Here is a 68,052-nt window from a genome sequence, read left to right as displayed (position 1 = left end):
AATATATGCAATATTATGTTATTATATTATGAGACAAGGATGTCGCTGCTATTTTGGTTGTGACCAACACAAAACTTGTGAACAAATCTAAATGAAGATTAGAAAATACAGAGTTGTTTACAAGATAGGTCTGTTTATAATTTATAGAGGTGGTTTCAACATTGACTGTAATTTTAATAAGCTTGCTGAGGAACGTGTCCTAAACATAAGGTTTTCGGATCGAAATTCAGCTGATCCATCAAACGATATATTCTAAAGTTTTTATTACGAAATAATTATATTTTCAGAAGGACCTAGCAATCGGATTGCGATTTATTTATAAGAACATCAGGCGTCACAACACAGCCTGTCGAAATAGAAATAAAACGTGTTAGATTCAGGAAATTCAATTTAAGTTGCAACAACGCTCCGCGGCGCGACGACTCCGTGCCGTGGAGGCATTATGTACGTAGATTCACTCGCTCGAGGTGTGGATGCGGAATAATATAACTCTACAAAAATAAATTATAATATTGAAACGAATAAGTGTTACTTTATGAGACTCTGTAGTGTAATGAAATGTTAGATTTTTGTGCAATATTGCTTGTAGCCAGTTGCACTCACCAGTTGGTAAACCATCTGTGGGTAAACCAACGCTTGGTATAGTCATTCCATAGATGAGTGATTGCTTAGTTATATTTGAATGGGCGTCTCGGTACTTTGGAGGGCACGTAAAATGTTGGTCGCGGTCGCTGTCTATTAAAATAACAGTCTTAAAACCATGCCAAAGGCGTTTCGGGCTTGTGATGTAATGTAAGGGGTATACCGAAATATAAAAACCCAGCGCATCGTATCATTGACAGCTAAACAACTTCATTCTAATCCAAAAACATGTCACAGCTTGTTTTACCTAAGCCATCTGGGGTCGATTTGCTGAATAGCAAAAAAGAATATACACTATTTGTTTGCTTAAAGTAATCAAGCATATTTAAAACTTCTTAGATCTACTAAACAGTGGTTTTTATAAAATCTTGAGATACAATTTTCCCATCAAAAATCCGTGGCTATTTTTTCATAGTCGTAAAACAAGGTTTCGCAAATTCCTACAAACAAGACTAACTATCTCTATTTCATCGAAGAAACAACAAACGTTTATAAAAACGCCCATATTTCTCAATAACAGTTACATTGAAAAATAATAGCCCCTAACGATGCTGACGCAATTAGAAAGAGGTCAGCTTAAGAGAAATAGGTACTCGTATCGGATTGCAAAACAAAGCGTTCACGTAGAAACCTCTCGAAGGTGTTCTATATTGCGACAACATCCTTGTCGCCACCTACAATCATCCCACGACGAAGTAACAACTACTACTTGTAATATACCTTATGAAATATAAACATTTATCTATAAAGGTCTCTTTACCTACCAACCAAATGCAACGTGGGTTTTAGATATTCATATCTATAAAGCTACCAATATTTTGAATATTCGATTTTTGCAACTAAATGAATAAACTGACGAGTAACCGTTTTAAAAAATATTTTTATTTCATAAAAAATCATACACACGAAAATAGATGTTGCAATAGTCTGTGCCAACTGCCAACAACAAAATTGAACGCGAATATTTAGTTCCGTTTCAGTTTTTGTTTTTCATCGCATCAATCTGTGAAAGCAGAAAGAAAAATCTAGAATCTATTTTATAAACCGATTCCATTAACGATTACAAGGGTTTGATAGAAATTGTAACGCACACGAAGCGGATTCCTGTCCGAATTCCTTTCGTGATAAGTTTAGCTTGTTTCTGCACGATTTGCCACTGATTATAGTCCTGCCAAATGAATTTCGAAGGCGAAAAAAGTTTTAAGGGCCCTACTCCGCTGTCGTGTCGCGTTTTTATCACGTGAATTAGCTTTTAACCTAAGCATCGGTCGTGCGGAAATATTAATGAACCTAGTCAATTTTGCGCTAATCTATGTCAACTAACTTTTATGGTTCGTAGATGGTGAATTGTAAAGCTTGTCTTGAGAAACAATAACGTTTATTTATCCTATTTAGATGAGAAGTCTTACAATATTTGAAGTTGTGAATTTATATACCTCTGCCTACGTCTTCAGGAAATGATGATGCCTAGCAAAAAAAGGCCTAACTTTAGAATCTCTTACACAAATACTATTTATACGCTAAACTTGAACTTCTGCTTTTAAGCACGAATAAGTTTCTCTTTTTTCGTATTTCCTTACCTGATGTAAAACTTTGCCGGCAAACTTTGTTAAATACCGATTAACCTTAAGGCCACGATAACACAAAGCCTTGAATTAGCAGACTATAGTATTATAAATAACTTTAAGGTTTCAATGAAAATCACAACATGTAAAATCAAACAAAGTCTTGCAATCAGTCTTTTGAAAAGTCAGTTTTACTCAAAATAAGCGCGAATCGCGCTCCGTAAAGTATTAACAAAAAAAAATCCTATGGATGTCTTGCTGGGCTGTCTTCTCCCGAAATAAGTAACAACTTAGGCCTTAAGTCCACGTCGCTGGCCAAGTAAGACTCGGTAGGAACTTATAAACATCTCAAAGTTTATGACCATATTTACTTATTCTATTTTTTCTCATAGTGTTAAAGATTACTGGGATTACGACACATTGATTAGTCTACTTTGCTCAAATTTAACTATTAAATACAGGGACTGGACGTAGTTGAAAATAGAGTTGGGAATCTGGATCACGAACTTTCGATACAATAGTGTTGAAACTCCTTAACTCTCGGTAATGTTTGCCGTTGGAGAATAAAATTAGTGCCTTTGATTTACTAAGGCAGTGATGCTATGTAGTACTACTAACCGGTCAAACGTTCATGGATAGTATTGTAATATAATTTTGGATACTATATATCCATTGTATCCATGTATCTATTGGACGTTTGAGTAGCTAATTCAGTTTTGACGAAATAATACTAATGTGATCTTAAGTTGTTCGTAATATACTCTTAAAACGAATGCTTATGTTATTAAAATTAAGAGTTTAGCAATAATTGTAGTCGTTGTATAAAACACAAAATTAATAAGGCATACTTATGTTTGATGAAGAATTATAATATTCGATGCATTAGGTAAAAAATAATCTGCAATATTGAACTAATTTACTGAAGACTTCATTCGCATTTTTTGGTTATGTTGGATTTTGTTCCTAACTTACTACTTATTTACAATTTTATACCATTTTAAGCCTAAAATGTGGTTCCTTGCAGTATATTTTCATATTTCACTGCATTTATCTATTAATAGTCAGTTCTGTACGCGTTTTAGTACAAGATTACGTCTTTACTGGTCAAAGGTAATACGATTATAGAAACTACTGGAGCAGGCACATAAACCATTTGCTAGTTTTCTTTAAGATTTATATCTAAACTTCGAAAGAGAATAAATTTTATGTTCCATTTAAAATATTAGCCAATTATTTGCCATAGGTGGAAACGAGACAACAAGAAAAAGCGCAGAGAAATATTACATGTTTTTAAGCGTAAGCCAGCGTAAGGGGAAGACAAAAGAAATATTAATAAAGCCACAAAAGCGTATGCGCATTGCAATAGTCTAATTTAATGGCCGAATGCTATCTCAGCTCCAAAAATAGTTATTATAATCAACAAATGAATAAATTCACAGGCCAGTCATTTATATTCGTTAATATTACTTATTTAACAATAAATCTGTTTCATTTACCTAAGTTTGTAAACAAAAACATTTGACCTCATTTGCCCAACCATTTAAGTTTCTAAAAGGAACAGAAAACGCATTATTCAAAAGTTTTAATGGCGAAATACCCATAATATCATACTTGGCTTTGGCGAAAGTTGAAAATCGTTTGAACATTGGCATCAATAAAAATGGCTTCGCAACAATTTGCGGTGAAACATACAACCTGCGACAAATATCGTGCAACTGTTTGATTAACCCACAGTACGAGAAAATAAACTTCTCTATTAGAAAACCTCGTTTTAGTTGCACAATAAAATAACATTTAAACTCACAGCTTTTATGCTTGTTTCTAGTTTTCTAATCAATATATTACTTGATTTTTAATGTAAAATAAATCAAGATGAGTAATATCTCAAAGTCTGCTGTAAAATAAGGTCTCTTGAAGAGTCCTATTGTCATTTGCGTATTATGCCGTCACATTATTACTTAACTTAGAACCAGCTCGAAAATCCAAAGATAAGCAAAAAATATCTTAAATCGCTCAATCATAGCATTATCAGACAATTCTTCGCTCCAATAGTGTATAAACCACTTCACTGAATGAAAACATTCTATCAAATGACTATGATATTCGGGTCCTATTGGCGCAATAAACATACGGCAAGAAGTCCCCTATTCGGGACATAAGTCTCGGCCGAATCGTGTGCCGGGTTATATCGGGTAAGCAATTTGGGGTAAATGCGTCGAAAGTTGTCACATTACCAACCCCAAATTACCCGGGATGGTCAAACGCCTCTCAGCTATATTTCCAAGGGAAAAATCTATCTGTAATTTTCGTTACGTTCGTATGGGTACGCCGGTTTTATGATAACCATCATCATTTACCATCGTTTTAGTAACATTGATGCTTATAAAACAGGCGGTAAAGCGGGAAGTTGAAGCGCCGCTGTTAAAACTTTGTTTTGTGCCGGCGGAGGAACCATTTCAATTGTAAGGGCTTTGTTAATTAAATATTTTAAGGGGTGATGCATTTCATTTTGTCTTTGAAGTTTAAATTATAAGGCAATGTGGCGGTAAAGTTAAAAATATAAAAAATACTTTTAATTCATCTGCAGTAATTAATGTTTTACATTATTTTTTTAAGATTTCTGTAATACTATTTTGCGGAACCACCTTTTAAACAAAAACTCTATAGAATTTTTTTTATCTGTACCTAAGATCTTCAATATAATAGAAAACAGTCGCAGTAAACTAACAACAAAACAAGTACGTAATAAAGAAAAATAAAACACACAATATTCATCTCAAAGATTCTCCGTCGCATAATATTTCTTTAGAAAAGAAAACATCTTCAGCGAAGTTGTTTACCTGCAATATTTTATCAATAGGGATTTTCCATTGTGTTGAACTTGAAGCATAATAGCATGTAAGCTCCTAACGAAGTAAACAGATATTGAGCTCAAGGTGCGTCCTCGTCAAGTAGAAAGGAGAGATGACGATGCCTTGTGATGTGGCTCCATTGTGCACCCCTGTCACCTGCACTAATGTAACCTAAGTCTTAATGAGAACAAGCGTGGATGAACTTGACATTGAAATGACTGCGTGTTACCTATTTATTTAATGAAATTTACACTTGAATAGTTTTTACACGTGGATACCGTGTAATATGACCGTGATGTTGGTTATAAGGGGTTGATGAAGTATTTTATGAGTGCTCATTTATCTATATTATAAAATATTTTTAAGTCAATTTGTGTTCTTCACTCCAACGCTATCGTTTGTTTAAAGTAGAAGAAACGTGTAATTTGAGATACAATTATATTTGGAAATTAACTTACAATATTGCAGTTTAAATAAAATTGCAGTATCATTTTAAATCCTTTAGCTGCTTAATCGGTCGTTTATATGAATGTAACCAAACTTCTGAATAAAATAACTACAAAGTAGGTGAAAGAAGGGGTGATTTGGGTGCACAAAGCAACAATGGTATACAAGAACGCGACCTACCCCTATCTTGTTGAATATTCTACTTTCTATGCACGGGGGTCGCCTTTAATTTCCGTTTCGGAAAACATATCGCTTGGAAGAACGAAAAAAATTATCACATCTTTAGATAGGTTACAAAATAAGATTATTTATAACACTCATTGTAAATTGTCACGTTTTTAAAAATGATTTTATGTTGGTAATGATTCTACAAAGAATGGGAATATTCAAGAAATTAATTTAATAATATGCCAAAAGACGACTCACATACAGCAACTTAACCAAACAACTTACTTATATCACGTAACTTCCCATATACTTTGAAATTGTAAAAGACAAAACTATCAGCCATCAATTCGCGAGCCAAAATTTCGCTATGATCAGCAAACAGTTTACCATCTAATACATGCATCATAGAACACATATAGCATATCATATCATAAATCTAATATTCAAAACACATATCTTGAGCGAACACAAAATCTAGTTCACATTCCCCTCCAAGATGTAGAGATTAACACGCGCAGATCGCATTACATTATTGCCCCTTTCATTACTACGAGAATAAACTCGTATCTCCATATTTGTCGTCGAACATTTACGGGCGAACAAATCAACACTTCACTATAAAATTTACATCTGCAAATGAGTTATTGGAAGAAAATTGCAGTACGTTTCAAGTGTAGAAATAATATCGGATCTGATCGTTAGCTGATCTTGTTAATTATCTCCACTAGTCCGCATCGATTGTATCTCAGGTAAAGAATAAGAGCTTGTTAGCGAAGATTTGCAGCGATCTAGAACAAGTTGTTAAGTGGAATATTTTAGTATTAAAATTGAATGCCGAAGATATGTCTTATTAGTGAAATGTGAGAAGCATTTGCGTATCTTATAAGAGTTTTGAATGCAGTTGAGATGATATTCAAAAACTACTTGAATTCAATATTGAAATAATTGTTTCGTAAAATTATTCGTGTTTTATTTTGATATCGAAGTTCAGAAGATTTTAGCTATGTTTTTCATTTATTATTTGTTCTGAAATGAACTTTGATATTGATTTTACTTCACGTCAGCATCTCAAGTTTCACTTAAGTTTTGCTTTGGATGTCAAATTATAAGAATTAAAAACTTCAATAAGACTATGTGCATTAAGTATTAATGCTTTTAAAAGTATAAGTTTTTTTTTTACTTCGTATTTGAGAAAAATATTGTTTAAGTGTTGTTTCTGTCTTATAGTACTGGCATGAACGCATTAGTTTTTGTTTAATAAAATATAATTATTATTATTATGTGCATTAAAGCACTTACGTTGTTCCTTCAAACATGTTTACTTTATGATTATTTTCTTCTCACGGATTAGTAACTCTGACAAAAACGGTAGAAAAAGCTGGGCATTAATTTCCATTGATTATAATTTAGCGCCGAAATCCTCGCTTGATTCCTATTGATCTGATTTTGAATCTTTTCCTGTACCCTATACCGCTTGGGTCACAATTAAAATCAAATTCTGTTTTTTTATTATAAAAACCAATAGGTAATGTAAATCTTATTAGAAATTGAGCCCAGTTCTCAAATTAGACCGCGGTATATTGTAGTTAAACTTATAAAACGTTTACTCAACACACTAAACATTAAAAGAGCCCATATAAAACATTTTAACACCAGCACATTACAAAACTATCACATAAAATCATATCATAAAATTCACGACTTAAACACTGTCCAAATTCGTTCAGCCAACATGAGTTTCAAGTGGTTCCAACAAAGTGTAATTGTTCGTCATACGAGAGTCCTTTGTGATCTCGACACAGACCGTGATGGCCACAGAGAAAAGGACTTGTTGCACGCTGTCATTCCTTTTTTGTCAACATCTTTCTACCAGCCTTTGAGACATTTGATTTCGGGACTGGAAGAAATGTTATTTTTAACAATTGTTTCGTAAGATATGTTAGTGATTTGTGTACTTAGAAAAGGAATACGGTTAGATATTTTGTCTATTGTGATGAGGTTTTATAAAATTTGTTCTTTCGTATTCTTAACAAGTATCACTGATTAGTTGTAGTTTAGGTATGATTCTCTCTGTGTCTACTGTCTAATGTATTTAATGAATTTATTTTGTGTACTGTAGGTATAGCGGTGCCTTACCTTTTCACTACAACTGTATAAAGTCATCTACAAATAGATATTTCGAGTTTAGATGTAGCCTTTATACGTCTACATTGAAGGAGGTTTCCAGTACCTCGATTCTGTGCAACTATCGAGTACCGACAACCGGCTAGCTATCGAAATTTTGACATTTAGCTAGCCAGTTGTCGGTAGTCGATAGTGGTAGAGAATCGAGGTACTGTTAAAAACAGGTGAAAGCAACTATATTTCTAAATGAAAACTTGTAAAGGAAAGGTTATTTTTTAGCGTAGAAGCTTGTAAGTAAATATTATATTCTAAAACAACCTGTAACCAATGAATATGTGGGAAAAATATGTCATCTGCTGTTGCGCTTACAATGTTTCGATAGCGTAACTAATGCATTGTGAGGTTCATAGCAAAGATCGAAGCGTGGGGTCTTTGCCCCCCGATCAAGCGATCACCCTCGTGCAAAAATTATATCACTATTTCAAACAATATATTTCTGTTATATTTTATTAGGACGTATGTGGCAATGTGGTTATGGTGGCCCTTAGATATAAGTATTGGTGCAGGTGTTGCCCAATTGAATGTTAGATGAAAAAGATAAGAGTGCATCTATTTTTGTGGAGAATGTCATGTAAAGTTTATATTCGTGATATTTTCGTCGATAAGGATTTTTAAGTGTACTTAAAGAATATAAAAGGCCAGAAATTTATATCTTATGATTGTATAAAAGAGTGTAAAAACCATATTTAAAGGTTTCAAGAATGTTTAAATAAGGATTTTGAAGTTCACATTGAAACTATACGTTATCAGAAAATTATTTTCCGTCACACTATAATAGACCGTAAAAACCTTGTTTTGAGGTCTCAAAATAATTATAATTTTAATTAAAATAATTGTGTTTCCGATTATGTTACGTGTGATGCTTATTTTGTTTGCCAATATCAACATGATTAACCCAAAACTGCATGGCTGGGGGGCGTATTGTTATATCTCGTTTTAATCCCACGAGAGCACTAAACATTATTTGATGTAAGGGTACGTAACTAATGGCAAATGGTCAAAATTATTAACTTTTTTCATTTTGGTAAGTGGTTGTCGCACTCTTTTTTTTACATCGAGTTGTGGCGCATATGTACGTCATGCTATTTTGCAAGTGGTAATTTTATTTCTCTGCAATATCACACGAAACTTCAATAGCTAAGAGAAACGATTATTCAATTCATCAAAAATTAAATAATTCATTCAAGCACATTCACGTAACTCATGCAAATTGTAATAAAGCAGAAATACACCTACAATGAATGCAGACTCATTAAATCGCGCACTTGCAGCACAGCACGAACCCCTCAGTTACAACAATAACTACAAATGTACAATAGTGTCACGCATAATAATGCTATTGATTCGCACGGCTGACCGATACTTTAATCCCATATAAAGCCCCGGAAACATATTGCTTACAGCTGAGACTAATAAAAAAATAACGAGGGTGCACCGACGCCGCACACCGAACAAGTGCAATAAATAAAAATGACGTTTTTATACTCTTTTATTAAAGTTTACATATAGATTTAAATCTACAAACAATGTTTGCTCATCAAAAATGTGATTACAGCAAAAAATACTCGCAGATCGAAATTTATTTTATGCATTGCTCGTAAAACTTTGTCTTTCAAAGAAGAATTGAATAAACGTCTATACGAGTTCTTGTTCTTCACTTAGGTAAGGTAATCTTGTTGTTGAGATCAATCTGCGCATCTTCTTTGTAAGCTGTAAGCCACTAAGGCTTCACAGTATTGTACTACGAACGGCGAGTTGGCCGGGCTTATTTGTACCGGTGAAATTCACTATTGTTGTCTGCATTTTGTTTTCACAGAAAATGCTAAATTAATCGCATTTAGTTTTGTATTAAAAAACTTGTTGGAATTCATGATGTCTGCATATTTTGGGAGGTCCTCAAACACTGGTATGCATGTGGTTAATGCATTGTAGGCGCAAATGGTAGTTCGCTTTGAAATCAATCCAAATAAGCTCACACGTCCATCGCTGGTATTCAACCAGGAATTTACGAAGCCCTTTGTCCATTTCAAATGACAGACATAAACATAACTTATGCACAGTAATTTTCAAGTTAGTTTATTAGTAATAACAACCTTTTCATTGTTTAAATATCTTTTTTTCGCAAAAAGTATAAATATCTATTATTATTAAAGGTAATCAATGGAAGTATCAACATTGGGCCATGCGTGTCCGAGCTCCTGCATTTGTTCAATCATTGAAAAGTGACTCCGCTCCCCAGCGGCGGAGTCGCAATACGTATTTGATGTTTTATTTCGCAATAAAACTCAGTGAATGCAGCTGCAACACATTAGTTATGCTAGTGTTAGATATATACTTGTTTTTTGTCCCTCTCCCTCACGCTCGCTCGAAGAAAGTTTCGCTCAACAGTTGTTCCCACTAATTAAATTATTGTGTTCAGATGTAGCGTGCGCTGTACCTTTGGTAAATTAACTAGGAACCTACTATAAATTTTACATGAGTTAATTCAGATAACTTCTAGGTGGGTAGACTATGTATTGTATTATTTACTCGTTAACCTCGTTGCGTAAACAGCATGTTGACGTCCTTAGCTGACCTTATTGGATATTTATGGAGCGAATAAATACGCAATTAACTGCTATTGAAAGAAGATAAGATTTCCAAGAGATACTCCGATGTCATTTTTCTATTGAATGTAATAGCGTGGCTTCTCTTAATGGATCTTTAGTTAATTAATATAAAATGTCGCTTTGCGATCTTGAGAGAAAGTTTATATTTAGGTATAAAAATGATGGTGAAATGTGATGATCTTTTACTAGGTCGTAAAGTATGTGTATTTATCAAGATGAGATTGTGTACACGTGACCCTCTGGTCACAGGTCATGAGTGTAGCTGATGTGGAGTGTAAATATTTATCCGTTGATCCCAAATGAATGAGACTGTATCAGCTGCTTATTATGTATCCACAAATTGATAGAATAAACAAGGGGAACTGTTTGTTTTGGGGACTCAACTAGCATTTTTTACACTTATAGTGAAATTTATTTATCTTTCCAATTTCCGAGTGAAGTAGGGATGCAATATTATAGTTGCTTAGTTGTTTTTATTCTCGTTACAATCTTTGAGCTAATCATTTGCGTTTACTTGGACTTAATAAATATTTTACTGTAAAGCATTTAATACTACAATATGGATACTTTTTTACGATGGTCTTGCTGAAAATGCTATTAGTAGATATTTTAACAAAGCTGCATCATTTTCATTATAATAATTTATATTATTTATTAATAAATTAAACCACACTGCGAATTAGTAATAAAATATTTTTCACCAAACCCCATACGAACAAGCATTAAGCACTATAAACTAAGTAGCACTCTACATAACAAAGTCACTTGAGCAGAAAAATGTATAATACAAGTGCGTCATGCATCACATTTATCAATAAGTCGTTTACTCAATCGATCCGGTGTTACACCCTGCTCTTTTTACTAACCGTTATTATTTGAGGTAATGTAAAGCTTTGTCAGGACCCTCGCCGACAGAGGGGCATAGGGTAAAGTTCACTATTGTGCGCCGAGTGCCCGGCCGAAACGACGTTTTACGTATAATACCTTTCTTTGATTCATGACAAATAGTTGTGTTTATATTTCGGCCGATCTTGTAATGTATTTTGCCTGATTTATTACGAAAAAGTGAAAAAGTAGGAAAGCTATTATTGGGAAAGTGCGGGCACTTTGTCTTCCTTACAATATGAAAAACTGCAGTGTGCCTTACCATCGGTATTTGGTATTTTTAGACTATTATTTGTAGATGTTTTACAGCGCATTGGGGGAAATAAATTTACACACTTATTGTATTCGCTATTTCTCACCTATTTCTCATTGCGTGCTGTAAATTTTGGATTGTTATCAAGTCTTCAGAGTCTAATTAGATTTAAAAGTCTATTAACTACTAGTAAGATTCAACAAAAATGGCATGTCATTTCATCAATTAAATTATGGCAAAATATCTTGTTTGGCGCTTTAAGCATAATTAATAGTATAGAACTTTCGATGACATTAATAACACAGGGCACAGATTATATCTAGCAAAAGTATCACTAACTCATCGTGCTCTTCTAACTCAAGACGTTTCTTCAGACAGCATTAAAATAGCGTCCAAACATAAATGTTTTTATAGTCCTTCATCAAAAAACATCTCATCTCGTTGTAAATTAACTTACCTTCTTTTATTCCATCGTTATGCATAATGCAGACAACTATTGCTTTCCAACATTCAGTCATAACACGGGACGGTTCTTTAAAAATAAAAATGTAATATTGGTTAGGTACCAGTTTCTTAGATAATAAACCCAGTTCTCGGTCTCAAACGAGTTGAAAAAAAAAAGATAAGATGCTATCTTTTTCCAGTCAGTTCTCTTTTAGCGCGGAAATATTTTCAGGGTTCTGTGATTGTGTGTACATCTTTTGATGTGAGTCTTAACACTTCTTAAAGCGCAAGATGCGTTCTTGTGTTCCATATAAAGGTTTCGTAGAAGTCTTTCAATAGACAAGTCCTCTATTGTGTAGAGAACAACATTGCACGTGCATACTTACAAGGAAACCTTCAACTATTTTAAAGCTTCTTTATGAAAGGTTTGTGTTATTTCAATATTAAACATTTTTCTCCTGAACAATGTAAAATGTAAGTCTCTTAACAACTTGTCAAAGGTAAGAAGCGATGTTACGGAACCGCAATTCGTAAGCTTTTGAAATTTTTATTCTAAGATCGAAATAATTCAAAGTCAGTCAACTTGTTAGTATCTGTTAGGGGCTTAGCGACAAAGAACACCTAAATCTACCTCTCGGTGACTTATGACAGTCTTTAAAGGGGTGCCTATTTCTATGTACTGAAAGGGGAAGAAAAATAACCGATCAGGTCGAAGGGTCCGCGAGGGCTATTGAAATGTGTACGTATACTATACTTTGTGTACGTTTTTTGTTTGGACGGATATATAGATTTATTGCAAAAGTATGTGGCTAGGTGAACTCAAAAAAACACTTTTGTTGAAATTACTGGCTCATAGTTTCTTCAAACATTTTGATATCTAGGTATATTATGTTAGCAAAATTGTATTGAAAACACTTTTTCAAATAAATTGCTTCTACAAAGTTCTGTAAGGGACGTATACCATAACTTCTATTAACATCATGCAATTTCTTGAGAACGAATTCTTAGGAATGACTTTCATTACATTTGAAAGGGCTCGGAGCTTTTCAACTTGAATTTATTACAGACCAACGCTAGAAAAATATATGATTGCACCAATAACTTTGTTGCACAACACTACGATACCTGGGAATCAACAAAGGGCAAATTTTCTTCGAACTCAAATCGTTTATATATTTTAGTCAAATGTTTATTCTTACACTAAGAGCCAGTTTGACGACTGACGAATAAGTGGCGAATAGCTTATCTATCTATACTAATATTATAAAGCTGAAGAGTTTGTTTGTTTGTTTGTTTGAACGCGCTAATCTTAGGAACTACTGGTCCGATTTAAAAAATCTCCCGGTGTTAGGTAGCCTATTTATCGAGGAAGGCTGTAGGCTATATATCACCACGCTACAACCAATAGGAGCCGAGTACCATTAAAAAATGTTACAAAAACGGCCAAAATTATGAGCCATTCTCTCTTATGTGACGCAAGCGAAGTCTGATAGATAAAGTTACTGCAATATGTCTATGAAAAAATCTGCGAAAATACTAATTATTAAGCTGACATAACGCATATTCAAGTTACGGATAGCCAATTTACCGCCAGTTTCGAAGGTAAAGCTAATGATAAGTACTGGCACAAACCTTTGACGCATCTCCGTACAGGGAATACTTTTCTCCTAAAGAAATATTACTTATATTCTTTTCCCAGAATATGATTAAGTAGGTATACCATCTTATCAATCTCAATTAGTTAAGTAGTTACTTCGTAACGGCATATCAGACAAACATTTATTTCTCATCTTAAGTATGGAATAAAATGTAAAAAATGTTTATGTTTATGTTTTACAAATACATTATAATCATTTGTTTTTTCTCGACACATTTAATCATCAATATATATATAATTATTAAACAAAGATTGGTTTATACAAAGAGATAAAAAGGGCAAGCCTTGTCGTTCCTTCTAACAGTGTTACCAAAACGGATTAAAAATGCTGTAACTAAATTCAAATTAATTTAAAATCGTTTATTATTTATAGCCTTATGAGCGACCTAGAAACAAATTCACGGCTACTCTTTCCAATCGCCATGATTTTCTATATGGTTGAAATAATACAAATATAATTGATCACGCCAGGAACTGCCAACAATCAACAACTTAGAACAAAACGTAAAACAAAAATTATACGGTTTTAAAAACCTGGAAAAAGTTTACTAAATTAAGGAAGGAATATTTTAAATTGAACAGAAACAAAAAATCTATTATCTCATATGTTTATTCCATGGTTTGGGATAGCGTTTCCTTTATTACACCCTTCCATCCGGTTCTGTACCAGTCTAGTCTATTTCCGTATTGCGAATATTATATTTATGTCTTTGAATTGATTCATGTACCGAGTCTAATTTGCTGTCCATATTACCATGGTTTCAGTGTTTGTTTATTTCATTGATCATATTATACTTTTATGTAAAGAATAATTCTAATTTTCTTTTATAGTAAAGTAAAGAATCTTGACTGTGTGAGACATAATATAAAACGTATTGTCGGTCAAATTCTGACAAATTCTTTGTAAAGACTCTTTAGTTAGTGAAAACTCATCCCCATACACAATTATTTACGTGTCGTATATGCATAATCACCAAAAACACTTTGGTTATTTTCACAACTCAGCTTGTATATCTAATGTTACAAACATCTAATAGTAGGTACACACAATGTTTTATTATTAATTTTTTTCCAACGGTATGTTTATATTTTTGCAATCATCACGTCTGAGCTCGTATTATCAAATAACACTGGCCAGGTCTCAACCTTGAAGAAAAATATTAAAAAGTTCTCAAGAATAAGTACAATCTTATTCAATTAGCATGCACCGACGATGCCGCGGGTCAATATTACGGGATGTTAAGAAAATTGTTTGTTTGAACCGTTTAGTTAGAATTGTTCTACAGTCTTCAGACTTATTCATAAGGGATTTTGTTCAGAGATGTATTTGTCGTTAGTTATAGCACCTCAAGCTTGGCTTAAGTACAGAGGTCGTTGATCCTTACGACACCTGAGATTGCAACGCCAGTGCAAAGCGTTGCAGTCCAATTATTATGCGGTTTCTTCTATTTGGAATTGTGAGAATATTGTGATAGATTGTTATTATTTTAGCATGGAGTGAGTCTCTAACTCAAAACAAACAGTTGAACGTTGTTTATAAATAATATTGGAATTAGGCGCGTTGATCGTCTGGCGAGAATTGTCAATGCATAGTCCAAAATGAAGACTTTGTGTCGATCACTGTAAAAAACTGCATTACAAACTCACTTTTAAGTGCATTTGAAGTATACGTATACTTTATCAGTCTGATGAATTAATACTAAAGAGAAAGTAGTGCAGATCTAAAATGTAACACATCGTCCTACAAAGGCTTAAATACGTTCAACCGTACGTTTATCTATTCGAAACAACACACGAGTACTTACTTAAAATCGATATGACAAAATCACATGAAGCGCTTCCACAACGGTCCCCCGCAAACTTCATAACAAGATATTTTCTAAAAAAAAATAATTTGTTTGTTGGTCCGTAAACATAGAGTTAATTGAATTTGTCTCCTGCGGCGTTGGTTAAATAAAACCATGTCATAGTACCGTGTCATGTCCGACGGTGAACCACAGGGGAGGGTGTTCAGGTAACATTCAATATTCGTGGTCAACACACACCCTACGCAAACGAAAATATACTTCATACACATGTAAATTAAGCACACTTTCCTGCTCAATGCATTCCTAAATTGATACTCATTTCCCGTAATCATAAATAATAAAAGATAACTGAAAGCAAAATGCAACTTTCAGCCCTTATTTTAATATATCAGTATAGATTGGGTCCTACATTTTTGAACGAGTTTTCAACAGTCATTATTAGCTGGAAATCATGTGAGGTAAAACATTTTTATCCAATTAAAGTTTATCCAAAGGAGTATTGGGAAATATTTGTAGTTTTTTAACTACAGTATATTAACTAGGGTTAGAACCTACGATAAAACGAATTTCGTAATTTACCTTAAATTGACAAATATTGTCATAATCTTGAGTGATATAGGTATGAAATCGAGCTTCAATTAATATTTTGCAACACGTAGTCAACACCCAAACAAGATAGAAACTCGAAAACATGTGAAAAATAAACTGGCATAACTGCAGGTAATTGAGTGTGTGTGATAGGGACCGAGAGTTCTGCCCTGCGGAACGCCCAAGGCTACCCGTGCACCGTACCTAATATCATTCGACAATTTTTACCGTTCACATTTCGCCGAACAACTTTTTGGCAATATTACAGACATAATAACGCACCAATAATCGTAGACATCCGAACTCAATATAGGATCAAGCATCAGTGAATACGAATTTTTCACTTGCATATTTCAACACGTTTATATTGAAAACTTGTATCCTCGTTTTTTGGCTGCGATGCAGGTTTATATCTCCCTTGGGCCACCCTTTAGGTAGCTGAACCCCTCTTGCTTGACTGAGTATCCTGAGCGTTAACATTCTTTAACCCTTCATAACATTGAAGTGTATTTTTGTTTATACTCTTTATTATTGCGTAGTGGTTTTTATTCTGTTATAAGTACAGAAGCGAGACAATGAAAGTATTGCCTATTTTGTGGATCTGTATTCGATGGAATACACAAATTTTAGGACAACCCAATTATTTATCTACATAACACATACTATTTTATACAAGTTATTATAATACATCTCAAATTATTACAGCATAAACCAATTTACAAAAGATATTTCGAGATTGACTAATAGATGGCCTAAAAGTTTTCCATTTTCCACCCGCTTACTTTAACACAATAAAGGCGTTCGTTTATTCAATAACTTTATTACAATCACCTCCCCAAAAAAGAGTAATTAAGCGTTATTCTGCAAGTCTATGTAAATATTAAGCTCGTCATGTAGATCGCGGTAACGATCCGCGGCGCGAATCGCCCACCCGGGAAATCATCGGGCGGCCGCATTCGCCCTAGTCGATTCCCGTGGAGCCTACATGCGACAATGTACCCCGTGCTTAGTTCAGGATAGTTTTCGCCATCGCACTTGAATATTTTGGTTGTGCAAGTTAAATTATCTGAGAAGAGATTTCTATTATGAATAGCCTGTTTTAATCACTACTGCATCTTAGATACTACATGATATTTCAAAATTATGTGTTCCACATATAACGTTTTCCAAGGTTTGTAATTTACAACGTCGAAAAGCAAAAACAGTTGATTCGTAATTTTCGCTTTATTGTAAAAGGTAGTTTACTTTCTTTACTAAATGTCACACGCAATAAAACGCTGGAATCTATTATTTACAGAAATTTATTAGTACCAAGAACATTTTTCTACTTAACCAATTTGCATTACATTTATTAAATTTACTAAATATAGTTTAGTTCACACACAATGTCTATTATGTTTTATTCATGCCGTAAAATACATATTTTACAAATAAAATACACATGTACAGAAAAAAGTCGTGTCTCAACAACGTAGCTGATGTAAAATAAATTTAATTTACATTTATCGATACTATTATACACGAATATGTACTTGTACTAATATTTTTTACCTTCAGCAGTCACAATCCACAGAAAATACATCACGGTTTAATGCTAACCGGTCTTAAAACTACCACACAATTAACATTGATTTTCAGATACAGTCTTTTCCGCACACCCAACAAAACTAAGGATTGTATATTCTTGGTCCTTCATATTCAAGTGGCACATAATTGTTATTATCATTATTGTTATTATTCTCGAAGTCTTTATTTCTAAGAAACAATGTTTGATACAACTTATTCTTTGCTAGATTCACTGCATTTACAGGATTTAGGTACCTTTTTAATTTTTCTTCTAAAGAGCCCACTGCGTTCCTCAATCGCATGGTCATTACCGTAGAGGTCGCAGTGAAATAATTTTGAATATTCTGCGCATAGTCATGTACGGTGTAGATTGCTGTTCTTATAGAATTAATGAATTGCTCACCGACTTCCTTACGTGGCTCTTGAGCTTTGCAGAAAGAACTTACTTTTGTATTAAGATTGAAATGATTGAAGATTACGATAAACACGAACAGCGTACGCAACATGTTCACAACTGTATTACAACTGAATGATTCTTAAATAATAGCGCGTACTACGGAGTACAACTATGCTTTGCAAAGGATAATATAACAATGGAGTATAGTCTTGTATAATATGCCTATTTATAACAATACAAGCATTATCTATTGTAATCTATAATGTCATTAAGTGTTGATGTGAACGTTACTTTTATTAATTGTGTAAACTAGTTTATTAAATAAAGTGTTTGTTTCACCAAACAATGACGTTATCCCAATTTGATTTTACATCGTATGACGACTTCTGTGTTCTTACGATTTTGGTAAAACGTTTTAACTAAATATGTGTTATGAAATTGTTTTTATTGTTTTAGGCGATATAAAGACAATTGTCGATGATAAAAAAAATATTATTCTCTATTTTTTCATAGTTTACCTATGAAAATCGTAAGTTAGATTAACAATAATCGTTTAAAAGTTTTAAAAAATAAAGCATTACACCAGCCATACCGTTAATTTGAAATGAAACGGCATTAAATGCTTTTTATTATAGAATTAAGGTTGTTTGAAAATCTTAAGGAAGATATCCGCAGATGCAAACGATAATTATCACTCAAAAAATTAAAAATTATGCTACTCCTATGTAAAGTTAACTTAAACTATAGTATTCTAATAATATTCCTATAATGTTTTATATTATTTCCCATGTTTATTTACCTAGGTGGCAGTCGCTGGGTAACCAACCGACCATCCACATGTAGTGCAATCAGGAGTTGTAAAACTGTGATAGTATTTATTTGGGCCAATTAGTTACCATTTGTACACAAACGGTTGCGCTATTGGAAAGTCACCCGCAAATCTATGTCAATAGTCTGTATAGTATAATCTGTTTAATGGTAAGTTGTGATCAAAAGACAAAATATAATTTAACAAAATTTTATGTTGTGTGTAAATTTTCAAATTATGCTGTTGGTCAACGTAACTTTCCGAATGCCAGACCATGTTTCGATTAATTTAATATCATTTTAGCATCAAATAATTATTATAAATAAATAAATACGATAAATATCATCACTCACACATGGTTATTGATTCCAAACTGAACAGAGCCTGTACTATGGTAACCAAATAACTGATAAACATTCTTCTTCTTATCGTATGGTTAGTGGTCAACCTAATGTCAAAGTTGCAAGCCGCCCGAAGGCCTTTGACGTGGCTTAACGACTGCTATCGTAGTAGATAACAACCGGGACCGACTTTTTACGTGCCCTCCGAAGCACGGAGATGCCCTGTTCAAATACCACCATGCGGTCACCCATCTATGGAATGATAAACATACTTATATACTTCTAAATAAATTCTTATAAAGATACATTAACAACCAGGCTCAGAACAAATATTCACATGTAGCCCCTCGATTGCTTTCGATACATTGCCCAGTGACTTACAGACTTAAATTTTACGCTAAATGTATAATACGCATGTGTTATGATTCCTATTATATACCCTAAAATATATTATATTGTATATTATGTTAAAGTATACCGAAGCACACATTCGTAGCGTTTGCAATAAAAATACAAAATTTATAATTTGATAATTATTGTTACTTATGCACCAACTAGTTTAGTCAATAGTTACCTAAAGTAAGTATTTTTTAAATCTTAATAAAATTATTTATTTAGATCAAATAATGAGACTAATAACTGCTAATATAATTAATATTCCTACAGATATAAGACGCGACCAGTAAGAGACACTAGCAGTTTTTTTTACATATTTTCTACGAGTATTTAATAATGTATTGAAGTGAATACATTTCACTTTAATATGTGATTAGAACCACAAATCTCTTAAAGTGTTTACATAATAAAAGATCCTGTCATTGATTAACAGGAGAGAGTTTCTTACGCTAAATTGCCGCTTTTATTTAGAGTATATAATTCAATATAAAATAGTTTTGGGGCGTAGTATTAAATCTGGCTTTCCAAAGTAACACCATAGTGTCTCAGAGACTTGCGATGAGCCCCCGTTGCCTTACCATGAACTTTAGTCGTATTCATCTCGCACACTTCTTTGTCTTAGTGTTACCTTAACTACTCTTTAAGCTTTCTACAAACCCTTGCAGAAAATTATTATTTATTCAAATAGTTTATTATAATATTTACGAAGGTACTAACCATTTTTTATTAAAACTTTAATTCTAGCGCATCTAGAACATTTTTATACACGTGCTTTGCCGCGTACGCCGACCAAAGGAAATCCATGTGGCTGAAACCCTTTTGTCTGATTATATAATGACCTCGTGCGTTGTTTAACTTTGAAATCAATGTTATAACATCCTTAGCATTTGCTATCTTGTCTGACGAAGAAGAAATAAGTGATAGAGGTAAGCTTATAGCCTTCAATTCATATTCAGGCGGGTTCTCTTGGTCATAGATCTGCAAATTTCCCGCGATTCCGTTGTCATATCTGTGAAAGTGTCCAGTTCTTACCAATTGCAATAAATGTAACAGAGTCTTCACTGATCCTCCAGCAGGCACGTACTTAACAACGGTTTCCATGAGACTGGTGTCCATTGGGTCTCTACCACTGTTTGTTATAAATACATTAGCATTCAAACAATATTTACTAGCATGTGCATTACAAAATTTGTCAATTATGTATTGAGGGAAATGTGTCAACATAAACTCCTCTGATTGCATGATTGATATTTTTTGTTCATTTATACGCAACTTAGAGAGATGCCTCAACGGTCCTTTGACATTGCGCATGAATGCCAGCGGTGCCATTAGGACTGCTGTTCTCAGCATATCATTATATTCAGGTAAACTTGACAGAAGCACCAATAAGGCCGTGGCTCCCATGGAGTGTCCAACGAAACTTAACTCGTATTGAGTAAATTCTTTTATGTATGTTATGACCGCTGCCAAATCAAAATAGCCCATCTGATGAAAAGAAAAGTTCCAAAAGTCTTTGTCTTCTAAAAGGTTTAATCTGCAATACATGTTACCTCTTGCGTTCAGTAACCACACGTCGTACCCTAGATCTGATAGTCGATACGGGAGTGCTTTACGAGGACCCAGAAGAAGCCAGTCGTCAGCACTACCAAGTAAGCCATGAAATAAAAGGACTGCTTGCTTACGCGGCTTCATTGGTAGAATTCTTTGTAGTGAGAGCAAATATGTATCAGCGCTAACAACAAAATGTTTTTCTACCCTATATCCACTTCCATTGATCAATTTTGTTGTATTTTTTATTTTATTATCCTTGAGCAAACTTGTAGCTAAAGCGACACTTCCTATTTTGATATCTCTGTCACCATTAACAATTTTGACGCCGTCTTCGAATAACTTCACTCCACTGTTTAAGCCTAGAACGAAATAGTCAGTAACCTTGGCTATGTATGATCTAAGTTGAGATTGGCCCACCGGTATAGCGGTAGATTTCACGTCATAATTTTGAAAATATTGAATTACAGAAATAACTAAACACAGTTCACGAATCATTTGCACGGATTTTCAATAGCGATCTGACTGATCGCGAGCACGACCTAGCACTAGTTTAATACTCGACGAAAAGGTAAGGACAATAGGTTATGGAATTCTATATTATTATCATACCTGTGAGAATATTATTAGTTTGTTATAAACATTGGTTATTATATTAAAACCACTACATGTACATGTTTTCTTACAGGATATGAATGGCGATTTATGTCCGGCTCAAGTATGATCGCTATCTCCATTGTTTCAAACAATACTACATATTACCACATTGATATGAAGGTCAAAGTTGTTCATTCTTTGAATTGTATAAAGATGTTTAAAATTGTAAGACGTTTGCGCATTGCTTTCTTCGTGCCTTATGAATGACAGTATTTGTGTTATTCTAGTAATAAGATATCTGTGTAGCGGCTGCCCGCGGATTTGTCCGCATAGACTTTTGTTTTCCTGTTTTCGCAACATCATTTACTGCTGTTCCACTCCTATCAGTCATATATAGTTATACAGCTTTAATCTTCATCAATAAATTAACTGTTCAACTCAAAAATATATTTGATTTCGTTTCTCAATTTAGTTCGTTTAAATATACAGACAAACTATTCAGCTTTACATTATTAGTATAGATAAATAAATTCTTTCGCACAGTATAAGACATTCGTTTCACACAGACGACATATCCTTACTTCATTACTTGATGTTTTGGCGCTTGCATCCTCCCGTAGAATATCTCAGGCTTGAGGGCCTTTTACAATGGCGGTTGTTTTGCGATTCGTCAAAGTAACTAGGCTGTTAAGACAGTCTCTGAATATGAGGTTTTCTGTAGATACCTCTCAGATAGGCCTTGTTGGATGGTGGGCGACTCTTGTAAGACGCGTGTCTTTCAAAGAGCACGTAAAACTGAAATTTACGCGCCCTTAGATTTTAACGTAGATTTAAGATTAATTTCTGGTTATTGTCGATTAAGATACCAGTCGTTAAACTATGTCATAAACCTTAGGGCAGCATAAACAACATTTAAAAAAGGTGGAATCATTTTTTAAATATAAATTAGGATATTTATGTTTTTTTTGCTGCAGCAGTATTAAATTATCATTACTCCTGCTTCTTGAGAAGAGATGCAAAATAACAATTTGATGAATTATGCAAATATCAGCTCCGAGTGAGAATTGAACCCCGTAATATCGCATTGTAATTTAAAAGCTCGATATCAAGAACATGCTTTTAAGGGGCTAAGAACATTTATATTAAATGCTAAAGCATTTCTTTACTTTTAATTTGCAACAGATTATCTTTTCAAATGTTTCTGCAAAAATAGGTAGACGTTCTAACAGTATCTTACTATTCAAACTTCATCCACACATCACACATCCTATATAGGTTCGATTAGATATACGAATTTAATTTTCATACTGTATTGGTTGCTATTAATTATTAACATTGTTAATAATTTCAGCGGACATGCCAAATTTTAGCTTTCTACGTCGTCAAAAAGAACTTTAGATTAGGTATTGATGACAAATTAAGTCAGCGTGTCAGCGCTTCTAACAAATATGTATTTCGTACATCAAATGAATCTTTAATACAGGAACCTATAACTCGATTCTCTGCTACTATCGACTACCGACAACCGGCTAGCTATTGAGAAATATCACACGAAAATCTGTTTTGCGCCTCTACCGAGTTGCGAAAGAACTACTTTGGCTGTATTCTTAATATCAAACTTTTGATGCTCGACAGTACAGATTATACAGAATTGCGCTACTGTAGCTCGATATTATCTACTGCTAACGACTACCGACAACCGGCCAGCTATCGACAAAATTTTGTACAAAAATCTGTTTAGCGCCTCTACCGGGCTCCGTAAGAACTGTTTTGGCAGTACATTTTGAATGTCAATCTCTCGATACTCGATCTATTACGTCACTTATCAAAATTCAGAATGATTGATTTTTTATTTCTAGAGATATCCAGACCAAAATCATGAAATTTCTAATCTGCGAATAAGCGCATTGAAAATAAAATTCAGTGCTCTACGTTTTCGTCCTGGAGATGGCACGACCATACTTCGACGTATAAAGTAGTAGATGAATAACCAAAGTATTGACATGAGCCAAGAGCACTTATTTATTTAAAAAATCTCATGTGCAGGTGCAAATGACAATATGATCATATTGTCATTTGATAAGATAACAGCTGTAACGCTGTCAAACTATCTTCCTAGATTATAAAATTGAAATAGTTCAATTATAATTTCATTCATTATATTATCGACTATTCTGTGAATGTGTAAATATTGCTGTGAATAACGATTTGTAAAAAATAAGGTAACCAAAGAAATAAAAGCAAAAAATATTTTTAACAGTTTAATATTTACATTTAAAAACATCGCCGTAAATCAAAAGCAATATCTCTTGTTTATTCTTCTGTCAAAGGTAGTGTACCGAACGCTTTCAACTCCACTTAGGGCGACGGCACATGGCCTTTTTTAAAGCGCTCTGTGTCGCAACAACAGCAAAAGCGATATACTCGCACATTTGTTTACAGGCGCACGAACACTGACTTCAAAATTGTATTCTTTTTGCAACTATAACGCCGCAAAAAGCAATCCGGACTATCACCAATTCTTGTTATCATTTGCATATAATCTTAATTAACAATTTATCTAACAACATCGTATCCTCAGTCTAAATTTTTGCTCCCCGGTATCGGTTTTACAATAATCTTCCCCTTCTTGTGAGTAATATCTATTTGCAACGAGTTAACAAGTAAATGGAATAATAGCTTAGGCGCTTCAAGTGACCAAACGAAATCCAAATGTCCAAAGTCTTTCTTCTTCACGACGTAATTCATCTTCACTTTGTCTAATTGTGATGACAGTCTTACAATATCTGAGGGACTCGCCAACCAATCTGATGGCGAAGTAAACAACGATATAGACAGGGTAATAGCCTTCAAATCATACTTCGGTGGGCGCCTGCGCTTATACACCATTTGGTTGTTCGTCACTCCGTAGTCGAACATACGGAAATGCCCACTTTTTATTAATTGCACATAATGTTTCACAGTTTTAGCCGAACCTCCAGCGGGTGAATGAGTCAGGATGTTTTTCATGAGCACGTAATCCTTCATTTCTCTAGCACCATTAGCACACAACAGCAAAGGATTCGCACATGTCTCTTTAGTTCCTTTGCAAAACTTTTTAACTATTTTTTCATTAAACGCAGCATCACCTGAAAACTCTTGTCCCCGTTTTAAATTGACTTTACTCGTCGTTTTCAAAGATTTTGCTAAATATTTTAATGGGCCTTTAGCATGGTACATAAAGCCTAATGGCGCCAATAATATAGCTGATTTTAACCTGTCATTGTATTCAGGAATAGTAGATAGAAGCACCAACAGAGCGGTGCCGCCCATAGAATGACCGATGTAATGTATGTCGGCGTCATTCGTATATTCACCGATGTACGTGATAGTTGCCGGCAAGTCATAAACGCCCATCTCGTGCCAAGAAAAATCCCAATAGTCAAATTCTGAGTAGTTCGCAGCTTGTAGTCTTGAGTATTTGTTACCTCTTGCATTTAGTAGCCATACATCGTGCCCTTGGTTTGATAGCAAGTACGGCAGGGCTTTACCAGGCCCTAGGAGAAGCCAGTCCTCCGCGCTGCCGAGTAGACCATGGTGTAGAACAACTGTTTGTTTGGGAAACGAGACCTTCGATATAATTCTTTGCATCGTCAGCATGTACCCATCAGCTGTGAGCACAGTATGTGTTTCCGCTTCATATCCATGAGACGTAATTATTTTTGCCGCATCCGTTTCTTCACAGAGAGGAATCGTTGATTTTTTTTCTTTTGTTACTGTTTTTTCCTTGTCGGGGAACCTTATAAGATTCATGCCATCTTCAAGGAGCGTAAATAAGTTTTGTTTGGCTTGCTGCCTTCCTTCGACATCCAAACCCACGTATCTCTGAATGGAGTCTATATATTTCTTAATTGTGCTGAATAAGTCGTTGTATTCAACATCGCTAATGCTTTTATTGAAACGGGAGGCGTAAAAGTCCTCCTCATCCGCACACACAGTTCCTAATTTAATATTTAATGGATAAAAAATATTTAAAAATAGTATAGCTGGATAAATTTTACATAACATTTTCACAACCGTCCGGAATCTGTAAAACGTACAGAATAATTATTCATATTACCAAAAACTCCTTTTATGTGGAGCTAGTGATGAAATTTCACAGCGAACAATAGGTAATTGTGTGGATGTTTTACTCGTAATCCAGTGATATTTGACAATTCAATAATGCGTATAGTTATATAAAACAATTGATAGCAGTCATAGCACCGAATTTTTGGTAACAATAGCCTCGGGATATGTAAATAAAGGCTTGTTTTTGTACATTTAAAATTTTACAAATTACATCATTTCACGATTCGGGTTATGACAAAGTCAGACAGGATTATAAACGATTTGGGCAAATAAGCACAAAATCAGATCGATTTTAGACACCCTCAATTCTATTGACGATTACAGCTACTCTCTACAACACATCATGACGTTTACGTATAATATCCACAAGTAAAATAATTTTAATACGAATAATTTTAAAATACTATCAAATAAAAATTCTTATTAGTGCGTACTCAAATACATATTGCGCAAATATTTTTAAATTTCTAAACAAATAAATTGATGACTTAGTAATTGTGCATAAAAAGGGTAATTTCCTACAGGACTTTGTAAATAATGACCGTAGTTGTGATGTCATGTGACTTTTCATATAAAATTGTTGCCGTTGTTTTTCGGATCATTGAATAAAAATAAATAATATAGGTACTTTGATCTTCTTATAGACGAACTTTTACTGAAGGCAATTTGTATCAAATTATAGCTTCTAGGATTAAAAAAATCCTTTTCTGTACATCACTTATTAATTTGCATATTGACTTATACCTTTTTGTTGCTGTTATACCTTGTTAGTATATGAATTTCGCCATCTTAGGTCATAGAAAGAAAACCACCAATATTAGTTTGAAATAGACATTTTAATATTACACTATTCACTTTCAATTTTAGTACATATTCAGGCACTTATAACAATACAAATGTACATAGCTTTAGCATAAAAATCATATTTATTAAGCAATGAGTTTGCAATAAGTTCCGATAAATAGGAGTGTACTATTTATCGGAACTTATTGCAAACTCATTACAACAAAGGAAAGGAAAAAAAAAACAAAATTAACACGTTATACATTTTTGTGCTACGATTTATGTCGTAAATACATGTCACTTGTAAATAATTACAAAATATGAAATCGATTTACAAATGTTGGCTAAGTACAGCATCTATGTTACCTGTTTCAATTTAGTATGAATTACACTTGACTTCCTCTCGGGCATTTTAGGTTTACATTTATATTCTTCTAAAATATTCATCACATGTCTATATATTAGTCTTCCTGCACTTTGAGACCAAATAAAGTCCATGTGTCCAAAACCATTTCTTTTCACACTATGATGAAACTGGACATTTTTCAATGCAAATATAAGCTTTTTAACGTCTAATTCCTGTGTCAACCAATCTGATTCCGAAGTAAATAAAGATATAGGCACACTAATACCCTTTAAGTTGTATGCCGGTGGAAGTGCTCCGTCGTACTTCAGATGGTTTCTTGAGTATCCGTAGTCAAACCGTCGGAAATGTCCACTTTCTATCAATTGCAAGTAGTGCACCATAGTCTTCATAGATCCACCGGCAGGCACGTGTGTCAGGATATTTGCCATGAGCATAGCGTCTGTGATATTTATTCCACCATTCGTTAACAATAATAAAGGATTTGCACATGACATTTTGCTTGCTCTACAATACTTTTTGATCATTATCCTAGATATTTCTCTAACAGACTTTATAGGTAAATCTGGCCGATTACTCAGTTCCACAATATGTCGCAATGGCCCTTTGGAGTTATACATGAAGGCTAATGGCGCCAACAATATTGCCGCTTTGAACATGTGATTGTATTGACGATACGTCGACAGAAGCACTAGCAAAGCCGTTGCTCCCATTGAGTGACCGATGTAAAATAAGTCCGAATTAGCAGATCTTCGGCTGATGAATTTTATCGAAGCTGGCAAATCATAGATGCCCATTTCGTGCCAAGAAAAATTCCAGTAAGTACTTTGTTTGTAGGAGTGGGCACAAGAACACAATCCAGAATATTTGGAGCCCCTGGCATTCAACAACCACACATCATAACCACGATCAGCTAGCAAATACGGCAACGCTTTACCTGGTCCCAGAAGTAACCAGTCTTCAGCACTACCCAGTAAGCCATGATGTAGAATAATGGCCTGGTTCTTTTTTTCTCTCACCCACGGTAGAATTTTATGAATCTTCAATATATGACCATCGATAGTTTCAACATCATATGATCTCTTCCTGTATCCATGTGATTTAATGAGCTGCGTCGTGTTCATTTTATTGTCCAGTTCAACGTTGTTTTGTAACAGTCTTTCGATGGATATGTGATATTGTGTTACTGATTCAATGTTTTCTGGAAGTTTGTTAACACTTACGGTTTCCTCGGTAGTACCTGGAAAACTGTTTCTTGATTGTTGTCGTATATCACGAAATTTTCTCATATATCTGATTAGCGTAGATATTATGGAATTTGTTTGTATCTCATTTGCAGAACATCCGGAGTGAAATTTATCAATGTGACGAAAATTATTTAAAATAATTATGAACAGGGTAAGTGCACGTAGCATATTAACGACCACTTATAATATCAGAGAGATGTACGAGAGGCCAGGTGCTCTGTAAAACAACAGTTTTATTGAAGAATCTATTATACTTATAATAATGTTCATAAACACTCCTGGTCAAGTATAAACTATTTTGTTTTAGCGTTCCCACCAATCAATCGGAATACATGGACTTATAGATAAATAAAACAAGTTTATATTGAATTAAAATGAGACAATGCGGATAGAGCGGTGAGAAGTTAGGAAGTAATTATACCTATCTCTTTCGAATAGACCATTTATTCATTAGTCACCTCTGATCATTGCGGTTAAACTGTGTTTCATTGAAACATCTACCATAGAAAGATAACTTTTTCTCAAAGAATTCTACAAACTTTTCAAGACTTAATCTCGGCATAAATAAAATAGAATTGATAGCGTTCCTAGAGTCACTTTTATACAAATGCACAGCTAACGGTGTTACTTTCTTTTTAAAATAGCACTTTAATATCCGTAAATGCTGTTCCCTAATAAATAATACCTACTTTAAATGTTTTCACGATGTCAGCATTAATTGAAATATATTTCATATATTTTTTTCAAATTAATAAGTGAACGGTAATGAGTTATAACCAGAATTGATCGTAGAGCTTATCATGAACTTAAAACCTTCATAACACATTTTAAAACAAACTACTGTCTTTCCGTTTGTATCAAAGTAAAAAACATTTATTCGGTTTTCTTATAGGCTAAGCGATTTTCAGACATTTATTTTATGTACAATCAATCAATCAAGTCATTACTTAAGGTATTGTTTATATCGAATGAAAAATAATGACGATTTTAAATGTCGCGTAGTAGTCGCGTGATTTTTTTTTATCAGGTAGCCAGAGTTTTTTACAATGTACTTAAAATTATTAATTAAGGCTCCGAAACGTTGATCAGGTTTCATACAAAATGTATTGATAAAAAGCCGATTGTCGATAGTCGATAGTAACAGGAACTAAGAAAACTAACTAGCTGACCCGCGCAACTTCGCTTGCGTCACATAAGAAAGGATGGGTTAAAAGTTTCCCCGTTCTTGTAACATTTTTCACTGGTTCTCTGCTCCTATTGGTAGTAGCCTGATGATATATAGCCTATAAATGGAGGCCTTCCTCGATAAACGGACTATCTAACTCTGAAAGAATTTTTCAAATCGGACCCGTAGTTCCTGAGATTAGAGCGTTCAAACAAACAAACAAACAAACAAAATCTTCAGGTTTATAATATTAGTATAAATGTCTGGCAACGTTTTTTAGTTTAATTAAAAATATAAGGCTTCTTTATTCGTGAATATCTATCAGATAGATAACTTATTCTTACATCTGATGTTTATTTAATTAGCAGATGGGTTATCTGATACTTCTTTTCAGGCGGTTAGTCTGGTACTAAGTACTTAATTACGGTGAGCGAACTTTTTTAATAGTTTTAACTAAACTTACCTATTAGAGACTAACTTTAAAAAGCACTATAAGCGCGCTGGTAGTGGGAAAGCCGTAACACTTTTTAAATAATGTTTAAATTAGCTCCTTTTTAACCTTGTTTAATAATAGGAAAAAAAATGTTATATTTTTGGCGTATGCCATTTTATTGAAGTTTAAAAGTTATTTTACTTGTTTAAAAGTGCTTCCTACGTGTTTTGATCTAAAATCATCCATTTTAATTTATGTAATACTTGGGGTATGCTGAAAATTCGTCATTTTACGTAGATGGGTTATATTTGTATCTATGGGATACTACTAAGTAAAACTTTGCTTTGAAGTCCTGTTTGTTCAGTAAGAATTATAAGCATTCCGATTGTTTTTCAATCGTTATTATGATCAAAATATTTATTATATCAACTAAATTATAATTCAAATGGTCGATAAGCTGGCAGTATTGTTGCATCTATGTGTATCCAAGTATTGCTTCCTGCTATTTCGTCCTTGTGTGTAGTCCCGAAACTAAACGTCTCAACTTTAATCCAGCACAGGATCAGCAATGTCAGTAACTTTTATGCAAAACTTAGACCTTATCAAATGCCTAAATATACTTCAGAATTACTCACATCTTACTTAATATCTTCCGCTACCACTGACTATAATATCAATCACAATTTAAGCGATTAAATAGTAAAGTTAATATATTTTTGTAAAAACTACCGTTGTGTCACCATTCAATGTTGACCCCTACAGTTACAAAGGCTTTTTGCGATTAAATGTCATGTCATGAGCATTTTATAACGTTGTTTATGAACACATGCTCTTGGAGTCAAAAATGACAAACAATTGTAGCCGTATAATGTTTGAGATCTTTTTAACTTCATAAACTACAGCTACTAGTTTAGGAAGTTAAAAAGAACTCAAAAATTATGCGGTTGTCGTGTATTTAATTTTACTATAAATTCTTGAAATTATAACCCTTCATTCAATTTTTAAACATTGTGTTGAGAATCAAAATTTAAATTTTGTTTTATGAGTCCTTGCACAATGTTTTGTTAAATGTGTTAAAATGTAATTATAGGTATTAGTTCCAACCACAAACGTAATAAGCCAATGTTCCTACTGTCTTACTAATAAACGATATCTAAACTCTGAATTAAATTATTTATACTTACAGTGTTTTGTCACTTTCAATCAATTTTGAAGCTGCTTAAGAGTAAAAAATCTGGGGGCACGGAAGTGCCCCCGCAAGTCGAGCAAAAAAAAAGCGGCACGGCCGTAACATCCTTTTCTCGAAGCAATTCGGGCTATTTTTGACACCCCTATAATTTCGTTGTGGATAAAACAAGAAGCCTGGATTTTCAGCAACTAATCAGTCATTGTATAAACACGGTATATTTAAAATTTCAGTCAATTTGAACCCGTAGTTTAAAAATGACAACTTGTTAAAATTTTGAATTTTGTCACTCACTGATTCACTGACTCACTGACTCACCGATCATCAAAAGTCTAAGGTACTTCTAGCAGACTTAGAAGCTTAAAATTTAGAATACAAATAGGGTTTAGTGTCTTAATCATGGGAAAAATTTAATATTTTCTAATTTCGGTCCAGTTTTCTAAATACACCAACTGCAACAATAACTTTGTAATCCCATATAAATGTATAAGATTACAAGGTTACATTTGCAGTTAATGAATTATTATTACTATAGAAAATAAAATAATAAATAGGTGTAAATAGGTACCTACTATATGAGGCATAACGGGAGGGGGTAAAGAGTGGGTAAGGGTGTTTAGCCCATCAAACTGAACAACATTCCCATAAGAAAATATGTTGAATTATGAAAAAAAAACGTCTTTCCATACAAATTGGACTTATGTTCGCTCTACAAAAAGAAGTGAGATGCCATCAAAAACATTCTGTAAAAACCTCAAGTCTCGCCGTAAAAAGTTGTGAGATCTATATAATACCAAGTCGATTAATCTATTTAGTCTCTACTTAAAGGACCTTCTGTCTTAAGTTAATTCGTATGTTATTATCATGCCAATTTTAAAAAAATACCTTTAAAACAAATAGATCGACTTGGTCATCGCAAGAAAACACACATTCGCCATTATTAACATTTCAGGAGCATTAACTTCTTGTCGTGCTGTGTAGTGTGATACATACTAATAATCAAATCATGCGATGGCCAAGTCGGTCTATTTGTTTTAGAGGTATTTTTTTTAAATTGGCATTATAATAACATACGAATTAACTTAAGACAGAAGGTCCTTTAAGTAGAGGCTAAATAGATTAATCGACTTGGTATTATATAGATCTCACAACTTTTTACGGCGAGACTTGAGGTTTTTACAGAATGTTTTTGATGGCTCACAATTTAAGCGATTAAATAGTAAAGTTAATATATTTTTGTAAAAACTACCGTTGTGTCACCATTCAATGTTGACCCCTACAGTTACAAAGGCTTTTTGCGATTAAATGTCATGTCATGAGCATTTTATAACGTTGTTTATGAACACATGCTCTTGGAGTCAAAAATGACAAACAATTGTAGCCGTATAATGTTTGAGATCTTTTTAACTTCATAAACTACAGCTACTAGTTTAGGAAGTTAAAAAGAACTCAAAAATTATGCGGTTGTCGTGTATTTAATTTTACTATAAATTCTTGAAATTATAACCCTTCATTCAATTTTTAAACATTGTGTTGAGAATCAAAATTTAAATTTTGTTTTATGAGTCCTTGCACAATGTTTTGTTAAATGTGTTAAAATGTAATTATAGGTATTAGTTCCAACCACAAACGTAATAAGCCAATGTTCCTACTGTCTTACTAATAAACGATATCTAAACTCTGAATTAAATTATTTATACTTACAGTGTTTTGTCACTTTCAATCAATTTTGAAGCTGCTTAAGAGTAAAAAAGACAAAACACTGTAGCATAAATTATCTAAATTTGCACGACTTTTAGAAGCAAGAGAGTATGTATTTATTGCCACTTACTATTCAATTAAGCCCCTTGTAATATTTGTAGGTTATAGTTGCAATGTCAAAGGTAAAATAATTAACAAATGAATATAAATAAATTTATTTGTAGCAGACATTACAGAACATTATCATAAAAGTTCGGAAGATTCACTTACAATCAGACCGTCTATATTGTTCTACTTAATATTTAATTAACGCTAATTCTAACTTAACTATCAGCAACGTTAATATAATAATAGTATTGCTAGTAGACTTAGATAGCTTATTAATACATATATTTTAGATATATATTATTTAGAAATCTAGTACGAGCGACCAATGGCATTTATCTTGACATACTCACAAAAAAGGTACTGGTCACAATCAATTGATCGCTTGAACAAAACAAGATGAAGAAAGAAAAGTAATATCTATTTCTTATAACTTGTATTAGTAATTGTAAATTATTGCATAGTTTCCTTCGTCAATTCAAGGTTTACAAAATAAATGCAACAAAAATGGACTGTTACATTAAAATATTGCTAATATCAGAACATATCGGTATATTCTTAGTTACTAGTTTTCACTGTGGTTCGCCTTGTGGCATGCAGCCGTTTATTGCTGTGAGTCAGTTTGTACTTTATCGGCGAAACTTGTTCTAAAATTTCCATTAGCGGTGAAAATACCAGTTTTGGTGCATCCTTAGCCCAAACAAAGTCAAGATGACTGAAGTCATTTCTCCTCACGATGTGGTGAATGTACACATTTTGTAATTTAACCATCAAGAGCGCTACGTCTGACGTAGTCGACAACCAATCTGAAGGAGAAGTAAACAACGATATAGGTAAAGTGATGGCTGCCAGGTCATATTTCGGTGGAAATTTTGAATGATATTTCTTAAGGTTGCCATCCACACCGTAGTTGTACCGTTGGAAATATCCACTTCGTACCAATTGAATGTAATGTAACACAGTCATCGCTGATCCTCCTGCCGGCATGTGACTTAGAATGTTGTTCATCAAATCATCGTCCAAGATCTCACCGCCATTTGCTAATAACAATATAGGGTTCTGACATGACTTCTGATTTCCTTTGCAAAATTTCTCAACAATGTATGGAGGAAATTCTCCTTCTGACAAAAGCTCGTTTGTGCCTAAAAAATTTAGAGCAGATATGCCACCTCTCGACCGAATTTCCGCCAACTGCTTCAGAGGTCCCTTAGCGTGGTACATAAATGCCAACGGTGCTAACAAAACGGCAGATTTTAGCTTTTCGTTATACTCAGGTATAGTAGACAGGAGCACCAGTAAAGCCGTCGATCCCATAGAGTGACCAATAAAATGTAAATCGGCTTCGTTTGTGTATTCTGTGATGTACGTCAAAGTCGCTGGCAGATCGAAAACGCCTATTTCATGCCACGTAAAATCCCAAAAATCGTAGGAGTCTATGTACCAAGTTGTGTGTACTTTTGAATACTTGTTGCCTCTAGCGTTCAGCAACCAAACATCATAGCCCTTATTAACTAATAAATAGGGCAAAGCCAATTCTGGTCCCAATATTAGCCAGTCTTCAGAGCTCCCGAGTAGACCATGGTGCAGGACGACCGCTTGTCTCGGTGTTTGATTCTCAGGTATAATCCTGTGAATCGTTAACACATATCCATCCGAAGTAAAAACCGTATGAGTTTCTGATTTGAATCCGTGGGATTTTATAATTTGCGCGGCATCCATTTGAAGTTTCATAGGCATTATCACATGTGTTTCACTAGCAGACGTCCGGTTAAGTCGCGGTGCCATTATTTTTTCTTTCTCTTCTTGCTCCTGTTCCTTGCCTTCGTCGCCCAGATATTTTAAGAAATCACTCTCTTGCCCTTCCTTTTTGTGCTCCATGATTTTCGTTTTTTGAAACAAATTGCTCACATCACCGATATATTTTCGTACTTTAACCATGATAGAATCCAAAAAACCGACATTCTTTTCACTTGTTGCCATACACACTGCATTTAATTTCACATAGTAGTAGAAACTATTAAAGAATATGATGTAGACGCAAAGTGCACGAACCGCCTCCATAACCGCTCGCAATCCGAGTAGCGTTACGAATGATATCACATACTACACAACAATTATTTTATTGGAAAGCATAGATAATATCATGTATTAGAACAATTCCAAAACATATCTATTCTAGTAAAAGAAGTTTTGTCTATTGTGTTGTTCAAATACGTGTGAAGTGTGCGTTGTGCGGCGAACAATGCAGGGTTCCGTATTCAATACGTCTTGCTGACTGCCCAGTTCGAGTTCTATGAAAATTGCTGATTAGTTTTTTCTTTAAAGAATAGTCTGTGTTCGTTTTTAATAAATTTCGTATGAACATACGTTTTAGAAGTATGTAAGTCTTCACAAAATGTGATCATTTTTCAATAGAACTATGAAAGTTATGTGAAAGCTATTTTTTAACATACAGATTCGTTCGTTACTTAATTACTGAACATTGCAGTTATCGCTCTATAATCAAATTCGAGATAATAATCTATTAGTAAGCTAGTTACAGTCTTTAAGAAAACCTTGTGACAATATTTAAACTTATCACAAAATTAATTTCATAACTAAGTAATAATATAAAATAATTATGCAAAGAAAGAATATTTTAGAAAAACTAACAATTTCATCCGCTAAACTAACCGATACTTATCCAGAAAGTTGCAATTGACACTAAATCTACATATGTCATTCCAGACTAAGGTGGCTGACTTTTTTCGAAACTAATATATGTTTTGCAAAATTATTACGCGTATAAGACAATGAAATCTTTACCTTACATAAATAATGTTGAATTTTCTTGTATGTAAAAGTAATTATGGCCTATTTCACAAGCTCTCGATTCGTATCGATTATTTTTAAAATAGAAAACAAACAGATTATCTGGTTTATTCGCTGTATTTTATATGTCAGCTATATCAGTGGATAATCTATCCGATCATAATTTATAAAATAAAATTAAGCTTTGAGGTATCAAGAATATGTTTTTTTTAAATTTTACTTCAATCTTGGACTTTCAAATTCAATTAGCATGCAATGGATTTATTGTAGTAACCACGGAACTCTAAAAACACAGTTCAGTTTCAGGCATTGTTTTCAAACAATTCAAGAATGAAATTTAAGTATAATAGTAGATTTTGGCTATTCATTGTATTTCGGTATTCGTCTTATGTCACAGCGCTTTGTACAATAATGCCTTTCATGGGAACATTCCACTTTTTATTATATACCCCTAGAAAATTGTTAAACACATTTTTTGAAGGCATGCCAAAGTCCCCAACCCGAACTTAGCGAGCGTGGTGGACTCAAGGCCTAACCTCTGCCTCGTTCGGGAGGAGACCTTGCCCAGCAGTGGGATAATAACAAGTTAAAAAAATAAAAATAATATGCCCCTATTGTACCAAAAGGTTAAAGGCAGGGTTAAACCCGCTTTTAGTCATTTAGGATGTTAGTTCTATGTAATAACAGGAATATCTTTTGCCATATACCGGTGACGTTAGGAAACTCTGGCCTACCCAAAAATATGTGTCTAAGTTACACAAAAATAATCTTGACCTGTCTTAACGTACGTGTAATTGATTTTTGATTTCCTCAATGTGACGACACTTGCTAGTATATCCAGATGTATTAGAAAGACTTTACCCACTTAGTACCTCTTTCGTATTCAAAAGTAGGCACTAGAAATGTAATGTAAGGGAGGGAAAACAGTAGAATACCTACTTTTTCATAATAATTTCATCTTTTCTTCTCCGTCTACAGCATTCTTTCTTAAACCTAAATATAAACAAATGCCGTCTATCACGGAACCCCAGAATAAAATATTGCCCTAATCAGACTCTTCACCGTTTTGAAATTTTCATAAACGAAAAAAATATAATGCATTGTTGTCCCTCATCGCTCACCCTAATACGAGGTAATACTTTAATGAAATTCATTAGCTGCGCGTTCGTGGATAAATTTTTATGTTTATTTCGTAGAGGGTTCACACCCCTAAATATAAATACTGTGATGAAACTTCACATAGTTGGGATAACGACTGAATGTTAATTAGAAATTGTCGTGACTATGGTGAAGTGGTTAAGTGAGTCATACTGCTTCTATCATGCTAGAAGATTCTGGGTTTGATCCTAGGAACAAAATTATTTTTATGTTTCTTTGTGTCCGTTTTTCGTAAGAGGAATCACGAAAAAAGATAAATCCATGGTTACGTAATTTAGTTACAGGCTTATATTAAAAAGTAAAGTGAAGATCTTCCTGAAATTTTTATTAATACGAGACAAAGTATTTTGAAGAAAATAAAAAGTACCAAATATCTATACTTATAATAAATCTGTAGAGAGGTCAATTCTGTACTTCGAATATATTTAAAAAAAAACCAATGGGGGATGTTTAGTAACGGATACTGATACCGAATCTGCAATTTATAATTTTCTTTTCTGTCTGTCTGTCTGTCTGTCTGTCTGTCTGTCCTCCGTCTGTATGTGTCGCTATCACGTAAAAACTACCGGATAGAATGCACTGAAATTTGGTATATGCATAGAATAAGTAGTGGAGCAATTTCTAGGATACTTTTTATAGCATAAAATTTCAAAGATTTTTAGAAAATTGAAAAAAATACGTAGAAATCGTTTGAACCTGCGTTTCCCTATAGAGACCATAGATGGCGTTACAATCCATTTCACAACATTCGCATAGTTAACGCGGCGCCTGCCGTATCGATACCTGTTGTTCGCACCAACCAATAGATGGCGTTATAAACCGCGACAAAGCATGTTTTTTCTAATTAATTTATTTTGATGGCTTTATTGTAAAAAAATACCTTTGAAACATGCTATACATTTAAAAGATTTTTAAACATAAATGTTGTATGATATATTACACAAAAATGTTGGTTTACGTGGGTCCGGTGCGATCGGGATATCCTAGATGGCACACCGAGTAATTTCGTTTGTTGTCGTTGTTCGCCGCAACTGACAGATGGCGTTGTTGTTCGAATCACATAATATTTAATAACCAAATTAATTGGTTGCATTAAGGAAATAAATTGGATAGCTATGAAACAGACTATGTGGTAAGTTTTAAAAAATAAACAACGGATGATATAAGTATAAAAAATAATTACGGGTTACGCGGTTTCGGACGTATCATCGCAAGTATACATTATTACGCGTCTGAAGAGCTCCGGCGCAGATAGGACCTATAATAATATTCTGAATCCAGACGGGTAAGCAATGGTCAGTCTATTATAAGGTATTATATTTTACACTGTAAACTGCTACGGATACAGACGAGAGCGGAAAAGAAGGTAACCACAGGAAATCAGGCCTGCCTGAGCCTGTGTCACATTGTGTGCCTTTCGGGTCCCTTTCGTAAATAACCATTAGATGACAAAAGAGTTGTTAACATTTTTATGTGTAGGTGTATCGAGTGCTTCGCAATTCGCGTGCTCAAACGAATAAGCAACAGTACGAAATTCACGCGAGCGGAGCCGCACGGGTCAGCTAGTAAGCCATAATTCTATTTTCCAACAAAGGTACACTTTCATAAAAACCTGACAAACCTCAGAAATGTGCAAAGCGCGCCCGTAATAAAAATGCCACTTTTTTACACCAATACAAGTTTATCAATATGCAATGTACTGCAACATACCACATCGACGATTGCAAGCGGCAGTGTCATTGCAATATAGGGACCAATCCATTAAACGCCCGTGGATAGCGCAGTTGATAAAGCGGTCGGCTCGCAAATACCATTGCGGCAGGTGTCGTAGGTTCAATTCCCATATGGAATATTTTATTGCTTCGTCTGGATAGTTCGTTTTAGTCAAGGCGTATTTGTAGGCTTGCAACTCCCTCGTGATGTATTACTACTTAAAATGTAGTGGGAGATGTAAAAACAGGTCACTAGCGAGCATCGTTCTTCCAGTAGTTTCATATTAGCAAACGGATTTAATTTGAAAATGTATTATGTTCCATCATTGGGATAAAATCCATAGTGTAATAGTTACAAATGGTTCATTTTGACTGTATGTATGACCCAACCTATAGACACATCGGGCAATTGGAAATCGATACTTCCTGCATTAGTTGCAGTGCAATGAAATAACACCGAGACGTAAAAAATAGCAATGCAACAGCAAAAGAACTTACACATACGACTATTCTCATATAACATGACTTTTGGAATACCATTCGTAGCGGTGCGCCACAAAGACTTGAATTTCATTGACCTGACTTACAAGCATTTTTACCATCCAAAATTCCTAAAAACGTACAAATCATAGTTTTATCGCAATTCAGTCTACATTTTTCATGTTCAAATAGAAGCGGAAGGTATAAACAAATATCCTCGGACCCATACACTGAATGTCTTTTGTATAATTACCTAAATAATGTCCTTTGTTCTCTGAAAATCGAGAGAGAAAAACGTAAAACGCCCGCAGATATTTGCTCTCAGTCTGTTTTGTGCAGGTTGTCATGATTTTATTGGCAAACATACGGCGGGAGCATGTAGAAATGTCCCATTGTAATCTTATTTCAGAGACAACTCCGTATTTTACTCCAGTCTACATTTTCTAGAAAAATGTGTAACAAAATAAAGGCTTTTAATCTAAAGTTGCAGCACAACTCGTTCATTTCCATCGTGAGTTGAAAATTAGTTACCATTTGTTCAATTAAGAGATCTGCCGCCTCAACAATTTTATTGTCTGAAAAAAAATGTACCCAAATATTTCGGTTTTCTATTTGCATTAGAATACTTCTTTTGGGAGCGAATTAAAATAAAGGATTTCAGTTAAACAATGTGGCCCGACTAATGCTCCCCGAATGGTATAAATGTAAATCTGTTTTGCAAATTATATTCTTGTGTTTTTATTCTTCTTTGCATTGTCTACTTTATTCTATTGGTAGGTTTCTTTTGTTGAGCCGATAAACAATGAAGCCTAGCTAGTTGTTAATATAAGGACTTCCGCGTATTGCAATATTACAATACTTTATAATAAATATTGATAATTTAATCATGATTATAGTACCTAGATTTCTATTCTATATCAACTTTTATAACTTTCTTGAAGGCACCTGCATCTTGCAATGGCATTTGTTCTATTGTATGCAGTACCGAGCCACAATTACTTTCAATATAAATAAAAAAGGACCTTTCAGCTACTACTAAGCATACTGTTCTTAAAGACATTAAATAACTAATAATTAATAGTGTACCAAGTCTAATTATCCCGATGTTTGAATATAGGTACATAAGAGTTGTTTTTCAGTTACACCGACCTTCGGTTGAAAAGTTTATTTAAAATAAATGTTATTCAAACAAAACTGCTTGTTTTACAAACACGAAATACCGTGTCGTCAACAGAGAGGCCAAGTTTTTTTATTTATATGCGTCTTTCTCCAATGTTCAAGTAGCAGTATGCACATTAAAAGTTTACCTTTGAGAATGTAAAATTATATGTGAACTTAAATTGGAACTGTTGTTTGCGGGTTTCTGTTCGTCGCCTCGGTACCTTGTGAAGTTTTGTCTGCATATATTTATTAGGTAGCGTCTTGTGCACTGCATTGTATGGTAAACACCTACTCTATACTTATTTACTTTATTTTCAGATGACTTTTGTGTACAAAACAAAATATATTTGTTTTAGGTAGTAAGGTATTAGTATTATATAGAACCTAAGTCATTATTAGTCTGCTCCAACAGAAGGGGAGGTCTAAGGTGCGTCGCGCTGGCCGAATGCGGTTTAAATATTTTGCATGAGTACAAAAACTGTTTTAAAGAACTCTTATTACTGGCATACATAATATGTAGTTTTGTTCCAAACTTTTTCTAAAGCAAAAATATCTTCACTCCGCTGAATTAGTACGCCTAATAATTATATTATTAGATTACAAATTGGGATATTTCAATCTTCTGGATTGTAAAATTACATATTTGTCCTTCCATTTTTATTTCTTACAGTAAAATTCATTTTTTGTCGTTCTTCATCATAGGTTTTAAGAGCTATTACTTGTTTTGTATTATTTTATTATTATTTTTCAACGACGCGACGGCGTTTAGATACTTTTTGCATAATCCAATCCCACACATTTTATGATTGTATGTACATATGTAAATCTTTAAACTAAATACACAGAATGATTATTCTGTGATCTGGGACACATACAGACATACATAATACCACGCCTTTTCCCCATAGAGGAAGGCAGAGACCACAGAACGCCACTTGGTACGATCCTTACAAACTTCCCTTGCCTCATTCACATCCATAGATCTTGTCATACAAGACCGCCGGTTACGAGTAATACGTACCTGACTTATTTTCAAGACATCGCCGAAATGATCTGTGTATATTTATGTCTTTGATTTGGTACGCAAATAGTTTATAGCCCGATGTATCATATAGGAATCTATTACTCAGGAAAACCTTCTAACACCGACGAAGTCGAAAGCAAAAGCTAGTGACACATAATTCAATTATCTGCCCTTTGATTCTCAATCTTCTTACACCTTCGCAATAACTGACTATATTTTCCAAGAAAACTCTAATTATATCGCTATACAGTCTTTACCTCATCATACCACAATCTTAGGAGTATTTTCAACTAAGCACCTTCTATCGATAACTGTGTAAGGGTTTCTAGGAAAACGGTAAATTAATCTCAATGAGAAAGGCTTCACATTAAAGGTATCTTGTGGTTAGCGATCTTAGAACGCTTTAGCTTCGAGTAATAACAGGATATTTTAAGTATATTAGCTAAGCTATTAAGGTTTCATAATTATTTTGCATATTATGTTTGTAATATAAAGATTTTACTGTTTGTAAGCAAAGGTGTTTAAAGTATAAACCAATCACTTTCAGCTAGTTAAAAGACTAAATGCATGTGTTAAGAATGTATATTAATCTGGCCATAGGTGCGATAGGTAATAATCCATACTTAATCTTTTTATATCAAGTTTTTCTATTTCTCCGCCAACTATGAACATATTTTTACATAAAAAAATTGTAGTTGCAGTAATATAAAACGGTCTTCTAGCTTGATTCAAATTAATAACTATATACTAGTGTTCATATGACAGTTATTCTAGCTGGTCCTTAATTTTTCTTAAAGAAGCCATTAAGTTCAGAAAGCTTCATTCAAAAAATGTATACTAAGATTCGGAGGAAATAAATGACGTGAAATATTGAAGGTATTCATTGACCTTTCTCTATTTTATTTTGACACGGAATACGCAATATTGGTTAAGCAAGATTATAGTCTCGTACCATAGTTTGACTGTCATTTAACTGTCAATAAGAAACAAACGAAATTTCTACGAAAAATTGTTTTTGTTGACTATAGAAAGGTTTTAGGTTTGTAATAAAAGTAAATAATAATAGTTTTTTTCGACACTGCCAGTCTTTTTCAGCGCAATTTTTATATAACTGACCACGAACTGGACGTTCGTAGTTTGTTTGTTGATAAAATATGTAAAGCGCCATTCACGTCCAAACACGACAGGGTTGCTTTCATGTAGTTTACAAAAACCACTATGTAAACATGTGTTAAAATTTCAATATTATATGCCCTGCCCAAATTCAGTTTTGTTTTATTTTGCTTCATATAATTTTTTTGATTGTTATTCTTACAAATACCATGGTGTAGGCATTAAAAATGTGCAAGATTTACCTACGTTCTACTGTTTACGAGTATATTGTTTTTATTATGTGTCAGGGCACGACGGTCAACTGCCATATTCAGGGCATAAACAAAATTTAGAAAACTCAGTACCATTTTCCTTGATTCGTGAATCGGGGCTACGACCTCGTGAGATGCAGTCCTGTACCCTACTGTTTGAACAATCGCAGTTATCGAGTAATTTTTACATTAAAAATAACATACACTAATAAGTGTTGTATCAAAACCTTAATTAAGTATCAATATTGTGGACAGAACCTTCGATAACATAAACACATCTAACTGACTTTGATCACGTGCACTATCGCAAGTCACAGGCGACGAACAATGAAAACATAGTGTCAAAATAAATATACTCTTCGACTCTTCGTTTATCAAAAACAATAATATTATGGACATAGTAAAACACACAGATGTCAATTCACACATTTACTTATAAATATGGCAACATAACTGCATAATAAGACTGCTCAGTTTTGTATATCTGTAGACATTTGGGACACCCGATGTAAGAGTACTGTATATTATTATCTCGTGTTATTGCTTATATCAAGTTCATTGCTGTTTATCTGAAACATATTCAAGCCATTTTCTAAAAATTCCAACACTCTTTCGAACACCACTTCGTTGGCTTTCAAGCCCCATACGAATTCAGTGTGAGTGAAATTCCTATCACGTATAATGTAGTGGTCGATGGGGTTCGAGATGCTAAAGTAAAGTCGAAGAACATCAGGTATAGTGGCTAACCAGTCGTCATCAGAACTAAACAACACCATCGGTAACGTAACGTCTCGTAACGTGAATTCATTCGACATATCATTATACGGGTGGAACTTTCCAGTCTTTGCCAATTGCGCGTAGTGTAGAATCGTATTAGTGGATCCGCCGGCAGGTACATGGTACAGCACTCTGGCTACAAAACTATCATTTAGAGATGAATAGTCCGGTATCCCACCGCTGATAAAGTATAAAGGATTACAGCAAAACAGTAGTGGACCTTTACAATATTTTAGGGCTATCCTTTTCGGTATTAAGCGCGAAGGTACAAACTCTTTGTTACCTATTAATTTTAGTAAATGGTCCGGCGGGCTTACTGACATAGGCATTATAGCTTTCAGAGGTCCTTCCACATTTGTCATGTAAGCTAACGGTGATAGTAATATACCGATTCTTAGATAATGATTATACTGAGGCGTCGTTGATAGCAACACCAGGAGGGCCGTGGCACCCATTGAATGTCCGATGTAATCTATCGTTTCCATATTTTCTGCAGTATAGTTTTTAGTTGAACGAATATAATCAATGAGAGAAGTTAAGTCATACTTTCCTACTTCCTGCCATGAAAACCTCCAATAATCCACAGAGTCAGGCTTCTTGTATAAATGTCCTCGGGAATAGTCATTTCCTCTCGCGTTTGCGAGCCAAACGTCATAGCCGGCATTGGAGAGAAGGTATGGTAAGGACTTTTCAGGTCCCAATAATATCCAGTCAGCAGAACTCCCCAGCAATCCATGGTGAAGTATGACAGTACGATTGGAGAATTTTGGTTTTATATTAGGGGCGGGTAATATGCGATGGACGTTGAGCAAGTATCCGTCATTTGTACGTATCTCGTGTGACTCCATCCGCCTGCCGTGGAGTGAGGCCAGCTGTGGAGCGGTCATAGTAGCAGTGGGCTCCGACTTTAATTTGATGTACTCGGCCATTTCAGTTTCGTTTTGGGACATTTCCTCTACATACTGGGCAAATGTCCTTTTGACTTCGACGTCAGGTGGAACCAGATGGTTGGGCAGGCTTCGATATGAAAGATAGCGAGGTTGGAAGATACTTCTCACTACTTCCTTTATACTTCTCACAGTCGTCACGAAAGAGGTAGCAAAGTCAGACAACTTATCATTCAAAAAGTCAAAGAAAGAACCATTCACACTTTGATTGTGGCACAAAACTACTACTAAAGTGAACATGAAAATTTTCATCTTGACACACTTGTCCCGTGGCAGGGCGCGGGCATTACTGACTGTCTCTAACGAAATTATAACAATCATGTAAGCCTCTAACATTGTACTCACAAATTAGAACAATGGCAGCTTGCAGTGATATTGTATAACATGTATATGACTCATCCATTATGATATATTCGATTACAATTAAGTTTTCAAACATTGTAAAAGTTAATCCATTAGCATCCGGAAATGGAATAAAGACAAAGTCAGTATATAATTTACTGATTTTTTCAAAACATTGTTATATAAAGCTGTATTAAATACAATAATAGTTAACTAACAATGTTTAATCGACACGGCGGCGACGCTGAAATATAAATCATTCTATAAAAACAATGATCTTTATAAAGTTATTCAAACAGCCTTTTATCTCTTTGCTTTTGTTATAATGATATCCAAACATGTACAACCAGAAAGCGGGTCACGGCGTTCCCATACGATTATGCGGAAAAATTAAATATACCGACATCAGCGAAGAAGTTTCTTGCCTCTCGCCCAGTTCGGGAGAACTTTCTTTCTTAACGACGTAAACAATTTAAATCTAATGCAATATGCAGACCGTGCCGGCGACTCCAGAACACCCCGTTTTTCACCCCGACTCACACCCTACCTGCGTCCTTATAAAAAATTCACCCTAATTCCGAGCCCAGAGCGTTCAGGAAACCTTAGGTTTACACACTACTCGGGATATCACCCCTAACTCTATATCTTAGGGATAATTTGGTTCAGTTATGAGCACTTTTATCGGTTACCGTGTTTCCTATTGTAGCTGTTGTGATTCTTTGAATAAAACATGAAGATAGTGAACGGGGTACGTAATATTAATGGTGATTATGCACAATACGCCCATGTACGGCCGGTCTTAAATTCATTGGTAGACACTTATGCCACGGGTGATAACGACCGAATATATTAGAATTTCGTAGTAAGACTGCAGTGTCGGCGTATTCCCGAGGCGAATACATAATAAACTAAGACTAAAGTCCTTTAATACTAATGATCATAATGAATACACTATGTTACGATGTAGCCCAGTTTCGGTTTGTTTTAATGCTCTTATTTTTAAAAACTATAGCTCGAATACAAGATATTAATGCTGTTTTTTTACGATGATCACTACTACACTATTTATATTAGAACAGCTACAATGAATATAGATTGTTACTTAACTTAGATTATACGCATCTCAGAGATGACGTCAATAAGTCGTATCTAAGTATTCAACAAATTAATCTACAGAATATGCGGATCTCTCAAGTACCTACCTAGATAGTGTGTTTTCTAAAACACTCGCCCTGACCGTCTAAAGGACAATCACGCCGAGCGATGGATGGTCAAAGTTTACTATAATATCAGACGAAAACATTTTTGCCTTGTCAGGTACATGAAAAAACCACAAAACAATATCACAAACTCGTTTATAAATTCAAAATGATTAAACCAATATTCCATTACGAAGCAAAATGACAAGCAAAATAGTGTAAGTACCAATAAAAAGGTACACAGCGAGTTTGTATAGGTGTGCAAGAGAAGGAAAGTGGAATGAGCCAGATCGGGCAACCAACATTGAACTCATGCAAAATGCAGCGGCACACCTTCCCCTCCTATTTCACCCCGCGAAACTCCCCCATTTATAAATGATTCGGGCTCAATTTCGCTGGCACTCACCCGCCGGAATATTGTTTGACTTGTGGACGTACTAACTGGACTCTAGATTTTTACTTGTTCACGTATCAATGTATCTTTGTGAATTAGCTAGCGTATGATGTTTAAGAAATAAGCTCCACCTACACTAGTATCGTGAATTAGGTATACTTTGTTGTTTCTGTGACAAAAAATCAAATCTACAAGATCACCTCAAAATATTTTTACACAAAAAGAAAGTTACATTACTCTACATAAGTCCTCATTATCAATACAGAGATTAAAGGTATCGTATAGATCTTCAAAGTAAAACACTAACCATCTGGAAAGTTACATGGACAAAATAATGAGACCAAACACGAGGCAGATTGAAAACACGTTGCAAGGTACGCTTCATAAACAACATTATTAGAGGCACTATTAACATAGCCACAATAGCGCATAAACAAGGGGCTAATGACAATCGAACTCGATTCCCAGCCCACGAAGTTGATTAGATCGACAGTTGTAACTTTGTACGTAATATAAGTGCGTCGCATTTCACGTGTTTCCCGTTCGAAATGTCAAATCATACCAGTTCAATCACGACATAAACTACTTTATTAGGCTGTATGGACGCTTTACCGGTCGGAGATTGGCTTATGCAACGAACGCTGGGCATCCAAAACAATTACGTGTGTTATAGTACTAACTAACCACTAGTTGGGTAAGCAAGGGTTCTTCCATCAATCGATATTGTCGTACAATTGTGTTGCAAGTGGAATTGTATTTTAGTAATGCGGTTATGGGTTACAATAGACTATGTTTTGTGTCTGTGTGTACGTTCATTTCGGTTTAAATGGTTTGACGATGATGGAAGTAATAATGATAAAAGACGTTGCCAACCTATTTAAAATTAAAGATTATACCTACGATATCGAATCAGTTTAACTGCACGTTTGTCAGTGTGGTTAACGTGGACATTTCGCCACAATAACCGTAGCGCCTTGTGTAGTGGGTTCGAATCCTATTTGAATGATGAACACGAGTATCTGTTCTGAACCTGGTTGGTAATTTATCTGTATAGATTGAAATTTATTTTAAAGTATGTTAATTGTTATCTGGGTTCCATAATACAAACTCTGATTGTTAGTTGTCCAATGAAATTTATATATTGATTAAGTTACATTTTAAAATGATAACTAACAATGTAAACAATAGTACGACGTGCAATCTAAACAAAGTGGGTCTAAAAAATAAATCCAATCAAAATCTGACATCAAAAAGTCTCAAAAACGTATCATGTATTTCGTTTCCAATGTTGGGTTACTATGTTGCATCTCCCATAACTCGTTCTATTTTCATGTTTCTCGTTAACTTATTGGAAGCAATTGGAAGCGCGCAGATTGGTTGCGGTGGATAGATCGACGCATATGTAAATTAGTTACAGAAACTAGGATACGAAGGCCACTATGAGTGAGGAAATAATAAAATTAAATGTAAATAAAGAACTGTAGTGTGTGTCTTTGCATTAACAAATAGCTCCTGCGGCACTCGCTAGGGGCGCTGCTCAGCAGCGCAATTCTGTACAACTATCGAATATCGACAACCGGCTATCTATCGAGAAATTTTATATGAAAATCGGGTCAGCGCCTCTAGTGAGCATCGTGGGAACTACTTTTCCAGTTCATTTTAAATGTCAAACTCTCGATACTCGGATCAGTAATGATTGTAGACAATCGTGCTACAGGTTTTGGTAGATCGCTAGCCGATTGTCAAAAGTGGAAGAATATCGTAATACTCCAGCTTGGGCGCTATAGTTATGGTAGATCACCTTGCCGCGATCACCATCCTACCGTGTATCGGTTTGTATCTCACCAGTGAAATATTCAAATACATAACTAAGTAAAATTATGTTGCTGTAAGCCCAAAGTAAAACTTAAGATTTATCAGTAAATACAACACTTTCTGTGTCTTTGTATACCGTATTTAGACGAGAAAATAATTTCATTTGATTATTTTATTGCTACAAATACTCGACACGTCAATATTGAGTAACAAAACGATAAACATCCTACACATAAAAAATATTTCTTTAATTAATCTTGTTAGACATTTTAAATAACCTAATACCTTAAGTAATGAACGTAACGTGGTCAATCATTTAATTAATCAGTTCCCATATAACGTTAGTATCTATTCAACGTACTTCTACCGGGATAGTTTTCCAAATTTAGTCCCGCGGAGAGTGTAGTGGATTGCGCTAGCTTCTAGAGTAAGGAACTTCGCTTTGCTAATTAACGAATATAATTTTGTTATAAACTAATTAGTTAGTGTTGAAACTTTATGTAAAGAATTAATATTGAATTTATTTTATTGTTTATAGACTGCCCTTGTGGTTTGGGCGGTTGTTTATTGGTGATCACAAAGTCACGAGTTTGATTCTCAGGTCGGTCAAATATTTTCTAATCCTGATAACAATATTTTTAATAGTAGTTTCGAGTTGAGTAACGTGCCTGGTATATGGCAATAGGTTCACACCCTACAATAGCGAAACGTGAGTGTATTTTACAAACCACTGCCCACACTTTCGTCGATAATCGTGTTTGTTAATGACACGCTTCAAGTAGTTTGATAACTAATTTTCCTTAAATACAAGTAGCAATTGGTTTTTCTAATTTTGTTATATATTTCACAACAGAATAAAGGAATAACACTAATAATATCTTATGAATAACAGTATATCAAAATCGGATTGTGTCGATTAGATACTCAAGGTATTTCGAATACAGCAGCCGTATGACGTGTACACAAAAAATAACAATTACATTAAGAAAATATACCCACTACTTACATAACACTACGCGAACATTACCTATTAATGTAGTGTATTCGCGGGATTTTGTGTTTCGCAAGACCCTTTGTAATTTGTACTGATCCGTAATCACCATGGTTACAAGTGACTGGAGGCACTTAGAGCCAATTAACGTTTACGCCAATTATGTTGCTACGTATCATTGAAAGGAGCGTTTTCATTCATTCAAATAGTTTCAACTTGTAGCCTGCCTTTGTCCATTTGTGGGGAAATAATCCGCAGTTACAGAGGCGTCAAACCGTTACATAGTTCGCGTATTGAAATTCACCATTACCTACTCCGAAAATAAGCATACACCGGTATTTGGATTTAATTAAAACGGCACCTTTGAGAATATAATTTAATTAGCAAGCAACGATTTTAGGGGACCGTCTTTGTTATAGCTCCATTTTGTTTTCTGTTTAAAATCAAAGTATTTATTTTGTAGTACATTCGATTTTGTGTTCAATTTTGCTTTCGTTATGATTAAGGCGTAATACAAGTAATAAGATTTTTTGATAAAACTTGGAAAATTGCTCGTTTGTTCAGGAAAAATACAATGTACAAAAGCTTATTTGAAAATAGAACTCTTTTCTTAGAATGTTGAATCCTTTCTTACAAAAGTTTGCTTTAAACTGTAAACCTTTAGAATTAGTGGCCTATTCTTACGTTTCTGTGCACATAACAGGACAGTACACGAGTCCACATGTTCGCCGGAAATTGTGATAAAAGTAGAAAACTGTGCCTATTCCCATTGGGACAAGAATTCCACGTGTACGGAAACGTGCAAACACAAAAATACTAGTTTTCACATATACAATATACACAATATACACATTCACATTTTTGTTTAAAAAAGTAATTTGTTTAATTTACATTCTATTTAATGTTTAAGAATTAAAGAACAGACGTCTACTCCGGGATGGAATCGCTAACATAAGCTTGTTCTTTACAAGGTTCAATGTCCGAGACAACACTATTGATGAGAAAAATACAATATTTCAAAAATACCAATCCCGAAGACACAAAGTAAATCTATGAAAGTCGGAACCAATCTCCGTCCTTATTTGTATGAGTAATACTATCATAAAGAACATTTCTAGAAATAGCAATTGCCGCTACCACGTCTAGTCACAAAGGGCTCAACATAATCCAAAGAACTCTTTCATTCATTCACCTTTTGAATACATTTCTACTCACTAAATGAACTGCTGGAAACTTGCATAAATTGACGCTTAAATTTCAAATGTAGGTGAACGTAGTTCCGAGAGAATTTTAACAAAAGCTTGCCCAAATGACAGTTTTAAATCAAGTAAATTGTTCACCATTATTATTTCAGTTTGAAACACACTCTGCTTTTACAAGTTTTAATTGAAATTTAATATTTTAAGATTTTATGAGCGTTGAAATTTTCTAATTGTGTAGATTTTGAATCAAAGAATCTTATTTTTGAAACAGTATACACTAAGTTCAAAAAAACACTTAAGAATATTGTGCGTAATGTAGCAATCTGTTAGGAAAATATTTTGGACTGTTTTATATAACTCAAGATTTTCTCCTAAATTTAAATTTACCCCTATCTATTTAAAATGTACACTGAAAATTGCATTCCAAAACAGTATCTCGTTTGATTAGTTTATTAGCAGTATTGGAGTGTAGAGTCGGACCTTATTTCAATTTCCGGTCGATCCTCCGACGCGTTCACCCTCACGTCATACGCGTAGGAAATTGTACGTAGGAAGGGCCTATCAACTATCATAATACTATTCCACGTATCCACGCGTAGGTATTGTCACTAATTATTTTATCTAACCGGTATCATGCTTCACTAAACTTAGAGGAAAGATATCGTTATAATTTAAGCATTGATATTCCTTAAATTACGATATAGGAATACGGACTTAGAGTAAACAAAGATTTGAAATTTAATCTAAAATGTCAACCGCGATTAATACTATTTTATTTTATTATGATTTGTGACAACCAGACCTACCTGCGTCGACTCCCACATTCTCAAAATCATCCTAGAAAATAATGAAACTTCAAAGTAATTTTACAGTCACCGCTCAATAGTTATGATCAATTGATATTTTCATATAAAAAATAACGATTAAAACTGTGACAACGAATTTTTATTTATGAAGTTTACACAGTACAAGAACCAAACAAAAAAAAAATTGGGAAGAACTTATTTTCAGATCTTTGTTTCATGCAATTAAGAATGAACATTTACTCTCTTGCCGATAGTTCAGAAGAATAAGCCTTACTCAACATTGAAAATGAGAGTATTAAACACAAACAGCTAAAGTTTAGCTAAACAATTCCAAAACAAAACTAATCCCGTGATGTTTCGAAAATTCATTAAAATTTATACGTATGAAGAGAGATAAACACGAGACCAACTAAAATTAGTTTAATAAACACTATTTAGTTCAGTATTATATTGTTTTAATTTGTATAAAGCGCAAATAGTTTCCATTGATATTATTGTACGGATGAATTTTAACATGAAATCGTAATCAACGCTGACAACTTAAATTGAAACATGAGAATCAACTTTAGTGCGAACTATTTATGAGGAAGGGAGTCTGACGGGTACCGTTTCAAACTCAGTTTTAAAATACAGGACCTTGAATAATTAAGTTGGTCTATATTTAGAACTAGCTGAGAAGTTGTTATTAAGTTAGGAAGAATAATCTCTTGTATTTATTTTGGAAATATTTTGCAAAATGTAAGCTTGTTGAACTATCGTCGTCAAACATATTTTGCGTGAATGTTTGTTTTTAAAATATATAAGATTTGAATAATGTTTGTTTTATCCAGTGACCGAGAAATGCGATAGGTATCTATAAATGCCCACTGTTTCGATTCCATATAATATTTGTTTTGAACATCGCATAGTTCAAATATTACTTTAAATAAAGGTTCTTTATGTACAACGTCACTTAACATTCAATCTCAAACAATACATAACATAACTATAAAAATTGACGGCCGATTGTAAAAACAAGTTAAATACATTGTCCCGACCTTACGTAACGAGATAAGGGTGGTTGTGGTAGTGGGATAAGGATATGAAAACGAGAAAGGCAGTTTATGTATTTAATTATAACTCTTATTTTTAGACACTTGCTATACATTAGAGACTATCAATGATTATGCTATAATTCCAGCGTAAGAGAAAGACATTCAACCTATAGAGAATCTGTCAAAACTGTGGCGTATTCTGTTAAAACTAAATTGTCTTACGCTACTTGATAATTCTGAGTGTAGGAATCCACGGTATAAATCTATTTGTGAATATGAAATCATTTTCTAAAGATCCAATCGCCCAGTCTGAAGTGATGCCACACTTGACAGGCTATAGACATAGGTAACAGACATCAGTCTAGTGAATTATACAGCGATTTCAATTCCATCGCGTCGGAGAATTTGTATCGAATTGTACATTATTACATTGCCTTCCAATATCGACCGGAACAAGACTCGACAGTACCGGTAAATATAATCGGCAACGATTCACACCTACGAATATTGCAGAAAAATATTGAAATGTCGAGAACATTTTATTGGACGGAATACCAATAATATTATGAAATAATTCTAAGTAATACCTCATAAATGTTTGTGTTTTTTTACGTTTGAAATGATTTGGTGGTTAGGCGAATTGAACATATATTTCTATTGCAAAAATAATGTACAATTGTACAAGACTCGAAGAAATTTTCTTTTTTCCTTGTCGTTCATACCTTGAAGAAGATACAAGTTATCAAGTACAAAAGGTCATCGCCTACAAAACATTTTTCAATGGAAGTACTTTTAAGTTTACCTACGCGGCGCATTTTTAAACTTTTACGGCCGTTATTGCCTGTAAAAGGTCACATTTCAATGTTCCATATTGAGTCGAGCTGCCGTTGAATTGTTAAAGATGCCTGACCTTTACATGTCTTTGTACTTTTTTTTTATTTCTTTATTAAAGTGGTGATCGAAAGTAGTCGCTGAAGCCTTTTAAGTTATAGTTGCAATAGATATAAAATCCAACTAAACTATAAATTTATCAGTTCATGCGTGCATGAATCACGTTAAAGTAAAAAGGATTGCTTGAATTATTAAATGAGTGAGCAAAGTTATGAATCAGTTTAATGAATGATGAACGCATTTTTGTTCGTATCAACTTGATAATGCACGGTCATTATACCTTTCACACGAAAAACGTAGAACATCTAAGTTCTACAAACGCTACCTGCCCAATCTGCGAAATCTATATTTTAGGATTTAAATGGAAAATGTAGAACAAATATAAATAGCTTTATTTACAGTAATTTAATAAAAATATTTCAATAATAGTTGCCAGTGAAGTTGCACTTCTCGTCCGAAACTTTGATTGAAACTAGAATGAAGCGTCGAATAATTTTTGATTAAACTTTGCTGCATTGCTTTCCGGAAAATTACAGTGTTCGAGCTTGTTTACGACTTCCAGAATATATTAATTTGTAACGTGATTCTACTCTTTCTCACTATATTTTGTGCTATGTTTAATTTATAAAAGAAAAATATAGGTGCTTGACGAACTTGGCACTTGAGAGAGGTTACTACTGTTACAATACAGGATTCATATTTGTGTTCAGAGGATGCAAATACGTGTATACGGCGGGTTATTTTCAGTGGATTGTTTAAACATACTATTACCAAAATTAATTTGGAAATTAATAACGATATGGACAAAAAATAAACTCTACTTTTATAGTTTATTTTTAAAGTCACTACTACTGTTATTACGATAATATTTCAAATTTACTTTACTTTAAGATTAGAGATTCAGATTCAGAATACTTCAGACTACTAATGGAATGAAAACGATCACCCAACTTTCATTTAAATCTGCAATGAAAATTGAAAGTTCTAAATCGCATTAAACTGAATATTTTATAATATTATTACTGCTATGCAACAAATTCAGAATAAAATATTAAATGTTTTATATAATATAATGACACCTTGAACACCTACAACGCGCACTTGGCCAGCATTGGGCCTCCAGGCCTTACCCCTCCTTGTTTCAGGAGGTTCCTTGCCCAGCAGTGGGACAGTAAAATAATTACATCTTATTTTGTTCAAAATAATAAATAGTAACTCCACTATACGGTGAATGAAAATGTCATTGAAAACGTGGCAGGGTCTGTGCGACATTTCTATTGACGTGACCTAATAAACTAAAACTAATATAAACTTGCAGTATTAGGTTTTATAATGTATACTAATAATAACTTTGCATACAAACCGGCCTAATAACCTATTAAACTTCAACATTACCGCTATTTCACGTACATTAAAACTTTTGTACTAATTACTTCGGAGTGGAGTCCGAACTACCGCGTTTGTCATAACTCTTATTTTTTCATTTCCATTGGAGTGAATATTGAAGTTATAGCTGGATTGACAACGAGATCTAAATAATTTGGTATTAGTATTTGTTGTGCGTTTAAGACGTTTGCAAATTTTTTTTTTATGAAATGTACAGAGTTGGCAAATGTAAAAATACATTTGATGAAATTAGCTTTTCTATCTTTAGTTTCGTTTATAATCGTTGATCTTAATTTCTATGTATGATATCTCGTATAACTATGATAATTCCATAATATAGCAATTAAATTAATATGATGATATTTTGGATTGACCGTAAAATTATAGTTTGATTGCACATAGTTCGATAACGATGTTTTTCTAAATATAAAGGTGACCTATGCATACATTAAAAAAAAAACAAGTTTTAATTGTTTACTATATTTCGCATATAACAAATAAAAAGTGGGACATATATCAAAGTAATTATTAATGTGATCAAAACAGGCGACACCGGGGGTGAGAAGCTAGTAACGTAATTGGATCGACACGATGAACCAAATTAGTTTGTGAAATATGCACAACATTATTAAAGGACTGCTTTTTGGCGCACCATTATTACTATTCTTAATTATTCATAACGGTTTTAAAGAAGGGGCGGCCGGCTGGGGACCTTTATAGAATGGTATGGTGATTTATCATATTGTTTGTTATTTTTATCTATTAGGAATATCGGCAATGCGATTATGGTTATTATTTGTACCGAGCGTTATTTTGAACAGTTAAATGTTGCAATTTGAAGTTTGTTTTTGTTGTGCGTTAAATATTTTTTTCTGAATTAGACATGTGTTGCGTGTTAAAAGAGTGAAATGTGTGTAAGTGCTCACTATTCTTAAAATATAACGAACAAATAAATATGCTGCTTCGTATTTTTACCGCACTGTTTGTCTTTCAATGAATATTGAACTAAATTAGGTTAAGTACCTGTTTGAAAATATATGTATTTAAAAAATATCGATGCTCCGTTACGAGATCATTCTTTGACGCGCAAATGTTTTTGACCGTCAAAGTAGGCTGCATAACGCCACTTCATTATTATCCTTGCCTCAAGTATAATAATAAAAATATTTTCAAAATTATAATTATAATATATTTATATGTTACAAACCAGTAACAAGATTACAGACGTGACGTTTGCAGAGAATCTCGCTATCGAGAGTTTTGACATTTAAAATGTACTGCCAAAATAGTTCCTACACCGCCCGTTAGAGGCACTGTCATACGAAATTTCTCGATAGGGAACCGCTTGTCGATAATCATTAGTGGCAGAGAATAGCGCTACAGTAATAATAACTAGTTCCCGCTATAAATAGAAACTGATAGCCAAGTCAAAGACGTCCATGGAGTTTATATTCAATACCAAGAACTATTGATGTGTTTCGAAGAGCGCATCGATGTGTCTAAGACGCGCATTCAATATTATTAATGCACATCAAATCAAAGGTACTGTTGTAGTCTTAAATGTGTACTACATCCACTTCCTTAAGTTAATCTATACTAATCTATACTAATATTATAAAGCTGAAGAGTTTGTTTATTTGATTGTTTGTTTGATTGTTTGTTTATTTCTTTGTTTGAATGCGCTAATCTCAGGAGCTACTGGTCCGATTTGAAAAATTCTTTCAGTGTTAGATATCTCATTTAAAGAGAAAAACTATAGGCTATATATCATCACGCTACGACCAATAGGAGCAGAGTATCAATAAAAAATGTAACAAAAAGGGAAAAATTATGACCCATTCTCTCTCATGTGAGGCAAGCGAAGATGCGCGGGTCAGCTAGTCTTAATATAAACCTGTTATTATCAAATAATATCAAATTAACATAATTAACATCTTTGATAGTTGATGATACAGCGATTGATTTAATGGTTTACCACCAGTTCGGGAAGAAGTGTCAATGGGAAGAGCCGGTAATACATTTTATTTGTATATCTCATTGAGTAGCAAAATTAAAGGTACGCGTTAATATAAAATGGTTGTAATAAAATCTAATCCGTTTCATTTAGGTCAGTTAATTGCTGTCGCTTGTGATTATAGAACCTACAGATGAGCCGTTAAGCTTACAAGAAACTATCACCTGTTCGTTTTAGCCAACGTGCACTTTTAAACATTTTTATTTAGATGGGTGTTGCAAATCATCGACGAAGCAACGATTAATTCAAAGTCAATTTTACTAATCATTAAGATGATTTTACATGATTATAAAACGAATTTTTGAGCCTTAACCAAGCCATACTTAATTTGCAATGTGCAATTATCTTTTTTTATTCCTATATTGAAATTGTAACAGTGTTTTGCTTAAGACTGTACCTCAAACTTGCCTAATACCTTCTGAACCGATTTGAAATGTATCACTAATAGAACTTAACAATTTCGCAGAACGCATCACGAAGCTCGCTGATATTGAGATAATTCCTTCCTTTGAAACGTCTGATTCCGTTTGTAGAGATATCTTAGAACTCTGTCGCTTGATTTCAAGTGCTATGTTCCGTAAGCGACAAGACAACGAGACGATTTAAAGAAATTGTCACGAGTTTATAGACGTTCAGTTTATTTGCTGATACAAAATTTATGTTTTATTGTTTAATGTTGCGTGTTTCACGTAATTGATTTTATTGGAAAACTATTAGGAAGTTGTAAAATGTTTTAATAGTTTCACGATAAGCCCGTTTCTTAGAAGTTTTAACAAGTTTGTACTTTTGTAGTTACGGCTTTTAAATACAAGTTATTTTGTATTTATAAGACGTTGGATGATTGATTGACTAATGAATAACTGAATAGCCGCTGGATTCAGAAACTTTCATTATTGTTTAGGGATTTTATGGACAGGGCTTTTATGACTGAGGTAAGTTTTAAAGGTTTTCAAAATTTTGCAAGATATGATAACACACTCTCTGTAAATAGAAAGCCATAGTCAGAACAGCATCTCTAGAACTGCATCGATAGTCAAGTATACAGCTAATATACATTTTCATATAACAATACGCCTCTGCAAATATCGTTCCTCACAAGTATTCTTTGTTGGAGCTATTGTTAAACTATAAAGACAAGATTAAAGGCTAAGTAACAAAATGAAGTATGTCAGAAAATATTCTTTGTTGCCGCAGCGGATGATACGACGGAGGAATTCCTGCTACGCGGTTTATACAATCTGTTATAGTGGAACAAATATGTACCTAGAAAAAAAATTTAGAAAGAATCGTTCTTTGTGTTAGCTCTTTTGACTTAAGACATGGGAAGTTATGCGGGTATAGGTATTGTTTCTACAGGTTCAAAGGCGGACTGCTAGTAGACTTTAAACAGAAAATTTACTTGATTTTAGAACTGACAGCTCCTGATAAGAACAAACCTGCCATCAAAAAGGCGATAAAGACTTTTCGAAGTTATGTGTGCTAGAATAAAATTTTTGTTAGTTTTTTTTTAAGTAGTGCCTAGTATCAAAGCTTGCACTAATCATGGGTCTGCAATGGTGGAGTAATAGGATAATATATTTTCCGAAAAAAAATCTAACCTTAGATAACAAGTCATTAGTGATCGGACTAGGAAAATAGACGCTAAATTAATCATACAAAATAATGATCTATCCATTTTAATGTTTCTCCAATAATATCATGTAATGATTAGTGGGAAGCACAATATTAATATTTGGAAACGTATTAAGCGAAATGCAGTACTCATTAGTAACAGATATCACTCTGTTTGTTTAACTGAAATAATAATTTCGTACCTTAAATTTAATTAATGAGATGAGTAAATGAAGACAAACAAGCTTGCACCGACGATCGACGTTGCTATAATTATCTCGGTGGAAACCGTATATGAAAGTTTGGATTTCTGACCACTAGTTAAATGAGCAAAATTTTGGATTTATCCTGGTTAATAAACTGTTGAACGGTTTTAATATTGGTTAAGTAAGCACTGTTTACGCACGTGTAAGTAAAGTCAGCACCCAAAAATCGCTGAACATATTCAATATTTCTGAAGCACGCAAATTGAAGAAAAATATTGAAGATATAAAAACGATTTGTGGGTTAAGCAACAGCAAGTAGCAGTAACAAGCAGCATAGTGGTATTGGAGCTGTGCGTCTCCGTGCTCCGGAGGGCTCGTAAAAAGTCGGTCCCAGCTGATGTCTACTAAATTAACAGCCGTTAAACTATGTCAAAGGCCTCTCGGGTGGCTTGAACAAATTTGACACTAGGTTGACCACTAACCATACGACAATCAACAACAAACAACAAGTAACAATTACTCAAAGTGTAATCTCAATTTACTACAAAACTTAATAAAATCATACAAAATTGTTCTTTTACTTATTCAATTGTACAAAAGTACAAAGTAAGTGAAGTTTACATCCAAATGAAAACAAATTGAACTCAAATCATGTGTTAACAATGAGTTTAAAGTTGGTTCGACGCCAGAACACGTAATCTGTGCCAGAACTTTATTTGTGATTAATCTACCGCGTGATATGAATGTTAACTAATGCACTATTCGACACCGTTTCAATAACATTTAAAGTTTACTTTGGTTAAATGGATTATTAAGTTTTATTGCAAAGTGTTGCAATACTTTAATTTTGATTTTACTTATTCCATCAGGCATTTGGAATCACTCGGTATTAAAGAAATAGTTCTGCACAGTGTTAAAATCAGAGTAAATACTGTTCTTTCAGAAATCAATTTCCCAATATCCCACATAATAATAATAATCGTTTATTTTAAAGTAACAAAGACTCACTGACATGTTGGTAATACAAGAATCTTAATCTATGACATACCTACATACTTACATAGACATAAAATAATTTAACTAACAACATAAAATAATTTTAAGATTATAGAGTTTCTGTATTTTATTACAATGATAAAGATAATAAACCCCAATTCAAATCTATCTAATATATGTATATCAAGCTGGTCAGCTAGTACATTATCATGATTATCAGTCAGTAAAAAAATATATCAAGTTCTCGAATGCACAAAAAGCATAATAATGATAACAGCGATAACAGCTCTGCTCTCTTTCACTTTCTTGTCATACCCTCCCCTCTGTTCTATTACTTTGTGAATAACCTGCCTTGAAACTCTACCTTGTCTTTCGGAAAGAGGGAGAACCTAAACACACATAAAGAATTAAAATAAATATTAACCAGCAGACCAATGGTAATACTTCTACACATTTCTTTTTTCCAAAAGACCACTCCAACACTAACAATTGCTCTTGAGAAGAGAGCAGATTTTTTAAAGAGATATAGCGATTAAAATCTAAAGCATCAATAGATCTAACAGTAAAGAAAATATAGGCAACTGGTCGTTAACTCAAAATTATCCTAATGCATTAGGTATAATTAAATTTACTAAAGCATTGGCATGCAAATTGAATTCCGTTGTAGCAGTCATGGTAGTATCACAATCGATCATCGTTCAAACTACGATTCTAGGAGTTAGATACACGGTTTATAGATAAGTATCATATAACCTGTCTGCCAAATATAATTACAGCAATTGAGGTAAAAAAAAACCTATTGAAATTCCATCTGATAAAATTTCTGACGGATTTCTGAAGATTTGATAAAGTAATCTATTAAGAACTTAGAAGCTATCACATCACATACTTGTAAACTGCCAAAATCCATAACTGCAATAAGTTTTATTACCAAACTAGTAAATACCTCAAATCGCTAAACAATTGATTAAAAATTCACTCCGAGAAAGTAATTACCTAGCGGCAACCATCTTGTCGAAACAACCAAAAACATAACCATTTCACAAAGCGTCAAAATCTAATACTGTTTACTCAAAAACTAAAGATGTCGCTACCCATAATCCAGGATTAATCGTTTAATAAATTTCAACGTATAAACCTGTAATATCGCCGGTTGCATTATTTAATAGCAGCCTACTGTTAACAAAGGATAAGTTCGCGATTGCACTTGAAACTTTAGGCTCCCGGAATAAATTTCAGCTTTTAGCTTGCCAACAATCCTGGCAGTACCGAGTTTCGTTTTAATATAGGATTTTTAGTGTTGAATTAAGCTGTCGCAGTACAGTTAAGTCTACACTTCATTGTGTATGAAAACTCTACTAATTGTTAGAGTAATCGTCTCTTTGTTAGTTAAACTGTAATGATACTTTCTGCGTTTAATTATTTTGAATTGAATAGTGCATGATTGGAAGTTGTTCCGTTTGTTGTTGTTGGATTCAGGTAATTAATTATATGGCGAATATTCTATGTTATTGAGTGACCGAGTTTACGAACAGCTACTATAACATTTTTTTTTTAATTTAAGCCTAAATTTAAATTTTAAGATATAAATACTTAAAATCACGGTTCCAACTGCTGGCTGGTAGGCAGAAACCAGACAACGCCACTATTACTATCCTTCACTATCACTATCCTTACAAACTTCCCTTGAGTTAATACATTCACATCCATACATTTCGTCACACTGGACCGCCGGTTACGAATACTGCGCACCTGACTTTTTTACAAGACATCACCGACATGATCTGTGTATGTCTTCTAGGGCGCTCCTCCCGGCGTTTCCATAATAAAATATGATCATTATAACCCACATTAGATTTTCAATTTAATACAAAAATATATTACGTCAAACAAATTACTATTAGTGTAATGCCACGTTGAACTAATAAACATCCCCTCTGTGAGCAACGATAACTCATAGGGTGCAACGTATTTATTTTATTTCGACTTAAGCCCCGTGAATCCGATATTTTTTTGGGACCCCAGTCTCCCTGTCTCGCCCTTTTATATCTCTACAACTACACCTTGCAGAAACAAAGGTAAACCATGGTACAGTTTATTAAATTAATTAGTATAATGGGGAGGAATTGTGTGTTCCTTTGTATGGATAATAAGCGCAAAGCAACATGTTTATGTCTTTTTAAAAATTATTTTACTTGCTTTACTGAGAGTGTATTTAGTCGCAGAAGACGCGCAGACCATTTTTTGTACTAAAAGGTATCTGGCTGTACAAATAATATGCGGGATTGAAAGAGGTATCTATTTTTTTTATCGTGTGGAAGTATAAGTAACAAAGTGAAACCGGAAAATGAAAACGTAAAAATTATCGCTTACATTCGTAGGTGGGTTTCATTTTTTTAATATTCTAGCAATCTAACTACATTTTTATAAACAAATTGAACGGCTACACAGTCTAAAAGTTTCAATTTAAAAAGTTACGTTAGAACACGAATACTGGGCAGAGGATTAAAGGATTAACTGCAATTTTTAATAAACTGTTCCCAAATGTTTGTTGCGCGATGATTTATTTCCCAAAAATGTTTCGTTTTTAAACCTGTACTTTTATGTTGGCAACGTAACATCTTTAAACCTTTTTGAATACCTAACTGACGTAGATATCTACTATGCACAGACGCTGCCTACATCCACGTGATACGACAAGGTATTTTCCTACCTACTTTGCTACTAAACGGGAAACGACTTACTGTTCAAAACTATCCATGAAGATGATGACGAATTTTCTTTTCTTCTGCTTTTCTTATTAGCGCTAAGTTATATTTTGACTTCGTATGTTAAACGTCCAAACATGCAATAAAAAGTAATAAAACTGTATTTTGTGTTAGGATTTTCTTCAATAAATAAACAATTTACTTCAATAAATAAACATTGACTGGTTGAAATATGTCTTAATTAAGTACAACGTAGATCTGCAGAGCATTCTGCCAATTAGTTATTGTGGTTATTGGAAGTAAACTATAGACTTGCTGGGTACCTGTTCAAACATTTTGAATATTTGGCATAAAATGGACGGTATCTTAGGCACGCAATACAGATCAAAATCGTATTTGGATTATAGTTATATACAAATATATGGACAGGTAGACCTTACCTACTGAAGCGTCTCAGTCTAACCAAACCGCAGAAATCCGATCCAAACGTCAGGAAATCTGAGGGGAACGCAAAGATAACCCTAATATTCGACGTATAGGTACACTCTCGACCATATTCTAACATTATTTGGTGCGTTTAAGCCTTAAAACGCACCAAAATAAATGATGTTAGAATGTTAATAATGTTACCTACTTTATTTTTATTTATTTATGGACACTTACAACACATACACCAATAAACTGTTTAAAAACGTGATTTACAATAATTGCTAGGTGCTGTTTTACCTACTTACATGTTGCCACTGTATGCTATGGGACCAAAAAGTCTTAGAAAAATAAACGTGTACTGTTTTACGGTCATACCCGTGCAAAACTATACTTTGTTCCAGAAACCAAAAAACGCAATCTACTACCAGCCTGACAAGAATAATCATACAAACACATAATCAGACTTTGTTTGAATGGTCATTGGCAAAGAGAAAATAATGCCACTTGCTACGTTCCCTACGAACGCAAACATTTATTTTTATATGAATGTAATGTAGAAGATTGAAAAGTAATACGGCATGCAATATGGTTCGCGTACTCTTATGAAACAATTTCATTTCAGGTTATATCCATGGGCTTGGGTTGCACTGTATTTATGCTCAGATTGGATGGTTCTTAGAACACGGTCACAGTTTAGCAGCAGCTTCGTAATAGAAGAACATTTTTGCAACCTAAATTTATACATTTATGAGGACGTGCATAGAAAAATAAATTGAAAATGCTTAAGGTGTTGTCTTCCTAAACTGCGCATTTATTTGTTTATGCACTCACTTCCTAAACCACACAACGTGTTAGCAAGGTTTCTAGTTATGATAAAGGTAGTTGGTCAAGTTAAATTCATTTCTATTTGTTCAACTAAAATTCATCATAATTATAGATACTTCTTTCCACCTAAAACTGCCAATGGCTGATTAAAGAATAAGAAAGAAAAACTAAAAAACATATTGATAGAAATTAATGTCATTTGATAGATTGTATTATTTTTATTAGTTTATTTTGTATAGCTTTTATTATATATATTTGTAAACGTTTATACGAAAATGCCTTTTGTGAAGAATTTTCAAAGTTTATCGAATCACACGATGCATCCTGGCCCCGGGTTGCTGCATGATCAACATGGAGCGAGGAATGAGTTTCAAAAGAAGTGCGCTGAACGGTATGCTGCGACCATTCAGCTGGAGCAAGAACAGTACATGTCGGATCACCCAGAGGTACCCAACATTTACATAAAAACGTCCACTTAAGCCCTTCGCTACACAAGGATACGAAAATATTCGATGCAGCCGTTGAATAAGCGATTAATTGTAGATTTCTAGAGTGTCGTGTTTATAAATACATACTTAATGATATATTAAAAGTCATCCTATTGATTTTCTTACTGATGGACAGAACTCTTGCCTGTATATCTTAAACAAATAACACTCGCAAAGTGATGCTGATAATCAGGACTTTCACTAAGATTTCGACCACAGAACATTCTAGTTTACGGTATTTTATCTTATCTGATAAAACAACAAATAGTTGTGTCGTAATGTGTAGTATTTAGTTTTATCCGCTCCTCGGTTCTGTTGCTTCCCTACACATGAAAAAGAGTATTTTGCATGGTTTATCGACCTAAAACGAGTACCTATATTATTATTTTAAATATGTTGACGTGGCTTTTGAAGAAATGTAGTCTTCAGTACGCAAGTGGCCAGATTGCTAAAAATGCATTCGTATTTATTTTGTAGATTGCCGCATTATTGAAGATATATATATCAAAAATATTAAAATGTAGAAAGAAAAAGGACCAGCTGAAGCAAACCGGCCTTTATTTTATGAGGCCCTTTGAAGAGTTGGACGCTGAAGTCAGACAGTATTTAAAACTACCTCCAGATGGACCTTATTGCAAGGTTATTTTTTTTTACCCAATACTGTCCCACTGCAGGGCCAGAGTCTCCTCCCAAACGAGACAAGAAACGAAATTCTGTTTTAGAACGAGCCAGCTATTTTTGTAAAGGGATTTGTGTAAAGACAGCAATCAGAATAATAATATGTTAGTAGGATTTTTTCTTCAGTTTCTTAATTTTACTTTCACAGAAAGAAGATAGATTTGTATACGACGATCCTAACTTCGTAAGCGACATTTATGCATTCAAAACTAAATATTTCAAGCCGCCGCCTATGACGTTGGAAGAATATCGTGACGAAGACAAGACCCCTACTACTGTATCTTCTTCTTTCATCTCTATGGTCTCATCTGATACAACTTATGAAACTGAAGGTATAATACGATAGTTGCCTACCAGTCAAATCAGCTACTCTTTATGAAATGTCAAAAACACATTTTAGTATAGAAATACGACGTAGTGACGTCACTATTTCAGATTTTCGTTGATATCAAATGAGTGTCTAATAAAATGTTTCAGTCTGTAATAATAACAATTTCAATATTATTTACGAAAAAAAGCTATATAGCCTGAGCATTTTAGATGAACCTTTTACGAGTACGAGTTTAATAATTTTTCGTTAACCCAGGCAACTACCCAATAGTGACGTTTCATTTATTGCCAAACAACATACCAAACTTATACAAAATAATGCAATGTCAAATTTATAGACATATTTTGCCGAAAATATAAATATATTTACTACATATTTATGTAAATTTGCGATAATTTTTATGTTTACACACATAAGAATGGATTCGAAAATACGATAGTCTATCATTACTTATCGTAGGTACGATTTGTATAATGATCTTGTACGTATCAATATAAGCTATATAGCTAAGCTACCCAAAGGTGATTGATATTGTTGAATGTATTTCTGGTAAAAGCTGGACTGAGGCTGCATCTGCCTTTGGAAATTCGAGAACCTTAGGTTCAACGTGTCGAAATCTAGTCAGTGTGTTTGGATAGATCGTTATCTAGTTTATATAGTTTAGAGTTAGTCTTAGAGTACCTAATGCATTAGATACATACGCGACCGATACTATCATAACAGTATAGAAAGGCTTTTATTGTGTAACGCCTCAACAATTGACGTCTATGTAGGTCTATCAATTACGCGACAATAGCCCAATAGTCATAATAGAACCGTCCAGGCAAAACATTTGTGTTAAAAACCCGATTATTTCTTCTTAGCAAGTAAATTAAGAGCAGTGATAGCCGAGTGGTATAAGTTGACACCTCCCACACAAGTGGTCGCAGGTTCGAACCCGAGGTAACACACCAATGACTTTTCGAAGTTATGTGTGTATTAGAAATAATTATCACATGCTCCAACGGTGAAGGAAAACATCGTGAGGAAACTTTGCATGCCTAAAATTTGTTTAATACATTTATTGAGGGCATGCAAAGTCCCCAACCCGCACTTGGCCAGCGTGGTGGACTCAAGGCCTAACCCCTCCCTCATTACGGGAGGAGACCCTTGCCCATCAGTGGGACAGTAATGGGTTAAATTTTATTTTATTTTTAAGTAAATTAACTCTCTCTACTCCATTAAAACCATATCTTTACAGAATCATCAGAACCACCATCGCCAACTACTTCAGAAATATTTTACACTATGATAACGAAAATATTTGAGAAAGCTGTAATGTTACACGTACAAGATGCAGACTTGATGTACGACATGGCTTATGTCGAAGTAATGAACGCTGTTGAAGCAGCCATGGACTTAACAGTTGTTCATATTAAGAAAGATATCGATGTCCTCATAACCACAGCGTTTCAAGCGATGGAAGTTATTATAGAAGAAAATGAGAGAAGACGTAATTATAATCATAATTTTAACTACTTCGTATTGATTGTTATAGTCTCCAAATGGTTCGAGTGATTGTGTTATCCACTGTCACTTATCACTAAATCAAAAGGTTCGATTACTCGGTGTAAAATGATGTTTTCCTATTTGTGTATAATATCCTTAAAATTGATTCTAGGAGCTAATTTAATGAAATAAGTACCTATCTAAATAATTTGATTAAAATATTGTTTATTCTAAATAAGACAAATTGTTTGGCAATATCTGATTTTCCTAACTGAAGGTTTTTTCATTATATATTTTCAGTTGCTGAAGAGGCCTGGGAAAACAGAATGCGGAAGAAATTGAAGAAAACATTACGATTGGACGATAACTTTAAAGGTTTTACAACATACTTCTCTAATTTAAAATAAAAACAACATAATCTATGAAAATAACTGTCACAGAAAGCGATAAATTATGTGTCATTCATAACACTAACATTAGTTGATTTATGACACGTGAATTTTGAATTAATTTTGTATACATAAACGCAATTATTCTAAAATATCTCACATCTAGTAAAAAAATGATTGACAAGCGCAATTTGCCATTCAATTACCACACTTACAAACAAACTAATCCGTAAATATTATATAATCAAAGTTTTAAACTGTTACAGGTTACGAATCGTCGTCAATGAGTCCAAAAAGTAAGGTTTCTTCGGAGGATAACCAAGTGCCACTGCGTCCGTGCCCGTGTTACCCACATCCACGCTACAATAGATATCCCAAGGTACTGGTACACTCTATCCAGCTATTGTACTCTTATTTTGCATTGCTTAGAGTGCCAAGGTTCCATTACATTCCGATACTATTCAAAAAGAAAAGTATAGACTAAACCGTGACGGCAAGATAGTGACGTACAAGTACATACTAGCTTTGGTTATTCTACAGATAATATAAATGCGGTAGTTTGTGAGAATTAATGTACGTTACTCATTAAGGAAAATGTTTTGAATGCTCTTGACTCAGGTTAGCACACAGATTGTTTATAATTTCGAAAAGCTATGTAGTTAAAGTATACTGTTTCCTCCGAGATAAAAATGTCTACGCGGACGAAGTATTGACCATAATATATTCTAGTTGATTATAAACTGGTCGTTTAGGCTACTTATAGTAAGAGTATATTCATTTTTAATTTCAGGACCGTTTCGGCGTTTACCTACCACGAGAGACAAATTTTTGTGATAACAATGTAACAGCAACTCCAACAATATCTTTAGAAAATTTACCAGAAACGACTGGGCGTAGCGCATCAATTATGTCCTCTACAGCTGTTAGAAGCGCCCTAAAACTACCTCGAAAATCTGTAGATAAAAAACCTTGCACTTCGAAAGTGAAAAAAGCAGCAGAGGTTCCAGCCCAAGCTAAGTATAAAGAGTCTTTACCAAGTGCATCGGGAAAGGCGCCCATCAGAGAGTCACATATAGATGAGATTATTGCAGAGCCTTTTGTTTCTGTGAAAGACGATGAAGTGGCTAAAAAGTCTGTAATGTTAAATATTTTGAAATTCTCAAAGACAAATCCGAAGGTGAAGGAAGGCACTGGGAGACCGAGCTTAGAAGAAGATGAGATTAAAAAGAAACCGGATAGTAACTTGCCGGTGCAAAGAAGACATGCGGTCAGTTCCCGAGGAGGCCTAATCTAATTTCATTTTGATAGATTTACTATTTTGTTTTATATTCATTTGTATTTTAACTTAATTTGATAACTTTTGTTTTAATTCATATTTTGTTAGTTGTATTTTATTTTATCTACTATATGAAAATAAACGAATCTTCAAATACAAAGATTGCACTGGTTGTTTATTAATCGTCGATACTTCATGTCACCTTCAATATTTATTGCATTAGATAATAATAAACATAACTGTTTTCAGTGATTGAAACAAGCGATACTG

General features: G+C 33.9%; 5 protein-coding genes across 5 annotated transcripts; all 5 read right to left on the bottom strand.

Moving 5' to 3' along the window:
• Positions 1-19,913: 19,913 nt before the first annotated feature.
• LOC142986741 (lipase 3-like) lies at positions 19,914-21,361 on the bottom strand. The gene has a single exon (XM_076135355.1). It carries the CDS (start codon positions 21,300-21,302, stop codon positions 20,337-20,339), a length of 966 nt encoding a protein of 321 aa, XP_075991470.1. The 5' UTR covers positions 21,303-21,361; the 3' UTR covers positions 19,914-20,336.
• A 2,707-nt stretch (positions 21,362-24,068) lies between these two features.
• On the bottom strand, positions 24,069-25,812 carry LOC142986598 (lipase 3-like). The gene has a single exon (XM_076135121.1). The coding sequence runs from the start codon at positions 25,800-25,802 to the stop codon at positions 24,333-24,335; it is 1,470 nt and encodes a 489-aa protein (XP_075991236.1). The 5' UTR covers positions 25,803-25,812; the 3' UTR covers positions 24,069-24,332.
• A 1,074-nt stretch (positions 25,813-26,886) lies between these two features.
• On the bottom strand, positions 26,887-28,471 carry LOC142986515 (lipase 3-like). Its single transcript, XM_076135031.1, has one exon. The coding sequence runs from the start codon at positions 28,425-28,427 to the stop codon at positions 27,006-27,008; it is 1,422 nt and encodes a 473-aa protein (XP_075991146.1). The 5' UTR covers positions 28,428-28,471; the 3' UTR covers positions 26,887-27,005.
• Positions 28,472-33,004: 4,533 nt separating this feature from the next.
• LOC142986458 (lipase 3-like) lies at positions 33,005-34,927 on the bottom strand. The gene has a single exon (XM_076134974.1). It carries the CDS (start codon positions 34,908-34,910, stop codon positions 33,408-33,410), a length of 1,503 nt encoding a protein of 500 aa, XP_075991089.1. The 5' UTR covers positions 34,911-34,927; the 3' UTR covers positions 33,005-33,407.
• An 8,052-nt stretch (positions 34,928-42,979) lies between these two features.
• Positions 42,980-44,575, bottom strand: LOC142986425 (lipase 3-like). The gene has a single exon (XM_076134926.1). The coding sequence runs from the start codon at positions 44,533-44,535 to the stop codon at positions 43,087-43,089; it is 1,449 nt and encodes a 482-aa protein (XP_075991041.1). The 5' UTR covers positions 44,536-44,575; the 3' UTR covers positions 42,980-43,086.
• Positions 44,576-68,052: the final 23,477 nt, after the last annotated feature.

Source organism: Anticarsia gemmatalis, chromosome Z (assembly GCF_050436995.1).
Source record: "Anticarsia gemmatalis isolate Benzon Research Colony breed Stoneville strain chromosome Z, ilAntGemm2 primary, whole genome shotgun sequence".
NCBI classification, from domain to species: domain Eukaryota; kingdom Metazoa; phylum Arthropoda; class Insecta; order Lepidoptera; family Erebidae; genus Anticarsia; species Anticarsia gemmatalis.
The sequence above is the reverse complement of the archived record's forward strand: the minus strand, read 5'-3'. Positions and strand labels throughout refer to the sequence as shown.

Bases quoted from the DNA above. Each gene is read 5' to 3' on its own strand.
- LOC142986741 (XM_076135355.1), bottom strand. From the start codon at position 21,302: ATGAAGCCGCGTAAGCAAGCAGTCCTTTTATTTCATGGCTTACTTGGT.
- LOC142986515 (XM_076135031.1), bottom strand. From the start codon at position 28,427: ATGCTACGTGCACTTACCCTGTTCATAATTATTTTAAATAATTTTCGT.
- LOC142986425 (XM_076134926.1), bottom strand. From the start codon at position 44,535: ATGAAAATTTTCATGTTCACTTTAGTAGTAGTTTTGTGCCACAATCAA.
- LOC142986598 (XM_076135121.1), bottom strand. From the start codon at position 25,802: ATGTTATGTAAAATTTATCCAGCTATACTATTTTTAAATATTTTTTAT.
- LOC142986458 (XM_076134974.1), bottom strand. From the start codon at position 34,910: ATGGAGGCGGTTCGTGCACTTTGCGTCTACATCATATTCTTTAATAGT.